The following is a 72,089-nucleotide window of genomic DNA, read 5'->3' as shown; positions in this document are numbered from 1 at the left end:
GACAATAATAGTTTCCCCTAGAGACCAAGAAGCGTTGCCTGTGACTGAAATGCCAAGCTGAAGCTGAGCTAGGAGAGGGGTGATTAAATCATCCCCTGCTTATTTTGTACTTGACTTAAGAGTCCAAATTTTTATCCGACACCTATACACACATGCATACACAAAAACGAACCAAGTAAAACCCCAGACAGCAAACAAACAAAAACTCCTGTATAAGAACATTTCAACTTTATCATTTGTAAATCAAAGCAGACAAACTTCTTTTCAAATTTACTGAAATTCTTGAGAATTAAGAATAAGGGAAAAAGTTTAGCACATTACAAAAGTACATGATGAATTTAAAATGCAATTTACACAAATGTCCTTAATGGAGAGAATGAATGATCTCTGAATGTGTGGGTGAGTTTCAAACGTTCTACAGAGCTAAAGATGCTTGAGACCAGAGCATACAGTGTTTACTTGGGTAAAATCCCAAAGCAGGAAAACTTATTCTATGATATTTAAAGTCAGGATACTAGTTACCCTTTGAAGAGAGGTTGGAAGGGGGCCTGAAGTGGGTTTTTTCAGATCCTGGATGATCCTATTCTGTCCCTTGATTTAGGAGCATGGATACATTCAGTTTAAGAAAACTCAACGAACTGTACGTGCATTATATGAACATGTTCCGGTACATATGTTGTTCTTCAATAAAAAGTTAAAATATATAATTATGTAGTTGTGTAAACAAGCCCTGAATCTGAAAGAAAGTAACTATTAATGGGATCCTAGTGCCTAAAAAGAGGTCCAATTCCCTAATTTACCAGGGGGGGGATGGGAAATAGTACCCAGGATGTCCAATAAATCAGCCATGTCATATCTCAATGAATCAGTGGCCACGCCAGGTCTGGCATCTCTTGAGCACATGATGCTTGTTATAGTCTCCAGGGGAGAAATACCAGTACATGGAGGTTGCTAACCCACTCCATACTTATAGGTGTTGGAGTGGCCATGAATGATCCAACTCGTGTACAGGCTTTGGATGGATCATTGCTGTGCTCATAGAGAAGAGACAGAGCAATAGAAGAGACAGATAGTGGGCATCTGTTTCCCATGATGAGCAGGGTTTACTCCACAGCCAAAGCGGAGGGGTGGTGTGCACACACCTTCTCTGCGCTGCCGGGAGAGGGACCCAATCTGTCTACTGGAAACTTAGTTCAACGGCTCCTGGGAGTGTTGACAAGTGCTCAAGACAAGAGGGAAGGGACGTGCTGACCGGCCACTATCAACTTGGGATATCTTTAAGGTCAAGGCATCTCAAAAAACAGAAGAGGGAGTCAGCCCACATTTTCATCTCATCTGTCTTAGGCTGGATTCTCTAGAGGAACAAAATCCATACAGAATATAAATATAAATAAATAAAGATAAAATATATGAATATAAAGATAGGATTAAAATAAATCATGGGAAAATTCCTTTATCTTTTCATTCTACTTTACCACAAACATCTGCAGTCCTCTTACATGGAGAGATGTGTTTTAAGGAAGTGCTCATGTAGCTGCAGAAGGTGGCAAGTCCCAAATGGATGGGTCAAGCTTCAAGTTTGACCGCGGTATCGCCTGACTCCTGTAGTTGCAGCAGCTCTGACCCCCAAGTTGACAAGTCAAACGACAGTCTGCTGGCTGGCATCTCAAGAACTTAAAGACAGAGGATGCTGAATTAAATGTCGGAGAGAGAAGGGAGGAGTGGGGGAAAGGGGTTGTGAAGGATGGAGAAAGAGAGAGCATGCTTGGCCAGAACATCTAAATATATTATGACCTTCCTTAAGGAAACCCCGTCATAGTGAGTATTATCTATGAGTTCTGGGTAGTCCTTGCAACAGCTTAATGAACCCAGCAGAGGAGTAGCATGCTGTGGGAGGAACATTAAAGCAGGTAAAAGTCACATGGAGGGTGGGGCATGCCTGGCCTCTACCTGTGGCAGTTGGCCTGGGGCTGGTGCAGGGTTGGATTCTCCTTTTCCCTGTTGAAAGCAGAAGATGTCAGATGTGGCCCCCTGCCATTTCTTCAACCTCTTATTTATTTTTGTGGTCATTTCTGTTATCACCACTTGACTTAAGAGATCATATGAAAAGGAAATAAGAAATAAGCATTCAGAGATTGTTGAAAGAAATTTTAGAGATCATGTAAGCCACCCCTCTTCTTTTTAAAGATGGAGAAAAGGAAATCTAAGCAGGAGGTGATTTCAAGGAAATTGAGCCAACCATGTAGGTGGAAGCCAATGACTATTGGTCGCTGCAGTACAGTTGAAGTGAGGTGAGAGGAATTGGTTGGGTTCTTTCAACCATAGTCTTTGTACTCCCACCAAAGGTCTGGAAGGGACCGTGGCACTCAGGTGTGTGAAACTCTAAAAGAGGGTACCTGTCAGTTTTGCCATCCCACTCGGTATAAGGTCAGTGATTTTAGAAGCAGGAACAGAGAATTCCCTCACCAGCAAGAAAGAAGAACCAGGAGTGAAGCATCCCAACGCACCTGTGTGTGGAAGTAGCACAGAAGCAGCACCGAGACCAGGAGATAGAGCAGCTAGCTTCCGGGATCAAAGGTAAAGCCACATATCTTTGTGCAGATGTTGGCACTTCTCAGCCTCAAGGAGCTTTGTAACACTTGCCAAACGCATGCAGAAGACAAAGGACCTGTGGCTGAGAGGGGGAGAACCAGAGGGAGCCATGCCTTGCCAGCAGAGCCGAGAAAGATGCTGCAGACAAAAAGAACTGTACGCTTAACATTCTGTAACCTGTTAAGTCCCCTAATAGACTCCATAACTGTACCTATGGTCAGAGGGTCCTTTGTGGGCCATTTGAAGAGATTATGAACCTCAGCAGAGAAGTAACATGCTGTGGGAAATGGGGGTGAGGACAGTGTAAGAGTAAGTTAAAGAAGGTTGGGAGGTAGAGGCATGTCTGATTATTGCCTCATCTGACTGATTCTTGGGCAGATATGAAATTGGATTCTCCTTTTTTCCTGTACAGCGAGAGAAGGTCAGACGGGGCTTACACACAATTTCTTCAACAATATTTGAAGACTCAGTGAGATTTCAAAAATTCTGGCAAGGTTTCTGGAGCACTTCTTTTTGCCACGCCAGAAGAAAACCTCTTAGCCAGGCCAAAACGTCAGATGTTACTTTGTGCAGAATCATTTGCTGGAAAGTAAAGTACAGGGAAATTGATTATATTTTATACAAAATAATTACCTTAATGTAGCATCTGCTGCTTGACCGCTCCTCTGGAAATAGAAATGGGCATCAGGACAGCTCTGTCGCACACAGAACTTTCAGCATCCACTTCACCCAGCTCTGTGCCTGCCACACGCAGATCCCAGCATCAGACAAAGACCCTGGCATCTGCCTGGCATCGGGCTTGCATCTCAGCCTTCCTCTGTTTAGCTTCATTGAGTAGATTCAGTGACTGGTCACGGCTGTGTTCTGCTTCACGACAATGGCATATCTAAGCTCCCTCCCACCCTCACCCCCAAACTTAATGCATAAATTAACATTGTCAAGCAACTAGAAGGGCCCAGGAATACTGCCTGGCGATGGAAATGCAATGAAATGTCTCTGTCCTCAGGGAGCACACAGCCTGGTGGAGGAGACAGATTGAGGTAGTTAGTTTATGGTGCCAACCTGGCCAATACACATGTGTGGGGTTAATTGAAGGGCGGAGACATAAATGGCCCAGTGAGCATCACTGAGCCTTTCTAGTTCTTGGGTTTCTTGCTTTCTGATGGTCAGATCAGGATACAGCTGCCTTAGCCAGTTCCCTGCTTCAGCTGACAAGGCTCACTTCCTGCAAGCCATCCCTTAGGAGAAGCCACATGGACCTACCCCAATGCAGTCCTGGTGCTGGAGCACCTATGTGGAGACCCCTGCCAGTGCTAAGATGTTTACACATTCACTGACTCAGCTTTCCTCCTGTAGTCAGCATCATTGTGTGTGCTTTGTGAGGTGGAGGAGGACTTTGTGGATTGATGTCGGACATATGGGTTAATGTTGGACTTGTGGGTTTGGGCATCACTGGGTTGAAATGTTTTCTTGCTGTGCACTTAACCTTTATACAAAACTCTCTCTTGAGGTAGTACCGATGAAGAACACAGCTTTCCCCCAGATCTTGGATGCTTCCTCCCCCCAACTACCATGATCCGAATTCTACCTTGCAGGGCTGGATAGGGCAGAGGTTGTACACTGGTACATATGAGGGCTGGAGGCACAGGGAATCCAGGGTGGATGATACCTTCAGGACCAAGGGTGTGAGGGGCGATGCTGGGAGAGTGGAGGGTGAGTGGGTTGGAAAGGGGGAACTGATTACAAGGATCCACATGTGACCTCCTCCCTGGGAGAGGGACGGCAGAGAAGGGGGGGGGGAAGGGAGACTCCGGATAGAGCAAGATAGGACAAAATAATGATGTATAAATTACCAAGGGCACATGAGGGAGCAGGGAGGGAGGGGGAAAAAAAGAGGACCTGATGCAAAGGGCTTAAGTGGAGAGCAAATGCTTTGAGAATGATTGGGGCAGGGAATGTATGGATGTGCTTTATACAATTGATGTATGTATATGTATGGATTGTGGTAAGAGTTGTATGAGTCCCTAATAAAATGTAAAAAAATAAAAGAAAAAAAAAGAAAATGATTAGGGCAAAGAATGTACAGATGTGCTTTATACAATTGATGTATGTATATGTATGGATTGTGATAAGAGTTGTATGAGTCCCTAATAAAATGTAAAAAAATAAAAGAATAAAAAAGAAAATGATTAGGGCAAAGAATGTACAGATGTGCTTTATACAATTGATGTATGTATATGTATGGATTGTGATAAGAGTTGTATGAGCCCCTAATAAAACGTTTTAAAAAAAAAAGGAAAAAAACCTCTCTCTTATACATGAGTTTCCAGGCATTTGTTTCTCTAAAGTACCCAGACTAACACACAGATACAGTTGTAGTTCAAAGCAGTTAATGCTACAGAACAGACATGCAGTTGGTAGGTCAATGGGACTATCTTAAAAGATGAATAGAAGTAGGCCAATGAAAGGTCCAGGTGTGGGGTTGGTGGCAGGTGGGGCAAAGAGCACCAAAGAGTGTATCACAAAAGTAAATGAGTAGCTTTTGTGTTGGGATTTGATTAGTGCTTTAAAAAGATTAAACTAGCAACAGTGTAGACAATGGATAAGGACTGGGTGAAGGCAAGATAGTTAGCAGAGTTCCATTTAAGCAAAGATGACAATATGAGCTATGAGTGTCTCTCACCAACTCTCAGAGCGGGAGGCTGGAGAAAGCAGGGAGGTGGAGTCATAAGGACCTGATCACTTGTATAGGCATTAAGGATCAGCAACGTGACAAGGAACTGTGTTTTCTGGCCCAGGTGATGCGGACACAGCAGTGTAACCAGCTGTCACAGGCATTGCAAGAGCAGATATGGATTGAAAGGGAAGAATGAAGAATTCTTGGAGATGTAGAGTTTAAGGTGTTTATGGAACATCTAAGGAGCCTTGGCGAGGCAGTGATTAAAACACTTGGCTGCTAACCTAAAGGTCAATGTTTCAAACTCACCAGATGCTCCACAGGGGAAAGATGTCAGAGTCTGCTTCCATAAACTCTGAAGCCTCGAAAGCCCTATGGGGCCTTTTTAATCTGTCCTGTGTGCTACCTGTAAGGTAGCTGTGAGTCAGAATCGACTTGCTAGCAGTGGGTTTGGTTTGGGTGTAGCACAAAGCTTCTGGGCAGATAACTTTTCCCATTTCAAGAAGAAACATGTGAGCCTTTTCTTAAAGTAGCTTTAGCATACTATAAATAGAGTTACCACATGCGTTTGTGATGGTTCCATCAATGGGTTTAAGGGTCATGTGTGCATATAATGTACAATACTACATTTCAGCTGAATGTACATATATCATTAGGGGAGAGTAAGAATAGAAAAGAGTAAAACTTTATTATTTGAAGGTACAACACAATCATATTTCACCTGAATCAATGTAAGCTCAGTGAGACTAAGTGATTTTTTTCAAAGTCATGTTGATATTACATGGCAGAGCTGGGCCCCCAGCCCAGTGTATTCTATCTCCCACCATAGGCTGCTTCATCAAACTAGCCGAGAAGAAAGCAATTCACTGAGATAACTACCTCAGACTATTGGTGCTGATAGTGAGATGTTGCTCTAACAGATATCTAAACTTTACATGTGGTTTGGGAATTGGGTAATGGGTGGATGCTGGATGAGTTTTAAGGTGCTTAATAGCAAAAGTCTGCTTTGCCTTGAAGAGACAATTGGTGAAATTATGAACATCAAAGGCAATTTTGGTGAGGACTCAGAAGTAAGTGGGAAGAACTGTAACATTAGAGGCAATACTGGTGGTGAGAAGCAGCAGCGGAGAGCAGAAGCAGCAGAATCAGGAGACTGGCATAAGATAACACTGGAGTCACCCCATGGAGCAAAAGAGCCGAGTGCCTTTGAGCAGAAGGCTTCCTGGAAGAATGTGTTACCTCTGGGTATTTATCATTTGTGAGATCCACAAATGAGTCCTAAGGGATGATTGTGTAATTGAAGGGAAGAAATTGAGAGGTAGACAAAAGTTTTGGGGTCTAACCTCTGTCATGGCTTCAGGAACTAGGTCTAAGCAGAGAGAGAGAGATAATGTATCCCCAACATCATCTTGTGCAGGCAAGCCCCCCTAATTACAGGTAACCACATATGTAACAAAGTGGTCTGTACCCTAACCCTAAAGGCCTCAGAGTTCATTGGAGGAGTAACCTAATGCCAGTACTGGGGGCAGGTAAGGGGGAGTGACTGTCTCCTGAGCAGTGAGACCAATAGCAACAAGTCTGCTCCTATTGATATAGCTGCCATCTTTATAGCAATCAGCCATGTGCTTGTAAGAGGTCACTTTAAGGGAGCACTATTATGGGAAGATATGGTGGGGATCAATATTAATTATGAGAATGTGATTGGGACTCATCTCTAACACACAAGGGTGGAAGGCCTTCCTCCAACCAGAATCCTAGCCTGCCAGGCTTCTTAAAATGTGAGAATAAATAATTTGTCCGCATACATTCTCTTTCCAGTCCTCTGTTTCCCACAATCAGTTTAGCTAAAGAGGTTTGTAACATTTGCCTAATCAGAGCACAGGCCAGACTAGCCCAAGAGGGAAGATGAGGTCAAAGGCCAAGGAAATAGGAAGTAGAAGCTGAAGAGACCAGGAGCATGGGAAATAGTCTCAGTAGGGAGGGGGATGAATCTTAAAAGATGAGAACAGTGTGAAAGGCGAGCATAAAGTCCCCTAGGTTTCAAAAAGCCAGCTCTTGCCAACTCCACTCTATAATATGGTGCTGTTGTGTATGAGGGCCAAGGGTGTAGGGTTGGATCTGCTGCCCAAGGCTGAGGGGAGGGGCTTCCATGACCCAGGGGCAAAAGAACAGGACCTGCTGGTGTGAATAGAGGAGAGGCAACACTCGGGTGCATTAGGAGAATAGGGACATTCACCCAAATCTGAGGGAGCAGAATTGACATCTCAGTGGGCCTGGAAGGTGGAACTGGAGCCCAGAGCTGAAGGTCTTTATCCCAGAATCTAGGGAACATGGCCAATTTCCAGAGTTAGGCAGGAAGCATCATTGTCGAGCAGCTGATCTCAGCAGAGAATAACATTCAGACCTTGACATCTAATGTCAATTGTTCTATAGGGGTTGAGTCTAGCTGCCTGCCATTTCTCCCATTTATAATGCAGATATCCACCCGATGCTGGTTCCAGCATTCAAAACCAGATAACTCCTCTAGATTTCACAGGTTCACAGATAAAGAGCTATTTTGACACAGGAGATTTTACACTGTTGGGATGATATGATGAAGTAGCTGCCCCCCACCCCCCAACACCACATGCCTACATGTGGCAAGGACATGAATTTGGGGGCAAAGGAGTAGAATAATATTCTATTATTCTCACCATTAATTATCCTCCTTTGTGTTATATGATGTGATTATTCTATAAGTTTCAAATACTAACCTTTATGATGATAATGAAGTTGAACGTTGTGAGATACTGAAAGTCTCATGAACAGCAGGAGAACAAGGTCAGAGAGAGTGGCAGAAGATGAGACCCTCTGGTCTGAGGGCATAGGACTGAGGAAGTGTTGCTTTTTCAAAGTAGAGTCCATCGCAATTATATGGATGGGCTGATGGGGCACAGCTCAAAATGAGAAGAAACAGCTGTAAACATCAATTGATAATTTGAGCTTCGAATGTATGAAGTATGAATCTATAAAAATTAGAATTTGTCAAAAATACAATGAAACACATAAAGATCAGTATTCTAGGTGTTAGTGAGCAGAAATGTTACTGGTATTGGCCATTTGAAATCAGACAACCATACGCTTTACTGTGCTGAAAATGACAGACTTAAGAGGAATGGTGTCAATTTGTCATCAAAAAGGACATTTCACAATCTGTCTGTGATAGTATTGTATCTACCGGCATACAAGGATATCTAAGCAGTACAACTATTACTCAAGTTCATGTATCAACCACTAAAGCTTGTGATACAGAAATCGAAGAATTCTACCAATGTCTTCAGCACAAGATTGGTCAAACACGCAGTCCAGATGCATTGATAATTATTTGTGATTGGAATAAAAAAGATGAAAACAAAAAAGAAGGAACAGTAGGTGGAAAATATGGACCAGGTGATAGAAACAAAGCTGGAGATCTCACGATAGAATTTTGCAAGACCCAAAACTTCTTAACCACAAATACCTTTTTGAAACAATACATAAAGTGAGACTTTACACATGAACTTCTCCAGATGGAATATGTAAAAATCAAATGGATCACATCTTTTAGAAGATATGATAAAGAAACTCAATAAAAGCAGCTCAATATAAACAAGGCCAGAAACTGATGGTGGGACATACCATCTATTGCTCAAATTAATTTCAGGTTGAAGCTGAAGAAAATTAATACAGGTCCACTCAAGTCAAAATATGACCTCGATTCTATCCCACCTGAATTTAGAGGACATCTCAAGAACAAATTTGATTAATTGAACACTAATGACAGAAAAACTGGTGAGCTGGGAGATGACATTCAGGACATCATACATCAAGAAAGCAAAATGTTCTTAAAAAGGCAGGGAAGAAAGAAAAGATCAAAGTGGATGTCAGAAGAGGCTCTGAAACTTGCTTTCAACAGTGGCATAGCTAAGGTAAATGGAAGAAATGATGAAGTCAGATTGTTGAATAGAACATTTCAAAGGCTAACTGGACAAGACAAAATAAAATATTGTAAGAAAATATGTAAAGATCTGAAGTGAGAAAACTAAAAAGTATACACCCAGCATATCTCAAAGGGAAAGAACTAAAGTAAATATTCAAGCCTCAAATTGCAGTATTGAAAAATTCTAAGGGCAAAATATTGAATGATGAAGGAAGTATCCTAAGAAGATGGAAAGAATTCACAATGTACAAAACGAACTAGTCAGCACTCATCCATTTCAAAGGCAGCCTGCGATGAAGCACTGGAAGCACTTCCTCATTTATGAAAAGAAATTTAGAAAACAGCTATCAGTTCAACTGACTGGAGAGATTAATATTTGTACCCATTCCAAAGAAAGATGACCCACCAGAACCCACAGTTTTTTTAAAAGTCATTAGTATTACATGCAAATCAAGCTGTATTGACAATCATCCAACAACAGTTGCAGCGGTATATTAACAGGGGGCTGCCAGTCATTGACTTCCGATTCAGAAGATGTGGAATAAGAGATATCATTGCGGAGATAAGATAGATCTTGACCGAAAGTAAAGAATGCAGGACAGATGTTTACTTATGGTTTGTTAACTATGCGGTGGCATTCGACTGTGTGGATCATTCTTGAGAAGAATGAGAATTCCAGAGCACTTCATTGTGCTCGTGAAGAACGTATGCATGGGCCAGGGGGCAGTCCGTGTGAACGAACAAGGGCATGCTACTTAGTTAAAGCAAGAGAGTTGTCCATCAGGATTGCACTCTCTCACCATTCTTATGTCATCTATATGCTGAGCAAATAATCCGAGAAGCTGGAGTATACGAAGAAGAATGTGGTACCAGGATCGAAGGAAAGATTATTAACAACTTGTGATGTGCAGAGGACACACCTGGCTTGTTGAAAGTGAGGAGGACTTAAAGTACTTGCTGATGAAGATCAAGGATCGCAGCCTTCAGTCTGGAGTATATGCCTCACTACAAAGAAGGCCAAAATCCTCACAACTGGACCAATTAGTAACATCATGACAAATGGGGAAAAGATGGAAGTTGTCAAGGATTTTGTCTTGCTTGGATCCACAGCCAGTGCTCATGGAAGCAGCAGTAAGAGCCCAAAAGACACATTGCATTGAATAAGCCTGCCACACAAAACCTCTTTCAAGGATTGAAAGGCAAGGCTGTTACTTTGAGGACTAAGGTGCCCCTGAGCGAAACCATGGTATTTCCAGTTACTTCGTTTGCACGTGAAAGTTGGACACTGAATGAAGAAGAATCAATGCATTTGAATTAAAAGTACCAAGGACTATCAAGAGCTCAAAAAATCTGTCATGAAAGATGTGCAGACAGAGTGATCCTTAGAAGTAAAACGATATGATTTCATCTCATGTAGTTTGGACCTATTGTCAGGAGAAACCAGTCCTTGGTAAATGACTTTATATTTTGTAAAGTAGAAGGACAGTGAAATCGAGGAAGGTCCTTGATAGATGTCTGGAACAATGGGCTCCGTCCAGCACAAGAATAATTGTGAGGAGGGTGCCGGACTGGATGGTGTTTTATTATGTTGTCGCTTTGAGTCAGAACCAACTTGCTGGCATGTAACAACAACAGCATGCAGCTAATGGGGTTGGATTAGAGGCATTGAAATTAATGAGAGAGGATGTAATCTACAGGATTAGGCTGCATATTGAGACAATTTTTTTCTTAGATATGAAAGAGATTAAATAAGGAAGTAAAGATGAAGGGAACTACTACAAACATGAAGAAGAGTGGGGAGTGGAACATAAACTTTGGACTAGGGGTTCCTATGCTGAGAACCTCTTAGACCCAAGGAAAGCTCGATGCCTATACCCATGGATATCTCCAAAGAATATTGGACCCACAGATGTTGAAACTTGATGAATATAAGGACCCCCTCCAGGTTTGATAGAGAGAGGTAACTTTCCCTAGAGTCAGTACTCTGAAATGAAACTTCTAGTCTTCTAACCTGTGAGAAAATAAGTGTGTTTATCAAAGCCACCCACTTATGATCTCTGGTACAATAGTACTAGATAACTAAGACGCTGCCCAGCACAAATCTATGTTTAATTTTCTCTGTGTATAAAGCAATGTGAGGGTTACATGATTTAATGTGAAAAAAAGATTTGGACAAAACTTGACAGATAGACGTGGCATGAAATGAGTTATTATTATAAGGAGCTCGGGGAGTTGAAGATCAAGTAAGAAAAGGTAGTGGTTAAAATGTCAGGCTGGTGATTGGATCCCACCAGCTACTCTGCTTCTGTAAAGATGTATCGCCTTGTGTACAGAAACTCTACTAGGCACTTCTACTCTGTTCTGTCGTGCTGCTATGAGTCACAATGAACTCAACAAGAGTGGGGTTGATTCTTGTGATATATTTAATGTATACATTTATGTATATGTGTACATATATGTGTTAATGTGTACATAAAGCATATCATTGTACATATGCATATATCTTTAAATCTAGTGTCACATGCCTGTCTAACTTGAAGCATAATGTTGGGATGGGTTAGGATTGGCTCTCCCATTTTCTATGTCTGCCATCTTGTCTATAAGCCCGGGAAACTTCTCTCGAATCTGCAATACTGGCATAGCAGTACAAAACCCCTCAAGGTTACAGGAATTTGGACAAAGGAGAAAGTGCCAAAAATGTCTTTCTGTAGAGAGGCCTCCAGGGGCCCAGGCCAAGGGCACGGCTTTGTTCTTTCACACACAGTTTCAGAGGCAGAAAGGCTACTTTCTGTGGAGTCAGGAGTCTGTTTTCACCAGCAGCAGCCATATGGATTTGGGAACATTCATCAGCTCGAGAACTCGCTGATCTGGAAAAAGTGACTTTTCACAGGACATCCCAAAATATTTTTCAAACTTATGGAAAACTGGTGGTGACTCTCTCCATGTGCCAACTGCTGACAAGCATTTTTTGTTTAAAGATATAATAGGCAGAAAAATATTGCAATGTTTCAAGAAACACATCAGTGGATCACACTTGGCTAATCTAGAGGTCACTTGAAAGGAAAGTAACTCGCAGTGGGATCCTGGTAGCAACCCTGGAGTCAAGGGACTCAAGTTGAATTCTGAATGCATACCCATGTCTTGGGGTTCAACTGCCCGCTCTCTAATCATGAGTTGAATAGTCACTCTTTTAATCTTGATCCCTTCCGCCTCAGTTTCCTCTCTGTAAAATGAGGATTAAAATAATGTAATGACCTATACAGGATGTGAGGACTAAGTGACAGTACAGAGCAGAGCTGTGGAACAGAACCTGATCTATAGGAGGCATGATATGAATTTAGCTGAAGCATAACATGTAACAGGATGTTAGAATCTCAGATTTTTGTTTGGCTGAGGTTTCTGAGCTGAAAACAGTTGAGGCCAACTACTCCCTTATTCCAAAGTGAGTCTCTAAGTGAGCTAGACAATCTGTGTAGGATTTGCAAAGGGTGAGTCCAAGAAGGGTGCCAGGTTCCAAGAAGGGTGAAAATAGAGCATGGGCATTTCTTTAAAGAGAGACTGGTGGTTGAAGAACTGATGATTTTCCACTTGTCAAAAGATAGGAGAATTGAGTGGAATATGTCGTATAAGAAAACCACTGTAGGCCGAGAGCGTGGAGTATCTGGAATAAGCAAACCCTCAGAGACTTTGTCCTGCATCTCCTGGAATTTAGGAGATGTGAAAGGAAACACCTCTCATACATCTGGAAAAAACTCAAGGAGAGGCTGTAGCTAAAGAGGCCAGTGTCCCCAGAAAGCCAGGGTGGCAGAGGGTGTGAGGTCACCAATGGTAGGGCAATGGGACCGCCGGAAGGGATCCTGCTGGGAGTGGTCTAAGACACTTTGAAATAAAGTGATCTGGACAGAAATGGCTGGAGGACTACCACTTCATGCAGATGAGGGTGGTGGACCCAAGGAATCACAGTTGAAGTGGTGTGTGTGTGTGTGTGTGTAAGGATTTCACAGAATGAGCTGTCCCAGGGGATGAAAATAGCACGTGGACATCCACTCACCAGGGGACATCAGTGCCAGACTCCAGCAGTCCCAATCAAGAACTGTCTTTTCTGCCCCCTTCATTTTCCACCTCCATCTCACTTTGTAAAGAAGTCTGGGATCAAATTGTGGGTTAGGGAGGAAGAAGAGCTCAACATGGCTGACCCTAAACCTCTTTCTTCTCCACCCAAGCCTGCATCAGACCTAATTGGGGGGAGGTTTTAAATCAGATGACTTTGAAATCAACAAAATGAATTTGCAGGGACATTTGCCTACTAAATTCAACTGTCCTACCTCAGATTTCCTACAGGCAGAGCCTGAGACAGTAATTTAGGCACACAGGATTTAGGCGCATGCTCTCAGAGGAAACCTGTAGACCAGCGAATGCCTCTAGATTAGACTGGGGAAGAAGCTAATACAGATGTAGTCACTGGTCCAGTCTAGCTTTGGACTCCTTCCCAAAGACCTCTAAAGCATCAATGAAACTACAAAGTGGTCCCTGCTTGAGGCTAAGGGTCTTTATACTTTAACCAGTTATTGGGGACCCATAGCATCCTGAGTGAATTGGCTTCTAGCAGCTGAGAGCCATTCTGGGGAGTAGAGAGGGAGATTTGAACTATTAGTAGGCAAAACTCTAGGAGATGAGTACAGGTCATCCAAATGGACAGCAGCGGTGTCCACTTAATGCCTCAGTCCCGAGATAATAGGTTCCCTTCTCAGTATATATATATATACACACACACCCACACATACATATATTATATGTACTTGATGCCTACTTCAGATTCTTAGTCTTGGAAAAATATCTATGAAATAAGAGGGAACTTAAAAAATTTGTCGAACTATGGAACTAAATGCTAATGGAATTTTTCCAGGAACTTTTTGAGGTCCCTCATACATATTGAGGCAAAACAAATTCTCCTGCTACCACATGGGTCTGACATCAAAAAGCCCTTTTTTTCAATTCAGTATTTTCATTGCAATTGTAATAATGCAGCCGCGTGTGTACATTTCTCTTCTCTTCCTCACTGCAAGAAGCCGAGTGAAATAACATCTGTGAACTCCTAACATTTCTAGGGTCCAATGCAGGGGCATAGCTGGCAGCCTGCATACCAAACAGTTATACTTAGAAGGTACAAATTAAGGTACCACATTGTTGAATAAAATCAGTGTTTTATCCTTTTATAATGCTATATACCTTTAAAAACAACCTCAAAGGGCATATTTGAGCTTGGAGTTTGTTTTGTTTTGTTTTTATTTATTTTAACAATTTATTGGGGCTCATACAATTCTTTTCACAGTTCATACATATACATACATCAAATGTATAAAGCACATCTGTACAGTCTTTGCCCTAATCATTTTTTTCTCTTTTCTTCTTTTACATTTTATTAGGGACTCATACAACTCTCACCACAATCCATACATATACATACATCAATTGTATAAAGCACATCCATACATTCCCTGCCCCAATCATTCTCAAGGCATTTGCTCTCCACTTAAGCCCCTTGCATCAGGTCCTTTTTTTTTCCCCCCTCCCTCCCCATTCCCCCCTCCCTCATATGCCCTTGGTAATTTATACATCGTTATTTTGTCATATCTTGCCCTATCCTTCCCCCCTTCTCTGCCGTCCATCTCCCAGGGAGGAGGTCACATGTGGATCCTTGTAATCAGTTCCCCCTTTCCAACCCACTCACCCTCCACTCTCCCAGCATCGTCCCTCACACCCTTGGTCCTGAAGGTATCATCCACCCTGGATTCCCTGTGCCTCCAGCCCCCATATGTACCAGTGTACAGCCTCTGTCCTATCCAGGCCTGCAAGGTAGAATTCGGATCATGGTAGTTGGGGGGAGGAAGCATCCAGGATCTGGGGGAAAGCTGTGTTCTTCATCGATACTACCTCACACCCTAATTAACCCATCTCCTCTCCTAAACCCCTCTATGAGGGGATCTCCATTGGTCGACACTTGGGCCTTGGGTCTCCACTCTGCACTTCCCCCTTCATTTAATATGATATATATATACATATATACACATACATATATACATATACACATATATACACATACATACATACACTTATATCTTTTTTTTTTTTTGCATGATGCCTTATACCTGGTCCCTTGGGCACCTCGTGATCGCACTGGCCGGTGTGCTTCTTCCATGTGGGCTTATTTGCTTCTGAGCTAGATGGCCGCTTGTTCACCTTCAAGCCTTTAAGACCCCAGACACTATCTCTTTTGATAGCCAGGCACCATCAGCTTTCTTCACCACATTTGCTTATGCACCCATTTGTCTTCAGCGATCCTATCATGGAGGTGTGCAGTCAATGATATGATTTTTTGTTCTTTGATGCCTGGTAACTGATCCCTTTGGGACCACTCGATCACACAGGCTGGTGTGTTCTTCCATGTGGACTTTGTTGCTTCTGAGCTAGATGGCCGCTTGTTTATCTTCAAGCCTTTAAGACCCCAGTCACTATCTCTTTTGATAGCCGGGCACCATCAGCTTTCTTCACCACATTTACTTGTTCACCCACTTTGGCTCCAGCCATTGTGTCGGGAGAGTGAGCATCATAGAGTTCCAATTTAATAAAAGAAGGTATTCATGCATTGAGGGAGTGTTTGAGTAGAGGCCCAAGGTCCTTCCGCCACCTTAATACTTGACCTATAAATATAGACACATAGATCTATTTTCCCATCCTCCTATATATAGTTGCATGTACATGTCTTTGTCTAGACCTGAGCTTGGAGTTTTAAAATTCCCTAAAGTTTGACTCTGTAGTGAAGTGGCAGTGAGATGCCAGCCTCCATACTGTGACTCAATCACCCTACTCTTTCTGTCATTGGATGTAGTCTGTCTGTGCCTGGCCTGGGCACAAGCATCCGGACACCCCAATCTGACACCCATACTCTTCCTACATGCCTTCACAAGCCACTCAGCAGGCCTGGAGGTTCTCGTACATACTCTCCCCTTGGAAATATGAACCCAGGGAAGAGAATCGTAGGCTGGGAAATGAGCATGGGGCCATTTAGACAGTAATATCTGAATCCTGGCATGTAACTAAACCATTGCTATCCAGTAGAACTTGCTGCTGTTGAGGAAATGTAGTATATCTGGGCTTTGTTGGTGTTTTGGATGTGGTTACTGTGAGTGAGGAACTTCATTTGAAATTTCAATTCGTTTAACTTAGATTTAAATAGCCACATGTGACTTCCAGGAACCGTGCAAATCTGCTAGCTCTTTGTGAGTATCTGCCTGTGGTTCAGTGAACGCAGTATGCAGCACATAGCAGGTTGTATTTTTAAAATAAAGCCACCCTATCAGGTTATCCCACTCCACACTCCCCCTCGTTCACAAGGTTATGATTTTTTTTTTGTCTTTGATGCCTGATACCTGATCCCTTCGACACCTTGTGATATCACAGGCTGATGTGCTGCTTCCATGTGGGTTTTGTTGTTTCTCAGTTAGATGGCTCATTGTTTATCTTCCAGCCTATAGGACCCCAGTTTCTATATCTTAGATGGCTCATTGTTTATCTTCCAGCCTATAGGATCCCAGTTTCTATATCTTTGACAGCTGGGCACCATTAGCGTTCTTCACCACATTTGCTTATGCAACTGCTTTGTCTTCAGTGATCATGTCGGGGTAGGCTCAGCTGCTGCTTTCTACACAGTATCTGCTCTCTACACTGTGTGACTGGTCCACATAACTACATTATGGCAGTAACCATGTCACATACACCTGTATTTGTACGGGGTGTATGTGATGGAGTTGGCGTGTTGATGTCATCGCGCTGGGTAGTTATATGTGGGCGTATCTGCATGTGGGTGGACCTTCCTGGAGATGGATAGAGGAGGGGTGTCTCAGTTACTAAGACCATTGGAAATAAGTGTTTAGCAATGGTCTTAGACCACCCCTGTGAAAGGGTCGTTCGACCCCCCAAAATGGTCACAACCCACAGGTTGAGAACCACTGCTTTAGATAGAGCTTGTTGGGAAGCCTCAGCTACATGAGAAGGTCCATACTGAGAGTAACTGAGGTCTTCTACCCACAGCCAGAACTAATGAACCACCTTGGTAGGTTTAACTCCAGGTATGCCTCCAAATGGCTACAATTCCAACTGACACCTGACTGAAACCCCATGACCAACTCTCCACCAAAATCATCCAGACAAGCTATACAAATTTATGAGCCACAGAAACTGTGAGAGATGTGAATGGTTGTTATTGTGATAAGCCACAATGTATTACAGTGATTGTTTGAAACAGTATTGCTACTTTTGGTGTTAGGTACTGTGGATTGATTTTTTTACTTAGAGGACCACATGTGTGAGAGTAGAGCTGCCCCCATGGGATATTCTGGACCATGATTTTTCAGGTACAGACTGCAGATTTTCCTCCTATAGATTAGCTGGGTAGGTTTCCACCAATAACCATTTTTTTCCAAAGCCAAATGGTAACGTTGAACGACCAGAGCTCCCTTATGCAGCACTAGATAGCTAATATAGGAGATGGATTTAACAAAAGAAGGGTCATCCCTGGGTCCCTTAAGGTCTGGAGTCTAAAACAAGGCCCTCTTTTTCTGGATCTAAAGTCAGTACTGATTAAAAGACTAGTAAAGGCTACTGATTGTATTTGTTTTAGTGCCTAGATATGTCCTAGGGATGGGTGAGCTTATTTATGCAAAAGAGGAAGTTGGAGAACTGATGGGTGTGTTTGCGATTAGAAGTTATCCTATGAAAGTTGTAAGAGAAGACCCCTTCTTCTGGAGTGCACACATAAAAAATGCAATGTGATGATTTATTTCCTTGATTGAATCAACATATCACCATGTACACACACAATTTGGAAGAGTCCCAGAAGTAGGTGAACTCCTTAGGCCAATGATGCAGTGATGCTGTCTGTCATTTTTGAAAACTGCCTGGGAAACCATTTCAGAATTTCCTGAAAAGCTGGATTACAAGCTTCCAGTGAACCCAGATTCATCACTCAAACGAAGACCCGGTTTGTGACCTCAGACAGCATTTTCCAGCTTGATCATACAACTTACTCAGCAGACTTTGCTGTGGCTGGCTGAGAACTGTTTCAATAACTCATATCCTCCCTTTGAGGATACATGCTGTCAAAGTTCTCTTTCAAAAACACATCCCAGATCAGGTGCTTCAGTGACTCTCAGTTGCATAGAAAAGCATGCTTCAACATTTCAACCTGGTTTTTTAAAAATCTCTACATTATGCACCTCCCATCTAAATTTCCTGTTCTATTGTCCATTAACGCCTTCCATGAAAACTCAATGCCCTATTTTCTTAATAATGTCAGGCACCATCTAGTGAGCCCTTATTGTGTGTCCCTCACTGAGCTGAGAGGTTTATATCAATCTCATTTCATATGACTCTGGTTCCATAGACAAATATTATTAGCTTCAGAGTACAAATAATAAAACAATGATAGATGATACTTTATAGAGAGTTTACAATTTGCTAAACCACTGTCCCATAGAAATATCACTCAAGTCACATATATAATTTAACATTTTCTATTAGTCATGTTAAAAAGGTCAAAAGAAACTGGTGAAATTAATTTCAATAACAAAGAGATTCTAATCCACATATTGTACGGTCAATATAAAAATGATTAATGATGATTCTATTGGAGGATCTTCAAAATGGCACCCATGTAAGCAACCCATACGGGGAGCTCACATGAGTCTGGTATCCAAAAGGTCAAGTGAGAGTGTTCTGGTGAGTGAGAAAATTCCCAAAGAGCCGAGGGGCCCCGCCTGTCTGGGAGGTGGCCACATCTGCTTTGTTCCAAAGTCCAGAGATCTGGGTCCATATATTAGGGATTTCCTGCTAGCTGTGCAACCTTTGTGTGCCTTGATCACCACCTAACATTATCTCCCCCCCTTTGGCCTGGTCCCCACCCAGGGAACTGGACAACTATTAGTTGAGCTCCCCCAAACCAGGCCTGACAACTGCATAGCAACAGTCCACTCATGGCTCCCACCTGGGGGAGCTTTATTCTACTCCCATGGTTCCTTTCCCTCCACATATCTAGGCAGGAAATCTGCCTATAAGCTTTGGTCCCTCCCAATAGCCACCCAGGGCCACAGGGCCTAACCAGCAGCAAGTGTGATCACCTGCAGCTGGGGGCACCGAGCATCACTACCTGGGTCACCTCCACACCTGTGCAGTTGTGTCTGCCGTGTCAACGGAGCACAGCCCTGGCCACTTCTGGGGTGCCTCAAGTCATCACAGACCCAGCCTCTCACTGTCTGCATGGAGTGGCATCCACACTTCCCGCCCACCATTTCCCTGGCACTGCGGCTACTAGCAGCCTCTGCCCTTACCTGGCCGGAGTTGTGGGGAGCTGAGGACCAAGCTGAGGACTGGGTCCTTGCAGGACTTCCATGTGCCACCTTGGCCAGAGTCATGAGGAGCCACAAACTGGGTCTGCTCAGGCCCATCCTGAGAGTGCCCAGTCCCCAGGGCCACAGATAGGCACTGCCCAGTTCTATCCCAGCTTAGGGATCATTTTTCTCTGGTCCCTCCCAGCCTACGCAGTGAGTGGAATAGTGGAGTACATCGCTGGTTCAGAGGGCATCCCTCCTCAAAATCTAGCCTACCTCCATAACCCAGGGGACCAGTGACCCAGTTCTGGGAACTCCCCAGCTCATGCCAGTCATACCACCTTAGAGCCCAAGAGGGCTATTAACCACCCATTGGCCTCCTACAGCCCTGTCATTGTACCGGGAGCTATCCACCAGTCAAACTGAGTTCCCCAAAGCTGTCCGCACCTGTGCTCACAACCTCTGATTGCTGTTGACCACTGAGTTGCTGCGGCACCTGCCTACATAGCAGCCTGACCCACCTCCATAATAGGCCACAGGAGCCCTTGAAAACACCATTTACAGGCAACAGAGAAAGAGCACGGGGCTTCTTGGTCTCCCAGAAATATGGCACCAAGTTCTTCAAAATAATCATGTGAACAGTAGCATGCCACATCACTCCCAAAAAGAAAACAAGATAGACAAACCAAAGCGGCAGACCTAACAATGCTCATAGAAGAATCTGACATGGATCTGCCATACAAAGAAATTTTCAGAAGGTTGCTTGGAGAGAAATACCCAAGAATCCTCTACCCTGGCAGACTCTCTATTAAGATAGGAAAGATAAGGGTCTTCCAGGACCAGGAAAAACTTAATGAATGCATTGCAAGACACCCAACCCTGAAGAAGATCCTTGCCAACTAACTATGCCCAGAAGACCAACATCCACCAAGCACAAACAGGAGAATACCATATAGCCCAACTCTAACCAGAAGCCAATGAGCTAGTAACAATCACCGAGATAACATGGCCTCAGAGGGAAAAGAAGGCAATAAAGAAGGCCCCCACAAAGACACAGCACAGTGATAAGAAGGGTGATAGGAAAACACCCAAATCAAAAGATACAAGATGTTACCAATGAAGTCATAGATCATGATAATAACACTAAGTGCCAATGACCTTAATGCCTACACTAAATTAAAAAGGCTTTCAGACTGGCTTGGAAAACATAACCCATTGATCTGTTGCTTGCAGGAAACACACTTTAAGCTCACAGACAAGAATAAACTAAAAATAAAAGGCTGTAGGAAGATAAACCTGGCAAATGACAACTCAAAAAAAAGCAGGGGTCACAAGTCTAATCTCAGATAAAATTGATCTCAAGGTTCAAACCATAAAAAGAGATAAGGAGAGGCACTATATAATGCTTAAAGGATCACTTTACTAGGAACCAGTGAGCTTAATAAATATATATGTGCCAAATTAGAGGCCCACAAAATTTGTCATACAAACTATTCAAAACATGAGAAAAGATATCACAGATTCAACAATCATAGTAGGTGACTGTAATACACCACTTTCAGAGAAAGATAGATCATTGGGAAGGAAGCTCAGCAAGGAGACTATAGAGGTAAACACTACAATTAGGCAACTAGATCTGATACACTTATTTAGAGCTTTCCATCCAAATGCATAAAAATTCATGTTCTTCTCAAGCATGCATGGCTCATTTTCCAAAGGAGACCACATGCTGGGACACAAGTCAGGCCTGAGTAAATTCAAACTCATAGGGATTACGCACACGTCCTTCTTGGATCACCATGCCATAAAGCTGGAGATCAATCAAAGGAGGACCAGAAACACAAGGGGAAACAGTTGGGGGATGAATAATGATCTGTAACCTGAGTGGGTACTGACCCAGATTCAAGAGCTCAGAAAGTTTCTTGAAGCTAATGAGAATGAGAATATAACATATCAAAACCTATGGGATATGGCGAAAGCAATCATCAGCGGTATCTTGATAGCAATAAGGTCATATATGAAAAAGGAAGAGAGACTTATGACAGATACACTCTCACAAAACCTCCAGCAACTAGAACAATCCCTTCAATAGCAAAAGAAAAGAAATAATAAAAAGTCAGGGCAGAGGTGAACCACTGAGAAGACAAAAGAACAATATAGAAGATTAATGCAGCCCAAACTGGTTCTTTGAAAGGATCAACAGAATCGACAGACCATTGGCAAACCTAACCAATGAAGGAAAGAGCAAACAACAATAGCCAGGATGAGGAATGAAGCCGGGGTTATCACAAGAGAACCTAATAAGATTAAAAGGATAAACACAAAGTACTGTGAAAGTCTGTACTCTAATGAATTCAACAATGTGGAAGACATGGACAAATACTTGGAAAAACAATCCCTCCCTAGACTATCCCAGATAAAGGTCAAGAACCTAAAGAAACCCATAGCAAAAGGAAAAATAGATATGGTTATCAAGAAGCTACCAACAAAAAAGCTACTGGAAAAGACAGCTTCACAGGAGAATTCTACAAAGCACTCAGGGAAGAGCTGACACTGATCCTCCACGAAGTAACTTCATAGTAGAAAAGGATGGCAAACTCCCAAACTCATTTTATGAAGCTGGTATAACGTTGATACCAAAGCAGGGAAAGGATCCTACAAAAATAGAAAATTATAGACAGATATCTGTAATGAACATAGGTGCAAAAATATTTAACAAGATATTGACCAATAGAATACAAAAGTATATACAACGTATCATCCACCAGGATCAGATAGGATTCATCTCAGGGATGCAGGGATGGTTTAACATCCCCAAATCCATCAATATTATACAGAACATTGATAAGAAAAAGTATAAGAATCACATGATAATATCAATAGATGTAGAAAAAGTATTTGACAATATCCAACACCTATTCCTAATTAAAAAGCTCAAGAGCAGGGTTGACTCGACAACAGTCAGTTACTGGTTAAGTCTTTGAGGGTTGTTGTGTATTTTACACCCACGGCACATCACAATTTGGGGACTGAATTTCACTAGATACATGATCTGCATTCAGACTTAATAAAATGCTCAGTTTAAAAAAATAGATTTGTGGATACTCAAGTTGTTTTAATGTGCTCATAAGATTTCCCATTCTGGAATTAAGTGCACTTCCTTCCCCCACAAACAAACAAACATTCCCTTTATTAATTTTTATCTACAAGGGCAAAATTCTTGCAACGTAAACATTTTGAATCACCTAAAATTAAGCAAAACTTCAAATTTGGGTTTTCAGTTGCACAGTTGCACTTGCTCATAGTCACTGTGGCCAACTGTGTAGCTCTGAGCCCACCAGCCGCCAGCACAAGCGTGTCAGGTAGACCATGCCCTCGTCTCCATCACCGAATAAAGGATGAGTCACAGAGAGGGGGGACGGTGCACTAGCATGCAGACTCGTGCACAAGACTGAGCGGGTGATTTCCTAAGTGACCTCAGTACAAAGTTGGACCCAGGATTTGAAGTCCAGTTTGTGTTCAAAGCCCATCTTTTCACTCATGGTGTCAATCTAATCTATGCACTTGATGTGGCGGCTAGCTGCCATTGAGTCGACTCTGACACATTTCATGATGGTGTATCTGAGCACACCATCACGGCAGCCATTGTGTTCTCCTACTTTACTGAGAGATTGCCCTGCCTTTTCAAACATGACGTCCTTTTCTAGTGCTCTTTGCTAATCAGGTGCTCCAAGTCTCCTCCATCCTTGATTCTAAGGAAAATTCTGACTGTATTTCTCATAAATCTGATTTGTTTGATATTTCAATATTGTATTCAACAACAGTGTATTCAATATTTTTCATCAACACCACTGTTTGAGCATATAGATTGTACTTATGCTTTTTTTTTTTCATTATCCAACTTGCCCATGTATATGAGGTATGGCTGGTCTACTATTCTCTTAAAATCTTTGCTTTCTTGTTTTTGAACTTAAAACAAAAACCAGACTGGACCTTTTGGAATACCTTATATGGTCTTATTCAAGTGTAGTTCACCCTTCCAATAACTCAGTTAATCATTTAGACACTTTTCCAATAAACACTTCCAGTGATTTAAAAGGTAGCTTCATGTGGGATGTAACAATGAACCAGGCATACATAGACGTTGTGCATATGGCGCTTACAGTCTACAAGAGTGCTTAGTAAATCTTTTGGTCTCAGGTTCCTATAAAGCTCTTAATTACTAGGAACCCTAAGTAGCTTTTGAGAATACCAGCCAGGCCAAATTGACACAAAAGTTAACTATCGCAAAGTATAAAGTAAAAACCTGGCCTCGCACTAACTTGTAGTTGGGCAACAGAGGTATATGTTAAGACACTTTTCCGCTAATTGTGGAAATGCCTTAATACTACATCCAAACTCTTCAAGTGTCAGTTGAATTATGCAGGAAGCGTCTAAAGAAGACGGAAGAAACAGAGTCACTTTGCTACGAAGAATTGATCACCACTTGACCAGGTAAAGAGGCAGCATAGGATCCAGAACCACGGAGGAAGGAGGCCAGGCTGCACTGAAGCCATTAGTGTATAGGAAGACTTGACAGAACACCAACTGAAATGCTTCCTCAAGCTGATACAATGGTGGAAGCACTTGCTAGTCGGCTACGAAATTTGGAAGACAATCACCTGGCCAAGTAATTAGAAGAGATCCATTTGTACCCATTTCAAAGAAAAGTGGCCTGGCAGAATGCAAATATTAGCAAACAATCTCACTAATATATGAAAGTAATATTATATCAAAGGCAATTCAAAAATAGCTGCAGCTGTACTTTGGCAGGGAGTTCCCAGAAATTCAAGCTGGACATAACCTGAGTGATATCATTACTGATGTCAGTAGGATCTTAGTGGGATGCAGAGAATACCATTGAGATGTTTACTTGTGTTTTATTGACTATGCAAATGCATTCAGCTGTGTGGGACATAACAAACTATAGATAACATTCAGAAAAATGAGAATTACAGAAAAAATAATTGTGTGCTGGTAGGACCTGTAGATAGGCAAGAGGCATTAGTGTGAACAGAACAAGGGAGTAGGACATGGTTTAAAATCATAAAAGATGCGCATTATGGTTCTGTACTTTCACAATCGTTTTTCAATTGTATGCTGAGCAAATAATCCAAGAGGCTAGACTGAATGAAGAAGAATGCAGCATCCGCATGGGAGGAAAACATATTACAACTTGCAATATTCAGATTATACAACCTTCAGTAGGGATTGAAACTCAAAGCAAAGTAAAAACTCCTCACAAATAAACATTATGACACATGGAGAAAAGATTGAAATTGACTGGGATTTCATTTGACTTAGATCCTCAATCAACACTCAGATAAGACATATGGCCTTGGGCAAACCTGCAGCACACAACCTCTTTAGAGTGTTAAAGAGCAAAGATATCAGCCTACGGACAAGGTGGTCCTGACCCAAGCCATAATATTTTAAATAATCTCATGTGTATATGAAAATTGGATATTGAATAAGACACACCACAGAAGAATTGATGTCCTCAGTACTTTCAATATTTTTATATGAAGAATATTGCCAGAATTCTTCTTAGAAGCAAGGATGGTGATACTTCAGCTCATGTATTTTCTGCGTGTTTTTAGGAGAGACTGGTTCCTGGGAACACTATGGAAAGGCATTCAACTGTGTGGATCATAACAAACCATGGATAACTTTGAGAAAAATGGGAAATCCAGAAAGCTTCGTTGTGGTTATGCTGAATGTGTACACGGATCAAGAAGCAGTTGGGAAAGCAGAACAAGGGAACACTGCATCATTGAAAATCAGGAGTATATGAGGGGGTATCTCCCCCCACCGAAAAAACTGAACTTTCCCCGCAAAGACGTTTATTTAATTTTTTCCCCCAAACAACCTTTTCACCTTCAAAGGACTCTCCATTACACTGTCAAACTCCATTACATTTGTCAAATCTGTGATTCCATTATTGGAAACATTTTTTCAGACTCATCTGTTTGATGGCTGATATCACCTCCCTGGGTTTTTCTTCACCTCTTTTATGTCATCAAATCACTGTCCTTTCTTGTCCCTTATCATTTGTGAAAACAAAAAGAATTCACATAGAGTGAGGTGCATGGGGCAAGAGAGGCACGCTGTTTTGGGCAAGAAACTGGCCCACTGAGATAGCTGTATGAGCAGGTGCATTCTTGTGGTGGCGAAGCCAGTCCCCTGTCTGCCACAAATCAGGCCTTTGTTGTTGTTGAACACTGTTATGTAATTTCAGAACCTCTAAATAGAAAGCTTGATTAACATTCGTACCTGTTGGAACAAACTCCAATTGTACTATGAGTTGACATTTTTGTCCGTTTGGGAAGTTGATGGACATCCATAATGAGGTTTGTCATCAATTGATATTTCACCTTGTTTGAAATGAGAAAAGCACTTGTACACTTGAGTTTTTCCATAGTGCTGTCCTTGTAAGCTGTGTTCAACATCACAACAGTATCTGCGGTATTTTTCTTGAGCAGGAAACAAAATTCCACAGCTGCACGTTGTTCTCTTAAATTGACCATCACAAAAAAACAAGGTTTGAGTGTAACTGCTTTTATGAAAAAATTCACTGTGACCAGAGAGAATCTTCCCAGGCGACACCACTGAGTACTCTAACTCAGAGCAAGTTGCTTGATGCTCGCCTAGTGGGACATGTGTGTGCCACAAAAGCTCCACCCAGTGGAGCTTCATTCCATTTTGGGGGGCTGGGTGTACCCCATCAATTCTTCTCACCATACTTAATCTCTATGCTTGGCAAATCATCAATTAAACTGGGTTATATGAAGAAGAATTCATTTGGGATCACACTTGGAGAAAGGCTTATTAACTGTCTGCTATATGTAGATGACACAACCTTGCTTGCTGAAAATGAGGAGAACTTGAAGCACTTGCTGAAGATCAGGGATTACAGCCTTCAGTATAGACCAGAACTCAATGTAAAGGAAATGAAAATCTTCACAACTGGACCAATAGCTTGGATCCACCATCAATCCTCATCGAAGCCGCAGTCAAGAGGCCAAACAGTGCCTTGCATTGAGTAAAACGGCTGCTCAAGATCTCTTTCAATTACTGCAAAGCAAAGATATCACTTTGAGAATGAAGGTGCACCTGAGCACGTCATGGTACTTTCAGTGGTTTCATCTGCATATGGAAGCTGGGCATTGAATAAGGAAGACTGAGAAGAATCAATTATTTTGAACTATGGTGCTGATGAAGGATGTTGCCAAGAGAACAAACAAATCTGTCTTGGAAAAGTACAGCTAGAATGCTCCTCGGAAACCAGCGTGACAAGACTTTGTCTCACATACTTTGAACATCCTATCAGGAGAGACTAGTCTCTAAAGAAGGACCTCGTGCTTGGCAAAGCAGAGAGGCAGTGAAAAAGAGGAAGGCCCTCAACAAGAAGGATTGGCACAGTAGAAGCAACACTGGTTCAAACATCAGGACAATGGGAAGGATGGCTCCGGACCACACGGTGCTTGGTTCTGTTGTACAAAGAGTCACTGAGCAGAACTGATCCTATGACACCTAACAACACCCACATCCAAAGTCATCAAGTGGTCACATCTTAAAGACTAGCTGCAACGTGGAAGCTAAAAACAGATGGGATCAAATAATTTAAGAATCAGTTTGCTGTCCTAATGGCTGTTTTAATTATTTTGAAAAGGATATATTAATAAACAGATAGTGTATTATTTCATACAGTTAACACATAATAAGAACAATAAAAGAGGTACAGGAAGCTAGTTTATAAGAAAGAGTTTTAAAATATTAAATAATACCTCTAAAGCCAATAAAATTGTTATTTAAGACATGTCCATATTTCTTCTTGTTTTGCATCCTCACTTATAATATTCTTCATTTTTATTTGAGCATCATTGGCTGAGTGATTTATCCTTAACTATCATTTCAATGTACGCATAGGACCTCGTTCCTTTAGAGGTAAGCAATTAGGCACTCATCATTTTGTTTTATACATTAGAAACAGTGATGAACATATTATGTTCATCTTTGAAAAAAATCTTTCTGTTTCTGCTGAACTTGCAGAAATTTTTTCTGATAGTGTTTTTTAGCTCTTTGAACATTTTCAAGAATTGCACCATTCACTCATACTATCTTGTGGAAGTTTGGGGCATAGCACAAGCTGAGATGAATGACAGTGTGCCCCTCTGGTATCTGGTTGTCTTCTCTTTACACGATATGTTTGTTGAGTGAAGTAACCAGTGCAAAGTAGTAATTCATCAAAAGGAGAGCAAGTTTTATGACAGGAATAAATAAATATTACAAGCAGAGTTACATCTAATTTTTATACCTGGGAATGGAATGACTATCACTAGAAGTGCTTAGAATATGGGGTTGTACAGATGAACAACCTTGCTTACGCTTAAAAAAGATTAAGGAATGTAAATTTGTAGTTTCCACAGTGGGTGGCTGCCCAGCCAGCGATCGACGAGAGCATCCTGATTACACGTGCCGTTTTAACAAGCAGTTCTCTGAAGTCAGCCAGAAATCAGGTATCGGTTCTGTCGAACCTGTGAGAAGTGGCTGAATCCCACTACTCGTTGAAACCATAATAACAAACTTTTGTATAGACTCTCTACACTTCTCTAGTTCATTTTATATTTTCAAGGGATTTTATGTATAATTTTACAACAATATGCTAGGTCAGTTGAAAAACACTGATTCACCGAATTATTCAGTTCTTTCAAATGCTGACACATTTTATTCTATGAGACAAAAAAAACCCTAAAACCCACCTTTGTTCAAATCAGCACTGATCACAGCAGAAAATCAAGTATAGGGCAATTGTCAAACTCATGTCGACAGATACGAATTTTCCAAAATTCTGATTTTCATTTGAATGCTCGAATTGTATCCTTGTTTGCATGTCAATCTTACTGTTGACAACACACAATGTGAGTTGCTTTCTCGACATGACAGGCTTATTGTGTTCATTTTTAAGGACATGTATGCCAAATAACTGTTGTTCTTTCGAGAAAACTCTCTGCTCCATCAAAAAATTTCACAATCCAATCACACAAACACTTTTGTTGAAGGTGACTAGTATACTCAGTGTGCCCCAGAAGTAATTTACCCAAAGTTTTCATTGCCACACGGATGATGAAACAAATATCAACGTATGGATCATGATAGAAGAAAATGAATCATGGCTTCATCAAAAACATTCTTAAGTGAGCTAGCTTTTTTTCCCCAACCCATCAAATACCCAATTGGTAAGGAATACAGCAACTGCTGGCATTATTTGGGAACTCTGCCTTGATTCATGCTAAGATACCAGCAGTTTACCCACCAATGGTTTTGTGCAGAGTGCAAATGAGAGCACACTAGGAAATGCATGTGATATCATAGTATTATTATGAAAACAGGTTTGCCCTGGTGAACTCCTGGAATGACCTTCACATTCCAAAGGCTTGCGGACTACACTTTGAAGACGACTGGTCTGGTGGAATGATAAATAGACGAGCACCTGGGCATGCTAACCCATTCACAGTGTTCCAGGAAGCCCCATGGACAGCGTGCAATTTAAGATGAATCCAGAAATGTATGAACAGTGACCCCGATGTGTCACAGGGAGAGAAGAGAGGCAGGCTGGAGGAATTAAAAGAAGTTCATGTGGTAGGTGGCCCTGTGGCTCTCCTGAGCATGACAGTCACACTTGGAACACCAACGAAACCGAGCCTGTAGTCGTCTAGTAAACAAAGACAAAAAGAGAACTTCATGCTGCTGGGACTTGAAAGGTCAGAGAGCGGGAGCAGTAAGTCATGAGCAGAGCCAGCCTGCAAACAAACAGCCTTGGAAATGTACTGCGGGAATTGCATAACTTCTGCTTACCCCTGAAAGTGTTTAACCTGAAGCGAATTATAAGGAAACAAGACCTCAAGTGCAATTTGAGATACTCCACCTAAAACCTGCCAATGTACTGAAAGAAGCAGGTTAGAGAACATGTGAAAACTACATGATATGAAGTCTTCTCATCTTGCTTCTAAGGATCATTCTGGTTGCAAGGCTTCCAACACAGATTTGTTTGTGCTTTTGACAGTGCGTGTTACTTTCGATATTCTTCACCAACATCACATCATAATTCAAATGTACCGATTCTTCTTCAGTCTTACTTATTCAACGTCCAATGTTCCAATGCATATGAGGTGACTGAAAACACCACAGCTTGGTTCAGGTGCATCGTGGTCATCAGAGTGACAGCCTTCCTTTCTTACCCATTATAGAGTTCTGGGGCAGCTGATTTGCCCTACGTGATGTGCTGTTTGATCTCTTGCCTGCTGCTTCCATAAGCACTGTTTGTGGATCCAAGAAAGATTAAATCCTTGGCAACTTGAACGTTCTATTTGCCATGATGTGGCCAATATTGGTCTAGTTGTGGGGATTTGGGTCTTCTTTACTTTGAGTTGTAATTCATACTGAAAGCTGTGATCCTAGATCTTCATCAGAAAGTGCTTCAAGTCGTCCTCACTGTCAGCAAGAAGTGTGTCCTCTGCATATCGTATGTTATTAATAAGCTTTCCTCCAAACCTGCTGCCACATTTTTCTTTATATGATCCAGCTTCTGTTATTATTTGCTCTGCATACAGATCAAATAAGTATGATGAGAGGATACAACCCTGGCACATTCCTTTTGTGATTTGAAATCATGCAGTATTCAATTGTTCTGCTTGCTTTTTGATTTCTGTACAGGTTCAGCATGAGCACAATTAACTGTCTGTAATTCTCATTCTTCTCAAGGATACCCCTAGTTTGCTATGATCCACACAGTTGAATGACTTTGCATAGTTAGTAAATCACATATAAGCATCTTTCTTTTTTAAAATGACCTTTTGCTTTCTTCGTGAATTACGTTCTTGATGTTCTCCCACAGCTCAGCAAGTCTTTTATCATTAGTGTTCAATACATCAATGTTATTGAGATGTTCTCAAAATTCAGGCATGAAAGACTCAGAGTCATATTTTGGCTCATTTTAATTTTCTTCAGTTTAATCATAAACTGACAGATGAACAATTGAGGGTTGGTTCCACGGTCAGCCCCTGCCCTGGTTATAGCTGTTGACATTGAGCTTCTCCATCATGTCTTCCCACAGATTTAGTTAATTTTATTCCTGTGTATTGGAAAAAGGGTATTTACTATGAACAAGTTGTCGGTCTTGCAAAAATCTATCATGGGATCTCCAGCTTTGTTTCTATTCCCAAATCCATATTTCCTTCCTATTTGTTTTCAACTTTTGCACTGCAATCACTAATGATTATCAGTGCATCTTGATTGCATGTTGGATCAATTTGAGACTGAAGTGGTTGGTAGAATTCTCCAAGGTCTTCATCACGAGCTTTTGTGATTGGGGCATACATTTGAAGGATAGTTGTCTTGATTGGATTTTCTTGAAGGTTGATAGATCATCAAGAACCATTTTACTGCATGTGATATTTGTGACATTGTTCTATAATCATTTGAGACTTCTGTTGGGTCACCATTCTTTGGAATGGGTCCAAATACGGATTCGTCCAGTCATTTGGCCAAGTAACTTTCATCTTCCCAATTTCTTGGCATGGATGAGTAAATGCTTCCAGAGCTTCACTAGCTTGTTGAAACATTTCACTTGGTGGTTCATCATTTCTTTTAGCCTTTTTCTAATTAATGCTTCCAGTGCACCGGGAACTACTTGAAAATGTTGAATGTTAACTAATTCTTTTGGGTACAGAGACTCTGTGTATTCTTTATATCTTCTTTGGAGGATTCCTGAAGCATTTCGTGATAAAGTATTTTGTCTGCAATTAATTTTAAATAACTCAACAAAAGGCATATAAAGGTAGATATGGAGAGAGAGCAAGATGGCAAATGTTGCGGAACATTAACAGTGGATGTGTGCAGTTAAAGGACATCTGAGAGTTCACTGTACTATTCTTGCCAATCTCACTGGTTTACATTTTTTCAAAATAACATGTTGACAGATAAGTTAAGGTGGCGTTTTCATAGAACCAGTGAAAGCCATGAAAAGATGTTAATCAAGAGGTAAACATTATCTGGACTCCTCAGCTGCAAACGGGAGCTCTGGTGGCATCGTGAGTTACACATTGAGCTTCTGCCTCGAAGGTCAGTGGTTTGACTGCACCAGCTGCTCCCCAGGAGAAAGATGAGTCTATCTACCCCTGTAAATAGCTAAAGTCTCAGAGTCCTATGAGGTCCTATGAGGTCACTATGAGTCAGGATCGACTTCATGGCAGAGTTTGGCGGGCTTTCATTGTTTCAGTTACAAGTGATTAAATATCAATTCAAACAAAGAGCTTACTTATTTTCATGATTAAACATAATTGGGCAACACTGGATTTTAGATCAGAATCTAGAAACTACCACTCCATTCAATCTTTCTCTCGTTTCTACTTGGTTTCAATCTTTTCCACTCCAGAAGAATTCTCTACCAGGAAATATGGTCCCGGGAAAGTCAGAGTTTATTTTCTTACTTTCCCAGAATGAGACCTCCTTATCGCCATACTTTTCAAGAAATTGTGTTTGATATTTTAAAAATTATCAGTAAAGAATGCTGATTGGTCTTCTGAGGGCCAAAAGTTTGTCTCTTTGACTAATCATAGTGTCTACCAACACCAATATAGGGGGAGATGATTGATTCCAACTGGTTTGATGTTTACTTGGAGCTATGATCAATCCATCCTGGAGAAGCAGAGAGCAGGATTAAATTTCCAATAGATTTATTGGGCAAAAACAAGTGACAGATAAACTGAAAGGGAGCAAGAGTAAACAGGTAGAGCCTTTAGACTGCAATGCAAATCTGACATTTGTGAGAAAAGGAAAGAATTAATAGAAAAATTCTGAAGTCACAGCCCATGTGTTACTCTGGGTAGACTAGAGAAACAAATTCATAGACACTCATAAGAGAGAGTTTTATATAAAGGATAATTCCTCAGCCCAGTCCAGTCCAGGCCCATAAGTCCAATATTAGCCCATATGACCCATACTGATCTGTAATGACCTCTTCAGACTCATGAAACACACACAATAACACCAAATGCAGGACAATCACAGGCCAGTAGGTAGAAAGTCTTTGGATCCAGTGACAGTGTAAGCATCTCAGCACTGGCAGGGGTCTCCATGTGGTTTCTTTAGCACCCAGGGCTGAATCAGGGTAGGTCCATGTGGCTTCTCCTCAGGGATGTCTCTCAGGGAGCCAGCCTTGACAGTAGAGAGTCTCCAAGGGAGTTGGTAGAGAGAGAGTGTGTGTGTCTTCCACCTCCAAGGAGGAAATACAGTAGTTCCCAAAATTTGCAGGGAAGGCCATGCCCACACAGGGGTCTCATTGCTTATACCTTGATTGGCAGACCAGACTCCAACCCTTCATTCATAATCCTCTCAAATTGACACCAGATTATGTAACTACCACAGCCCAGTTCTGAGACGGTCTGAGCCAGGATGGTGAAGAGTTCTGAGCAAAAGATTTTAATTGGAGAAGTGCTGCTTCAAGTCCTACCACCGCCACCATGTTAGGCTAGTGACTGGATCCACTGTGGGTTGGGACGGGAGGTGGGGGTGGGGGGAGAAGCTTAGTCTTGGCATAATTATTGCAGTAAAACCCAAACATGCAGCAGCTGGAACCTGTCAGTCAACTCTGCCCCACCTCTCCTGCAGTGGATTCTTTTGAAAGAGATGGGAACTGTTCACCTAATGTTAGTCAGAAAGGAGACTGGGAATAAAGGAGAAGGGGTGCTGGGCCGAGAATACATGTGAATAGTAGTTACACATGGTATGTTCCCTGTGGGAAAGAACCTCGTCCTCCTTTACTTCCAGTTTTCAGTTCCTTTCATTTCTGTGTCCCTATCTGGTCACGGGTATGTAATAATTAAATTTAGATTCTGGAGATGATTAGAAAAAATTCAAGACAACTTTAAGTAATAAGAATGCTATCTGACTCAGTCAAGATGAAATGATTGCTCTAAAGGCAAAAATATACGTTTGATGTATAACATCTAAAATGTTCTTTTTAATTGCTTCTCTAAAATCAGCCTCACTCTCTGTGTTTTTAAATTGAACTTTAGGGTGTCTGTGGGGACTATGGAATCTCATTGAATAGTTGTGTGAGGACTGGCACAAGCAGAAATCAACGTGTTTTCCTCAGATTCAACTTTTATGCCAGATGACCAAGGCGAGAACACAGCCTGGAATTTCACAGAAAGTAGATGTGTGTTATGTTTGTTTTGGAAAAGAAGAATAGTTCAAAAGAGGGTAGATGATACCTTCAGGACCAGGGGTGTGAGGGACGATGCTGGGAGAGTGGAGGGTGAGTGGGTTGGAAAGGGGGAACTGATTAAAAGGATCCACATGTGACCTCCTCCCTGGGAGATGAACGGCAGAGAAGCGGGGGAAGGGAGACTCCGGATAGGCAAGGTATGACAAAATAACAATCTGTGGATTATCAAGGGCTCATGAGGGAGGGGGGAGGAGGGAGGGAGGGGGAAAAAAGAGGACCTGATGCAAAGGGCTTAAGTGGAGAGCTAATGCTTTGAGAGTGATTAGGGCAAAGAATGTACGGATGTGCTTTATACAATTGATGTATGTATATGTGTGGATTGTGATAAGAGTTATATGAGCTCCTAATAAAATGTAAAAAAAAGAAATGTGAATGACTTTGAAAGCTAAAGATGATCTGAATATATCAGAGAGATATTCTAGAATATAGGTCCATCTTAGACCCTAGCAATCCTATCTCTTGGTAAATTCCCAAGATAATTGAGTGCACTTTTACATCAAATGACAGTACAAGTATGTTTATAACACTAAGCATGTGGCCAGAAAGAATTTAAATGTCCAAACATAGTAGGATATGATGGAGTGTCCATATGAGGGAATACTCCTACAGCAGTGCCAGCACTTGTCTGTCAGTTTGTCCTGCTGTGGTGGCTTTCGTGTTGCTATGATAGTGGAATCTATGTAACTACTACTTCATACTGTGGCAGGGTTTCCCACAGTCAGCAGCTTTCAGTGGAACTTCCAAATAACAGACTACAAAGAGGGAATAGGTTGTCCACTTCTGAGGAATTAGCCATCGGAAGCCTTATGAATAGCTGCCGAGCATTGTCAGGTACTATGGAAAATCTTATGAATAACACCAGAATATTGTCAGGTGTGGTGCCAGAAGAGGAGCCTCTTAGGACAGGAGGCAATAAACATAACACTGAGCAAGAGTTGCCCTCTCAGCGTAGTCGACCACAATGACGTGGATGAAGTAAACCTTCTTGGACCTTCATTTTCTGATGAGATGCAATTCAAGAAGGGAGGAAGCAGCTGCAAACATCAATTCACAATGTTAAAATGAACTGTACAAAATATGAATTCAGGAACATTGGAGGTCATCAATAATGAAATGGAATGCAAAAGGATTATTACCCGAGGTATTAGTGAGCTGAAACGGCTGGTATTGCTATTTTGCATCAGAGAATTGTATGATGTGCTGCACCACAAAAGAGGAACAGTGTTTCAGTCACTGTCTAAAAGAATATTTCAAGATCTACAGTGCTGTCTGCGATTGGTTAATATCTGTATGCAGACAAGGAAATTCAATTAACACAACTATATTTAAATTTAAATATTGGTAACTAACGCTGATGATGAAGAAATTGAAGATTCTACACACTTCTTCAGTCTACAATTGATCAAACATGAAATCAAGATCGATTAAATAACACTAACCAACACACATTTTGGTACCTCAAATGTTAGATGTGTTTCTTGGTATATACTGTAATTTACTTCAATTACAAAACTGATATCAGTTTTCCCCTATCAGATCTAGTTTATGAGCTACAGAAACTATGCCAGATTTCATTCTGCCCTCCTATACAAAACCAAAGAGGTTATTTTATAGTAGTTTATGTTGTACTAAATATTCAGGTCAAATTATATTTCACAAGGTGTCCTTTGATCCAAAAATATATTGGAGCAGTGCAAATTCCATGAACTTGGAGGTTTCCACAGTATCACTTTATCTTCCTCTGGAATGGAATAACAGGCAGTTCCAATCTATTATCTTAAAAAGGGCCCAGAAATAAGAATGCTGTACGGTAAATAAGGAGGTCTGGTGACACAGTGGTTTATGTGTTTGCTAACCAGAGTTAACTTTGAGCCCACCAGTTTCTCTGGAAGGAAAGAGGAGACTCTCTGCTCCCATAAAGATTTACAGCCTCTGAAAACCACAGGGGAAGTTCCCCTCTGTTTATAGGGTCACTATGATTCCTCATTAACCAACTGGTAGCGAGTTTGGTACAACAAACAGAAATTCAAATATTCTGAAACAATAAATGGGTCTGTCAGAGTTCAAGCTCCTTTATTAAAATTAAAATGTTCCAGTCTTGTTATAAGATGGCCCAAATTTCTACCTGTGCACAGAAACTCTTAAGAGAAAAGCGATACTTTATTCTTATAAAGAAACTTTGAGTCAACCTCACCTCTGAAACAGTCAGCACAAATGATCCATGGACTTCTATGTATTGAAATGTGTTCTTCAAGGCTTCCTGCATAATTTGGAGAAGGAAAATGTAACTCTTCAGTGTATTTATGAAAATTGCTCTGAAGTCTTACATTTTGATCTTCTAAATTGCCCTCATGCTGCACATATATATATATGTATATATACCTATTCAATTTTCTTTTTAGCTATCCACTCCTCTCAAGCTGCGTCCTGGCTCTGCGGTAGCAACTTGTAGTCTCTGCATAGACGGCACACACTCCCGCACCAAAAAGAAAACCTGCTGCCGCCTAATGGATTCCAACCCATACTGACCCTGAAAAAACAGAATAACTGTCTTTTGGTCTCTAAACCTTTAAACCTTTGAAAGGCTGCAGAGTGACTGATGAGTTTGAACCACTGACCCTATGACTGGCAGCTCAGTGCGCAACCAATGAGCCCCCACGGATCCATATACCGCTCCCCTTGGAAGTCCCTTAATACTCTTTCAAATTATTCAAAAGATGAAGTCCCTTAATCTCTGCAAATATTTCTTACCTTTTTTGTCTTATCCTGTAATTTGTTGGCCTGAATTCCTCTCATATTTAAAAATAGGGGATACATTAATAAATCATAGCTGAAAATATACTGGAACACCATATCTAAGAAAGTAAAACTGATGTGATCTAACCAATGCAATTTTATGGGTCATTGTGCCAAGTAACTCCAGGACGAGCCTAAAAACCAAAACAACAACTTTTGTTGTTGTTGTTGAACTACCTTGTAGAGAGAGAATTTGATTTCCTTTCATGCTAACTCCTTTTATTGATTATATTTAAATTTTTATGCTTTAATTCAGTGCTTTATTTTAGTTATAATACATTAATGAGTTATTTTCACTTAAGTTTTTACATTATAACACAAGTATAATGGCATTCAAGAAAAGAGAGAGATTAAGAAACCTTCCATAATCCTGTCATCCTAATCCAATTACTATTTACATTGTTGCATTCTTTCCAGATCTTTCCCCTCTAAAAATTCATTCATTTTTCCTACCTATTTTACTTAGCAATATGTATCTTAGAGTTCTAAGATTCTTTAAAACTACATTTTCCCCATATGTTTGAAATGAACTTGTCTGCCACGAAAGACTCCAAGTCTACATCAATTTTAGTTTTTATCTTTTTTTTTTTAAGCAAGTGACTCAGACCATTATTTAGATGCATGGGGTGAGGCATCTGGAGGGTTTAAGATGCATTTTAAGATCACTTTCTTAAATTAAGAAGTAAGTTACTCTTATTATTAAAAATTTGCACAAGAAAAAAATAAAAATTATTTTAATTACTTTCCCAAATAAGAGTCAGTACTAACAATTTCTTGAATTTGATTCCAGGGCTGAAATCACACTATATACAAAATTATACCTTGTTTCCCTGCCTCTCACTAATCAGTGAATACATATTCTTCTAGGATACCAAATACTCTTTGAAAACACAATTTTAATAAGTGTAATAAAATCATCTATCATTAGTATATTGCTATTAGTGTATAATGGCACTAGTAATGATAACAGTATCAAATATTTAAAAGAAAAGATGTTTTACCCACAAAATATTTTCATCCACAATATTCTATGTGCATTAAAAGTACAGTTTTAACATAACTGCAAAAACTTCCACCTGTTTTGTTTTTGTTTTTTTTGTTTTTCCCTCATTTAGTTCCAGACAAAGATGACCTATAAATATATTTAAAAAAAATCTTCCAGTGTCTAAGCAGCAGGAGGCACTTAAAAAACATACAGGATCTAGCCTTGAACTCCATGGAAACTACATGAGAGATATTGTCCATACAGGAGATAGTTCAGTAACAGTTTTGAATTGTAAATATCTATTAATTCAAGATTTTTTACAAAAAGGATAAGATAGAAATTATGGAATCTGATATTTTAATATTTAAATTATAAAGCCGAATCATCAAATATCAGAAAAACAGTCTATGACTAATGATAGACAAGTTTAAGGCTTAGCTACACCCCATACAACCTTAGCCTTATATATGAACTCATTGACCCATTTCTAGAAATTTGCCCATCATCAGATTTCTGTGTAGTGCTTCCTGGGTGGTGGCTTCTCTGTGCTGTGGGTCCTGGTGTTGGCACAATCAGTGGGTGACATGGACAACGGCAGCCACAGGGATTCTGTTTTTTCTGACTTTATTCCCTCTGATATAATGGCTAAGTTTCCCCCAAGGCTTTGGGTCATAGTCAGAGAGGAGGAATTCTGATATTTCCTACTCTAAGAACTGTCAAATTTCCTTCCTTGAGCTTCCCTTTATCCCAGGACTGTTAAATGGGAAAGATAAGGAGGTAGGGAGGGAACAACCATTCTCTTGTGGGAAAATACCTACCCCTCTCACTAGGAGAGAGCTTATTCTCATGATTCCAAGAAGGCAATGACAAATTAATCCATCTTGGCTTTTCGCTCAGATTTTGAGTCACATTCTCTTACCCTGGATTTTCCAAGCACAGCAATAGATGCCCCATAGATAAACAGGTCAGAAGATCTCTGAGAACTAATATAGAATGATGCTACATTTTTTAAACAAAAACGGATAAATACAAATTTAAAATATGTATAATTGGGTTAGCTTAACTTCAACTAAATTTATTTCTAAAGGGGTTTAAACAAAACACAAAACATTTTGTGTTAACACTCAACTTCAGGCTGCTGTTGTGGAGAACTGAGGCCAGAGGAAGACAGGACGTGTACAATCAGGGTGAGGCACACCATCCAAGTTATACCCTCCTTGCCTGTCTTCTGTTCTGTAAATCCATTAGAGTGAAAGTGTCTTCTGACTTGAAAGCAAAGCTTCAATTAAAATGCCAGGATATACTATAATTTCCCAAATCCGTATGTTCACCAAATAATTAAGGGGATTAGTATCCAGCTTCATGGCTATTAACATTTCATCATGACTGATGCAGACAAGTGCTTGTAAGCATGAAGGTCCCTGGGCAGTGTGTTTCAGCTTCATTCTCACATTGAACATATTATGCAAAGTGAAATTCCATGTGTTATGAGTATAATGGTAAATGCAACTATGAGTTAATGATACCAGTGAAAATAAACCAATGCATAGCCACTTTGTTAAATATGCACATTATTTCTGACAATGTAGGCAGAAATAAGGTTATTGTGAGAAATCTGTATCTATGTTGACCTACCTTCATGGTCTAAGATGCAGCCAGCATCTCATACCTTCTAATATAACTTTGCCTTTGCCATCTTTCCCTGAAAAATGAAAGGAAACTGTAATTGTGTGAATTAGCACTACTGGGAATGGAGAGAACTGTATACTTCCCTTCAACTACCCGTGATATTCTTGGGGTTCTTAGAGATTTTATAACAATGCATAACGCAATAGTATTTAGAACACTTGAACATACTGTGTATGCTTGTGTATAAGCAGAGTTTTGTGCTAAAATTAGGTGCCTCGGCTGATATTTGGGTCAGCTTATATTCGAGTATATATGGTATGTTGCCATCATCATTTCCAAAACATTTTCTTTGTACTTGAGCCCTTGGTAGGAGCTCATCTTTTTCCCCCTCCCACCTTCATGAATCCTTGATCAATTATGTTTTATTATTGTTATTTTGTATCTTACACTGTCCATTGTCTCCCTTTGCCCACATTTATATTAATCGTCCCCCTTGGTGGTGGGTGGATGTTATATATCCAACCTTGTAATCATTCCCCCTTTCTCTCCATCCCCCTCTTCCCCTATCACATCACTTGTTTCTGAGGGGGTTATCTGTCCATGTGTGAAACTTCTGTTCAGGTCTTTTGCCCATCTCCTCAATGAGTTATTTGTTTTTTTCTTGGTGTTGGCTAGCAGAATGTTGTAGTTTTTATAAGGCCCTTGTCTAATGTATCATTGCGAGGAAATGTTTTCCCAGATTCTGGGCTCTTTTGTTACTCTCTTGGCAGTCTTTCGATGTACACAGGTGTTTTACCTTCAATATATTCCACTTGTCCATTTGTGCCTCTTCTCTTTTTTTTAATCTGTCCCTATTTCCAATAGTCTATGTATGCCCTGTGCCAAAGTTCTTAGGTTTGTCCCAATTCCCTCATTGATACCCCTAATAATTTGGGGTTTTACCTCAAGGTCTCTGATCCACCTCGACTTTATTCTTGTAAATGGAGTGAGGTAAGAGTCTTACTCAATTTTTCTGCAGGTAGATATCCATTTTTCCCCCAGCCACACTTGTTTAAGAGGGTATCTGCTTCCCATTTGATATTTTTTGACCTTTATCAAAGATCAGTTTTCTGTATGCCGATGATTTTGTTTCTGGGTTTTCAGTTCTTTTTCATTGGTCTGAATATCTGTCACTATACCAGTACCAGGATGTTTTGACCACTGTGACTATATAGCAGGTGCTAAATTGAGGTAAAGGAACCCCTCTGACTTTGTCCATCTTCTTGAGGAGTTCTCTAATTCTGGGCTTCTTCCTCCTCCATATGAAATTGACAGTCAGTTTTTCCAATTCTTTGAAGAAGGACCTTGGTATTTGTATCAGGATAGAATTAAGCTTGGGCAGGATTTATATCTTTACTATATTAAGTCCTTCAATCCACGAGCATGGAATATCCTTCTATTTGTGGAGGTCACTTGGTTTCTTATAACTCTTGGGTTCTGTAGTTCTCATACAAGTCTTTTTTTTCTTTGGTAGATATATCCCTACATATTTCAATATGTGCATGGCTATTGTGAAGGGTATTACCTTTCTGATCTCTTCTGTGGACTTTCTCTCTCTCTCTCTCTCTCTCTCTCTCTCTCTCTATATATATATATATATATATATATATATATATATATTCAGTCTGATAAACTTCTGTTTGTTGATCTTGTATCCTGCCACTCTGCCATATTCTTCTATCTTCTCCAACGCTCCTCTTATGGAGTTTTTGGGGTTTTCCATATATAAAATCATATCATCTGTGAATAACAATAATTTCACCTCTTCTTCCCCCAGACAAATAACTTAATGTATTTACTTTGCCTTATGTTGCTACCTAGGACCTACAGTACAATGTTAAATAGAAGTCGTGACAAGGGACATCCTTGTCTGGTTCCCTTTTTCAGTGGGAATGTTTTAGTCTTTTCTCCATTGATTACTATGTTGGCTATTGATTTTTCATTTGTGACTTGTATTATATTGAAGAATTTTCCTTCCATTTCATATCTTCTTGAATGTCTTAAACAGGAATGGGTATTGGATGTTGTCAAATATTTTTCCTGGATCTATTGATATTATCATGTGGTTCTTACCCTTTTTCTTGTCAAAGCAGTGAATAATGTTAATTTACTTTCAGATGTTGAACCATCCCTGCATCCCTGAAATTAATGAATCCCAGTTGGTCATGATGAATTATTCGTCTTATTTGCTGTTGTATTCTATTGGTCAATATTTTGTTAAGGATTTTTTCATTGATATTCATTAATGATATCAGTCTATAGTTCTCAATTCTTGTGGGATTCTTGCCCACTTTAGGTATCAGTGTTATATTAGCTTCATATAAAATGTTTGGGAGTTTGCTGTCTTTCTTATTGCTCTAGAAGAGTTTTGTAGGATTAGTGTCAGTTCTCTCCTGAATGCTTGGTAGAATTATCCTGTGAAGCCATCTAGCCCAGGGTATTTTTTTAGTTGGCAGTCCCTTGAGGGTCTTATCTGTGTCTTCTATTACTATAGGTCTGTTCAGGTTCTTGACATCCATCTGGGATAATCTAGAGAGGCATTGCTTTCTAAATATTTGTCCATGTCTTCAAAGTTGTTGAATTCATTGTAGTACAGGCCTTCGCAGTACTGTGTAATTAACCTCTTAATTTCATTGGAGTCTGTTTTAATGTCCCCTGTTTCATCCCTCATCCTGGATATTGATGTTTGTTCCTTCCTTTCTTTGCTTAGCTTTGTCAAAGGACTACTGATTCTGTCAATCCTGTCAAAGAACCAGCTTTTTGCTGCATTGATATTTTGCAGTTTTCCTGTTGTCCCACTCATTTATCTCTGCCTTGATTTTTAATATTTCTTTTCTTTTCCTATTAGTAGGATTAGTCTGTTAACTCTGCTCTATTTGCTAGAGGTTTTTGACAGTGTTGACAGTCATGAGTCTCTTCCTTTTTCATGTGTGCATTTATCACTATCAAGCTTCCTCTGATAACTGTTTTTGCTCTGTCTTAAAGGTTATAGTATGTTGTATTCTCATTCTCATTGGTTTCTAAAATTTTCCTAATTTCATCTCTGATCTAGGTCAGCACCCACTCGTTTTGCAATAGGGAGTTATTCATCCTCCAATTATTTGACTTGTTTACTTAATGGTCCTCTTGTTGATTTCTAGGCTTATTATGGTCCTAGAGTGAAGTCTGATTTATCTCTAGGTGTGTGCATTTAATCAGGCTCTACTTGTGTCGCAGTATGTGGTTCATCTTTGAGTAGGTGCCATGTGTACCTGAAAAAAATGTGAATTTTTATATTTTGATGAAGAGTTCTAAAAATATCTATTAGGTAAAGTCACCTATTTATACAGTTTAGTTCTCTGGCTTCCTTGTTAAGCTTCTTTCCCTGTGACCCATCTTTATCTCAGAACAATGTATTAAAGTCACCTACTATGATCTGGAACTTCTTTTTTCATCTTTTAGAGGGTTTCATTGACGAATTTACTGATCCCTTGAGCATTATATGATGCCCCTCCTTATCTCTTGTTATACCTTGCACTTTGGGATCAGTTTTGTCAGAGATTAGGATTGCAACCCCAGCTCTTTTGTTAATTGCTGTTTGCTTGGTATATTTTTTGTCAGCTTTAATTCTCAATCTATTTTTGTCTGCGAACTTGAAATGTTTCTCCTGTAGACAACAGATCGCTGAGTCATGTTTTCTAAGTCTGTCTGCTAGAGTTATTTTAGTGGGTGAGTTCAGTCTATTGACAGAGTTATTATATCCATCTGTGGACTCTGTGATGTCCTCTCTTAACTTTGGTGTGGAGTATTTACCTCCCTCCCTTCTTGTCAGTGCATTGTGTGTATGTTTGGGGGTGGGGAAGGGGTTCAATTCTGCCTTCTTTTCATTGTTGAGCTAATGTTATGTTGGGGACTGTTTTTGTTGTGTTGACCTCTGGATGGAGTTACTCTATTTGGTGGTCTCCTATTTGTGCTTGATGAGTGTTGTTCTTCTGACAACAGAAGGTTGGTAAGGATTTTTTTATAGATCTGTTTTTTTATTTTTTATTTTTTTTCTAACAAAATCATAGGAACAGGTTTAATGTAATATGGAATGCAAATTAGACCCAATAATAAAAGTACTTCAACCTAAAGAGGCTTAAATGGGGCAGTAACCAGGATCAGTACCATTTATAATGAGTCACATGAAAAAAAGCTTCCAACTCTTAAAAAATATAACAGATGCTGTTGATACATTTAACTATTCAATTTTGTAATACTCCATATTTTTTTTTCATAAAAAAATGTTATTTCGGGAGGTTTCAAATAACCACGGGAAGAAAACAAGTATACACCAAGATTTGCTAGTTTCCTGTTACATAGTATTCTTAGTTCATTATATTTGCTATTCAGTATGTAAACATGCTTAGCTATACATTCAAATGTTTACTTGAAATTTTATCACATTTTATAAGTTAATTTTCATGTCTACTCCTTTAACCTGACCATATTGTTTGCCGCTATTAAGAAAAAAGCTTGGTAATGTACATTTAGTTATATCTAACTTATCTGATACATGTAATTGGTATTTGGGAAATGATACATACCTAACTCGTATTTGATTACCATATATACTAATGTATAAGCCAAGTTTTTCAGCACATTTTTAGTGTTTTTATGGTAAAATTAGGTGCCTTGGTTGATATTTGGGTTGGCTTATACTTGAGTATATATGATAAATATATACTTTAAAAGTAATTTTCAAATTTGATAAACACTTTTAAACGTACCTTTCAAAAAATCATTTTATTGGGGGCTCGCACAGCTTGTACCAGCGTACCTATTTTTTAATGAACCAGTACAGAGAGCAGACATTTAACGCCTTACCTATGATTACAAAGAAATAAAGCCAAACTTTAGAAAAATACAATGCAAGAAAAAATTCAAGTTAAAAATATATTCCTTTGGTTAAAAACCATACCCTTTATAGTATCCATCTATGATCTAAATTCACAGCATGTCCCACCAACCCCCCCAAATTTTCTGCCATTATATTTGCAATATAATCAATTTTTTTCAGTCCCATATTTTTAGAGGTCACTGAGTTGCAGCAAGAAAATAATTTAATTCTTGGAAGAGTATAGTACATAGCCTTGTTGCATTAGCTCCTTTGGAGATGTCTTCTTAAAATATTTTTATTTTAGAAATCTCCGACACATGTAGTTTTCTTCAGATACTGTATATCCAAACTTTTTATAGAAACCAACGTTTTGTGGTAGGCATTCAAGTGTAATCTTGTAACAGTTCAGGTTCTTGCTTAGCAAAGTAAGGGTTGATAATAACAATTTGCCAAGCTGCTTTCCTCTGCATTCATCACTAATGACCACATCTTCTACTCTTCCTCTCTTAGCACAGGAATGAATAAATTTATGCTCTACTATCAGAGTTGCTGTAGCAACAATCCGTCCAAGAGTCACATCTTCCACAACTGTAACATAATAATCTCCAGATTTCTTCATGTGCTCAAAAGATTTCATAAATTGCTCAGGGTTGACAAATCCAGTCTCTGTCAGCTGACCCAGTAACTTAAGAAAACCTCTATCTAAATCAGCAGTACAAAGAGGCCTTAGAACCAAGCCTTCGCCAGGATGTGCTGGAGAAATGGCTGGAGAAAACATAGCTGTATTCTGGCTCCAGTCCACTTCTTTCAGTAGATTGGGGTCAAACAGAGGAGTTTCATCAGGTTTCATTGCTGCAAGAAGTTCTCCTCGCCCTCACAGGCCACGGACCGGCGATCCTCTCCCGGCCCGCGGGACCCCAACCTGGCGGCGTGCACCGTCAGATCTGTTTTTTTTAAATGTATTCTTTGAGTTTTTCCTTTTCTGGGAAGGTCTTATTTCTCCATGTATCTTGATAGATAGGTTGGTGGGTGTGGTAGTTACATAATCTGGTGTCAATTTAAGACTTTAAATGAAGGGACGGAGTCTAGCCTGTCAATCAGGTTGTATCTTGATTACCTCATTTGGACCCACTAAGGAGATAAATAGCTTGGTGGAGGCAGGACACTCACACTTTCCCTTTGCGACATTCCTGATGACAGACCACTGGCGCTCCGGTGGTGCAGTCAGCACTCTGAAGCTGGAGAAGACATATGGAGACCCACACCAGCGCTGAGAAGCTTCACCACCACTGGATTCACAATACTTGCCACCCACTGGCATGTGATCTTCCTGCATTCGATATTATTGCATGATTGTGTGAGTCTAAAGAGGAATTTATGGACTAGATAAACATGTAGAGTAATATTGGACTTATGGAGTTGATCTGGACTGGGCTGGGATATTTTCTTAAAGTAGAATTGCCCTTTTATATAAAATTCCCTCTTACACACGAGTGTCCATGAATTTGCTTCTCTAGTCTACCCAGACTAACAAAGAGGGGTAGAGGGTTCTTGGGTTGGCATTGTTCTCTTTCAACCTTTTGAAGATGTTATACCACTCTCTCTTCTTCGTTGTGTCTGCTGATTGGCCTGAGCCTACTCTTCTCTGAGTACCTTAATAGGTGACTTCCTCCCCCCCCCCCCAGCTGCTCTTATGATTTTCTTCTTTTCCTCAAAGTTGGATAGTTTACCTATTGTGTACCTTGGTCACTTCTTCCTGGATTTCAGTCTAGGTGGTGTCCTTTCTGCTCCTGAATGGCTTCTGATTCTCATTCATTAAGCTGAAGAAGTTTTCCTCTAGGAATCCCCTCACTATTTTTGCAGTTGAATTCTTGGCTGTGTCTTGTTCAAGTGATGCAATTATTCGAATGTCACTCCTCCTCATAGCACCATACATTGTTCTTAGGTTTTCTTCAGCTTCTTTCATTTACTTGTTTGACTGTCTTTCCCATTTGTTGGTCTGCCTTATTGTTCTTGAGGTCACAGGTATGGTTCTTCACTTCTAGTCTTTTGGAGATATCTGTTAACTTGTTATTTGCTTTTGTTATCTCTTCCCTTAACTTTTGTATTTCCCTTTAATGCTTGTCCCTTAATTCTTATATTTCCTTTTGGTGTCTGGCCTTTACTCCTCTATCATTTTATCTGTTTCCTGTGTTGCTTCCCATATGACTCCAAGCAGAATTCTGAAGATTTTGTTCTGTGGTAGATCAACCTCTGCTTCTTCGAAGCATGCTGTTTGATTCAGGATATCCTCCAACATTGCATTTTATTTTTCCTGTTTGTTTGTTTTATCCATTGGGGTTGTTGGGGCTTGTGGCTGTCTTCATGTCATTTTAGAGAAGCTTGGCGCCATTGTTCAGAGTCAAAGTACACTGGGCCTCTTTGGGAGGCTCAGATGAATGCTTCTGCAGACTGTCTGTCTGTAGCCAACTGTGCTGGGGGGTCGGGCTATTGCTGTTTCCCACTGGTATTTCACTCTCCCTAGCCAAACTGGATTCTGGTTTTTGGAGGGTAAGTTGGATGGCCTTCCCTGGGGAGGCAGGTTGTATAGCTGCAGGTGGCAAGGGTGGTGCTGCACCAGTTGATCACATGGGAAGCTGTGGTGGTGTGGTCCACTGGAAGCATGGGGCACCTTGCAGCATGTGTGGGTATGCCCACTGTGGCATGGGGTGCCCCAGAAGATGAATGGGAGTGCCCGCTGAGGCATGGTGAGGGTGGGGATGGATTATTACATCTAACTCTAAAAATAAAATGTTGGGATTTTTTGCTTTATCTGTCTTCTGTCCATTAAATATTTAATGATACTTTTTTGTTTGTTCATTTATAATTATATCATTTATTATGAAACAAATATCAAAATGGAAGCATGAGCCCTGTAAAACAAAATTGGTAAAGTCAAGTTTTCATTATAAGAGATCAGCAGGATATATATTGATTGTTGAAACAGCTTATTTCATGGCTTCACTTTCTTTTCTGCAGAATATATGAAATATTACTTTTCTGAAACATGTGATACATAGTAAAAATCTTAGTACCCTGCATCCAATAAATATTTTATAATCCAGTTCATCCCATTTCATTAAAGTGGCATACTTAATTTTTGCATTTAATTTCTAATATGTATTATACTAAAAACCTACTGCCATTGATTTGATTGCAGATGCAGCCTGCAGTGTGGATTACAACTCATAATGACCCTATAAAAGTTTCCAAAGTTGTGAATCTTTATAGAAACAGGTGGCTTTATCTTTCTTCCCAGAGTGGATGGTGGATTTGAACCACTGCCCATGTGGTTAGCAGTTCAGCACTTACCTGACAGCATCGCCAGGGATAATAGGTACACGTTTAAAACAGTCACATTTAAGTACAAGTTGCAGCATGGATAGCTAAAACACATACAAACACATTACATATCCCATTCAAGTGGCTAAGTAAGCAGAGGATCGGGCATCACAGATTATCACGGTTTGGGGTCTCTGAATGTTTTAATCTGGCTCTGTTCACTGGAAGTCATTATTTTCTGGGTAGATTAGAGTTTTTTCATCTGTGGATATTTGCATAGCAGAGGTGCTACAAGAACTGTGGGAAAATAAGGAATGTTAATAAATAGACTGATGAAGGGGAATACTATTTTTTCACAGACATTGACATGTCAATACAATAGAACAGTGTGTTCAATGGTGCTTAGAAGTCATAGCACTCAGTTTCATTTAAGAGAGTTTAGGATGATTCCTAAAATGATCACATATTTACATTACATATATCCTCAAATGAAGAAAGAATAAACGAGTTAGCTTTTTCTAGGTCAAATATAACTTCTGATTCAACTCCTTGTGAGCTATTCAATAAGTTAGCCTCAGGAGGCAAGCAGAGTAAATTGTTTTGTTGATCTTAACATTTTATTTCAAGATTCATTTATATTTGGAGATTCTGTATGATTATTTCCATTCTCTGATTTCAAAAAGAATAGCAACTATGGGTAAAAACTAGCAGTGTAAGTAGCAAGAAGCTACAATAATAAAATATCCCTGTTGAGGATTAAGATCCTAAAATCATTTAATAGATTACAAATCATTCCACAGTGATACAGCGAGTAATATCTATTCTCAATACTCAAATCAATAGCTAAACTCCTAAGATAAAAGTTTTCTTGGGGAAAAAAGAATTTGGTTTTTGAAATATTGGTCTGAGCTGTATATTATATTAGACTTGCCTCTGGGAACAGTTTTCCATTGTAATTCACATTATGAAACAACTGCAGTTGATTAGAAGGGCCCCCCTGATCCAAATAGTAATTTGTAATTGAGACTGAAAGCTAGATTTGTTATTACCTTTGGCTCACGAAGATGGCTTCCTGGTCCTATACTATTTTTATGATCATTGGTTGTAGTGCCTTTAAACCTAGGGGTGTTAATCTTCTAGCACTATATCAAACAATATTCTGTTGTGATCTACAGGGTTTCCCTTGGTTGAGTCTTGGAAGTAGGTTGCTAGACCTTTTTGTCTAAACTAACGTAATCTAAATCCCTCTGAAACATGTCCACAATGATTAGTCCAAAACCATTTCAAGAGATAGCATATGATCAAGAACCAATGGCATATGAGGAAGAAGTCCATGATGCACTGAAGGCATTAGCCCCAAACAAGGCAACATAAATTGACAGAACACCAAGAGAAATGTTCCAACAAGCTAACAAAGCACTGGGAACACTCACTTGTCTATGTCAAGAAGTTTGGAAGACAGCTACTTGGTCAATTGACTGGAAGAAATCCACATTTGTATCCATCCCAAAGAAAGGTAACCCAATACAAAGCTCAAATTAGAGAGCATTATCACTGATATCACAAGCAAGTAAAAGTTTGCTGAATTTCATTCAACAACAGTTACAGTAATACATCGACAGGGAGTGACCAGAGTTTCAGGACAATGTAGACCAAATTGTAAAGAATATTCAACGAATATCATTTGTGATATCAGATGGATCTTGGCTCAAAGTAGAGTGCCAGAAGGATGCTTAGTCGTGTATCATTGATGCTTAGTCGTGTATCACCACGTCCAGTCTTGGCATAGACAATGGTACACTATGCCAAGCTGTGTGGGCCATAATAAACTAGATAACCATGAAAAGAATGGGAATTCCAGAATGCGTCATTGTGCTCATGTGTCTCCTGGACTTGAATCAAAAGGCAGTTATATAAACAGAAAAAAGGCATACTGCATGGCCTATGCAAGAGATTTGGTAGAGAGTTATCTAGCCAACTGATTTGAAGAGATCTATATTTGTGTCCATTCCAAAGAAAGGTGACCCAACAAAATTAAAATGTCAAGCAATATTATTAATATTACATGCAAGTAAAATTTGTCAAGGACATAGGTTTTAATGGGTGCAGCAGTATGTTGACAGGAGTTGCCAGAAATTAAAGCTGGATTCAGAAAATGAGATGGAAAAGGGGATATTATAGCTGATGTCATATGTTGTCCGAAAGTAGTACCAGAAAGATGTTTGCTTGTGTTCTATGGACTATGCAGAGACAGTTGACTGTGTAGATCATAAAAAATATGGGTAACATTGAAAAGAATTCTAATTCCAGAACTCATGTTTGTGCTCCTGTGGAAACTTCCCATAGACCAAGAGGCCATTGTTTCAACAGAAAAAGGAGAAACTGTATGGTTAAAAATCAGTAGAGCTTAAAAATCAGGGTTTTACTTTTCAAGACACTTATTCAATCTGTATGCTGAGAAAATAATCCATAGGTTGAATTATATGAAGAAGGATACAGTATAAGGATTAGAGGAATACTTTTTAAGAACCTGGCTTGCTGAAAGTGAAGAGGGTCTGTAGCACTTACTGATGAGGATCAAAGATGCAGCCTGCAGTGTGGATTACAACTCACTGGAAAGGAAACCAGCATCCTCACAACTAGACAAACATATAAAATCAGTCTAAACAGAGACAAGATAGAAGTTGTCATGATTTCATTTTACATGGATCTACAAACAACATTCATGGAAGTAGCAATAAAAAAATCAAAGGGCATATTGCATTGGGAAAATCTACTGCAAAATATCGCTTCAAAGTGTTAAAGAAAAAAGATGTCGAAGGCTGAGCATGATAGTGGGACAAGGGGAAATAAAAGGAAATAGAAGAAAGAGCTAGGAGGCAAAGGACATTGATAGAGGTCTAAATATAGGCATGTACACATGTAAATATATTTATAAATGATGATGGGGAAATAGATCTCTGTGCATGTATTTATAGGTTTAGTATTAAGGTAGCAGATGGACATTGGACCTCCACTCAAGTATCCCCTCAATGCAAGAACATTTTTTTCTATTAAATTGGCATTCCATGACGTTCATCTTCCCAACACAATCGCTGAAGACAAAGTGGGTGAATAAGCAAATGTGGTGAATAAAGCTGATGGTGCATCTAGAGTCTTAAGGACTTGAAGGGAAACAAGCGGCCATCTAGCTGAGAAGCAACAAAGCCTACATGGAAGAAGCACACCAGCCTGTGTGATCACAAGGTGCCGAATGGATTAGTTATCAGGCATCAAAGAACAACAAATCATATCACTGTGTTCTCACTTCCCCAATATGATTGCTGAAGACAAACGGGTGCATAAGCAAATGTGGTGAAGAACGCTGATGGTGCTTGGCTATCAAAAGATATAGTGTCTAAGGTCTTAAAGGCTTGAAGGTAAAAAGCAGCCATCTAGCTCAGAAGCAACAAAGCCCACACGGAAGAAGCACACCAGCCTGTGTGATCACGAGGTGTCAAAGGGATCAGGTATCAGGCATCAAAGAACAAAAAATCATATCATCGTGAATGAGGGGGAGTGTGGAGTGGGGTCCCAAAGTCCATCTGTAGGCAACTGGACATACCCTTCCAGAAGGGTTGCACTGAGGAGATGAGCCAGTCAGGGTACAGTGTAGCTACAATGAAACATACAACTTTTCTCTCGTTCCTAAATGCTTCCTCCCATCCCCCCACCCCCACTATCATGATCCCAATTCTGCCTTACAAATCTGGCTAGATCAGAGGATGTACATTGGTACAGATAGGAACTGGAAACACAGGGAATTCAGGACGGATGATCCCTTCAGAAGAAGTGGTGAGAGTGGCGATACCAGGAGGTTAGAGGGAGGGTGGGGTGGAAAGGGGGAACTGATTACAGGGATCTACCTATAACCTTCTCTGCGGGGGATGGACAACAGAAAAGCAGGTGAAGGGAGACATTGGACAGTGTAAGATATGACAAAATAATAATTTATACATTATCAAGGGTTCATGAGGGAGGGGGGAATAGGGAGGGAGGAGGGGAAATGATGAGCTGATGCCAATGGCTTAAATGGAGAGCAAATGTTTTGAGAATGATGATGGCAATGAATGTACAAATGTGCTTTACACAATTGATGTATGTATGCATTGTGATACGAGTTGTATGAGCCCCCAATAAAATTATTTAAAAATAAATAAATGAGAACAAAAATAGATTTTTGCTGATCTTCAAAAGAAAAAAAGGATAAAGATGTCACTTTGAGGACTGTGTCAGACCCAAACCATGCTATTTTCGATCACTTCATAACCATGTGAAAGTTCGACAATGAATAAAGAAAACTGAAGAACATTTGATATATTTGAGCTATGAGGTGGGAGAAGGATATTCAAAGTACTGTGGATTGTTAGAAGAACAAACAAATCCATCATGACAGAAGTACAGCCAGAATGTTCCTTAAAAGCAAATAGGGCAAGACTTCACCTCACGTACTTTGGACAAATTATCAGGAAAGACTAGTTCCTAGAAAAGGATTCATGCTTGGTAAAGTAGAGGGTGTGTTAGACAGGATTCTCTAGAGAAACAAAACCAGAACGCTAATAATTTTATATATATAGATATAGACATATAGATATAGATAGATAACATAAGAAATAAACAGTTAATTAAATTATAAAGCAGTACAAATGGCTCAGTGCAACTCACTCCTGTGAGACACTGGAAATCCTTCAAGTCTTGAGGGCCACAGGTATTCCTCCATAGAGTGATTCAGGCTATCTGGGCACAGGCAGCAAACAGCAAGGCAGGTCACCAACAGTCAGCCAGATGACAGGATCTGACAGTCCCCAGCTCAGGAGATGTAAATTCCAATGGTGTGGGGAAACAGTTTGACGAAACCTCAAATTACAGTGACACAGTCCACGAGTTAGGTGTCCCACAGGTAGGGTAGCTTGCAAATTGAGGCAAAGAACAAGCAAAGCAGCCACACACTGCTCTGATGATAAAAGAGAAAAAGCCAAGAGAGGTGATGCTTGCCAAGCCATTTATCTCTCCGCTCTTCAATTATCCCCACATGTGTTTATCGGCCAGGTCAGCACAATAAACTAACTACCTCAGAGTGTCAGCACAAAAGAGGAAGAAAATGAGATGGACTACCCCACTGATTGCAACAATATGCTACAACATTACAATTTTGAGGATGGCACAGGTACTGTTTCCATATTTGGTATATGGGTTCAATTTGAGTCAAAACCAACTCAAGGGCACTTAACAAGAGTAATAACAACGACTGGCCCTGCTGATGAAATATTTTATTCTCTCACCAAGGGACGATTCACAAACCGTTGTTATTATTAAGCTGAAAATGTCCTGGCATCCTAGTGGCTTCATTTGGTGCCAAGAATGCACCACTGGCTATCACATGGATTGTGGCCTTTTGTTCCTCATCTCACAGATCCAAACTGCTGCTCAGGGTCTGCACCAATAGGCTGGAGTTTCCACTCAGAGACATTTCCCTTCCCATCCATGTCCCATCCGTAGACACCACCATCATCTCTGCATACTTGAGATGGCACGTTCTTCTCATGAGTCTGTCTCCAGAGAGGGAATTACAGTCAAATCATCTATGGTCCACTTGCCAAAATAAACCAGCTGGATCATTAGTTATAATCTGCCTGAGCATATTATTGACAAGTTTGGGTTTTTAACATCATTTTATTGGGGGTCCTTACACCTCTTATCACAATCCATTGTGCCAAGCATATTTGTACATATGTTACCAACATCATTCTCAAAATATTTTCTTTCTACTTGAGCCCTTGGTATCAGCTTTTCATTTTTTTGCCTCCCTCCTCTCCCCTTCCTCCCTCCTGAACCCTTGAAAATTTATAAATTATTTTTTCATTTCTTATACTGACTGCTGTCTCCCTTCACCCACTTTTATGTTGTTCATCCCCTTGGGGGGTTATATGTTGATCATGGTGATCAGTATCCCTCCCCCCCCCATTTTCTCCCACCCTTATGGTATCACTACTCATTATTGGTCCTGAGATGCTTATCTGTGCTGGATTCCCTGTGTTGTGAGCTCTTATCTGTACCAGTGTACATGCTCTGGTCAAGCCGGATTTGTAAGGTAGAATCGGGGTCATGATGGTGGTGGGGAGGAGACATTAAAGAGTTAGAGGAAAGTTGTAGATTTTGTTGGTGCTATACTAAACCCTGACTGGCTCATCTCTTCCTGTGACCCTTCTGTGAGGGGATGTCCAATTGTCTACAGATGGGTTTTAGGTCTCCACTCTGTACTCTCCCTCATTCACACTGATTCAATATTTTGTTCTGGGTCTTTGATGCCTGATACCTGATCCCATTGACACCTCCTGATCACACAGGCTGGTGTGCTTCTTCCACATGGGGTCTGTTGCTTCTTAGCTAGATGGACACTTGTTTATCTTCAGACCTTCAAGACCCAAGAAGAAATATCTTTTGATAGCCGGGCACCATCAGCTTTCTTTACCATAATTGCTTTTGCACCCATTTAAGTTTTTAATGTGTTCAAGACAAAAGTTCATGATTTTGGCCTATAAAGATGTCCTATACAGGTATATTTTCCTTTTCTCAATAGTTTTAAAGATTCTATACCAGTGGCTAAATTAATGATACTATCAATAGAATTACCAGAAGCCCCATGGGGATGACTTATAGGAGTCCTCAATAAAATAACAAAGATGTCATTGAAGTGAACCAGGGACATATATAAGCCACAGATATATACCTGAATTTTGATCTTACTTAATTGCAGCTCCAATCTATGAACGATTATTTCTTCTGCTATAACCCTACTTGATATTTGCCATCATTAAGAAATCACTAAAGATATGGGTGCTATAGCAAAGTGTGGTGAAGAAAACAGATGGTGCCTTGCTATAATAAAGAACAACACTGACAGTCTTAAAGGCTTGTCTTAAAACAAGCAGTCATATAAGTGAAGTGACAGGTGGGTTCATATGGAAGAAGCACACAAATCTGTATTAAAAGGATTATAAATAATAAAACCCAATTCCAAAAGAGAAAATGGTACTATAGCTTAAATTCTGATCACTTAATGTATAGAAAGTTATAGATGCCATAACTTGATTACCCATTGGGTTTCTAACTGAAAGGTCAGCTTTTCAAAACCACCAACTGCTTTATGGGAGAAAGATGAGGATTTCTACTCCCATAAAGAGTTACGATCTCAGAAAACCACAGGGACAATTCTACCCTGTTCTTATAGGGTTACTATGAGTCAGAATCTACCCAATGGCAGTGAGTGACATGTGGACTAAGCTTCTGGTAAATCTCCTCTGACTATCAATCAGGGATATGAACAATCTTGCTATAAGACAGAGTGCACTGTAAAGTGGATTATTGCTGATGTTTTTAGGTTAAAATATAACACCTTCTTTGTTCTCTTTTTTGACCCATTTTAAATTTGTTCTAGTTTTGATTATTTTTGGGTGACTTTTTGATCAAAGCTTTCATCTGTTTTATTTTGCCATTGTTATTGGGTTTTCAAGGCTGTAATCTGAAACAGACCACCACATCTTTCTCATGGAAAGTGGCTGATGGGTTCAAATACTTAAGCTTTTGGTTAGCAGTCAAGGAATTAACCACTACACCACCAGGAATCCTTAATTTGTGTCTTCAGGAAAGTTAAATTATTAAGTCTATTTTCCACTTTTGTATAATGACTATTTCCCAAAGCTGTTGAAATAACACACATAAAATGGTAGGCATGGTAGGTTTTATGTAATTGTTTTTGTTAGGTGCTATAGAATTGCCAGGTCTGCCTTAGCCTGGAAGCTCTGCTTTACATAATTAATGAGAAGTAGTGTTGTTTTTTTCTTATAATATTTCAAAATTAAAAAAATATTTCAAAATTCCTTAATGACTAATTTAGACTTCTTTGTAGTAGGAACTTGTCTAATGTATAGGATATGACATGTGGAAAGATATCAATGTACAAGGTACATGAAGACCGGCAAAAAGGCTGGTTTCCCTGCATACGATAATTGGTAAAAAGGGATTCATTAGAAGTGAAACTGATGGACACTTTCCAAAGAAGGCTTGAATACTATGCCAATACCTGACTTATTTGCTTTGTTATTTATTTCCCTAAATAATCTTTTTTTTTTTTTTTGAGATAAGTAACAGGATTTGAGCTTAATTTTGAGCTGAGTTTAAGACAACGTTACTTAGGAGCCTGGAGGTTGGTTACATGTTGGGCTGCTAATGGTCAGGTTAGCAGTTCAAATTCACCAGCTGCTCCACAGAGAAAGATGAGGTTATCTATTCCCACAAACGATTATAGTCTCAGAAACGCATAGGGGCAGTTCTACTAAAACCCCATAGGATTTCTATAAGTTGGAATCAACTCAGTGGCATTGAGTTGGAAGTTGAATTATTGTTATTCACCATTGAGTTGCTGTAGCAATCAGCTCAACATAAGAACAATGTGAGGATGGCGCAGGACCAGGCAGTGTTTGGTTCTGGTGTACAGAGGGACACTGTGTGTTGGAACTGACTCGATGACACCTAACAACAACAACAATGCACTGCATCAAGCTGAGTGCACGGTGCCACCAAGTAGGCCACATTGAGACTATTTCTTGAGGTATAAAAGCAAACTCATTGACATCACGTCAGTTCTGACTCGTTTTCCCCTCCAGGAGTAGAAAGCCCCATCTTTCTTTTGCAGTCCCTGGTGGTTTCAAACTGTGGTCCCTGTGGATTGCAGCCCAACTTGTAACCTCTGTACACCAAGGTTATATTAACACCAGCCAACTAACCAACCCACTGCTATTGAGTGAATTCCAACTCACAGAGACCCTGTATAGGCTTTCCGGGCTTTCTACGTAAGCCTGCTCCAGAGCAGACAGCCTCTTCATTCTGTCATGGAGTGGCTGGTGGGTTTGAAACTCTGACCCCATTCTTGGTAGTCTAATGCTTATCCAACAGCTCCATTTCAAGTGAACAATTTGACGAGTTATGACAAATATCTGCATACACCACAGTCAAGTTCTTCACTTGAAGAAGCTACTCTGTGTGTTTCGCAGTGTATCCTCCCTGCCTCTATCCTACCCCAGACCCTAGCAACTGCGAATGTGCTTTCTGTCACTGTAGAGCAATGATTTTTCAGCCAGCAACTCAGGGGACATTGACCATATTTGGGGGCTTTTTCTGATCATTATAACTTGAGGGTGCTACTGGCATCCTATGGCTGGAAACCATGGATGCTCCCAAATATTCTGACAGGATATCCTCCCACAACCAGAACCAGGTACATCATTTATGGGTCCTTTGAAAATGCAGAGCCCCTTGTTTAAAAATCAGGAAAATTTACATATAAACTTTTTGCTTTAAAAATATGCAGTTGTTGTTGTTAGGAACTGGTAAGTCAGTTGCAGCTCATAGCAACCCCGTGTACACTAGAACAAAACACTGGTGGGTCCTGGGCCATGCTCGCAGTTGTTCTTATGTTTGAGTCCATTGTTGCAGCCACCATGTCAACTCATCTTGCCAAGAGCTTTTTGGCTCTCCCTGTACTTTAGCAAGCATGAAGTTCTTTAGCAGGGACTGGTCACTCCTGGTAACATGACCAAAGCACATGAGATGAAGTCTTGCCATCATTGCCTCTAAGGAGGATTTTGGCTATATGTCTTCTAAGACAGATTTGTTTGCTCTTTTGTCAGTCATTTGAATTTTCAACATTCTTCACCAGCACCACACTCAAACGCATTGAAATGCACATGCAGTGAAATGCGAAAAACATACCAAAACTTGTAAAATGTGTTCAGAGTAATTGTGGTCCTTGAATAAAAATGCAGACTAACACATTGCAGAATTGTTTTTGGTGTCATCGTCTTTACATGATGTGATAAATAATGTCACTTAATTGACACAATATCTTAATTTATTTTTAAATTTTATCACATTTTTGTTTATTTTCTATGGCTATATTTGAAAGTGACATACGTTGCTCCAAACAAATCCAGAATCATAAGCCAGTTATGCCAATTTTTAATTTTGAGAAGTCCTTTTGCAACTGCTCCTGGAGCTGCGAAGGCTATGGCATCATTGGGATACGCTTCTGGTGCATACTTTCAAAACAGAAAATTTTACTTCTAGAATTGATAATTCTTCATACAAATTAATTTCATGAAAGTCTGAAATTAATTCTGTAAATTGTAGTTTAACATGCCCAACCCCAAATTTGCCAGGACAACAACGTGGACATGCATAATTCAGTGGTGTGGATTACGTCCTTCTTGTTGTGCATCCATTACTACTACCTCTCTCCAAATGATGCCCAGACTCTCATCTCTAAGCAATGACACCTTCTCCTCTTCTATGCTTAGTAGCTGCTAATAAGCGTTGGTTCCTATATACTTGCCTGTTTTCTATAAGTGAGACAGTACAGTATGTTTCCTTTCGTGACTGGCTCTTTTCAATTAGCATACTGTTTTCCACCTCTGCTTAGGTTGTGGCCGGTATCTCATAGGCTTCAGTTCTCTTTATGGCTGAGTCATAGTCAACTGCATGTATGTCCCACAAAGGGGTACTGGGTTAAGCATTAGACTGCTGACCCAAAGGTTCCAGAAGGAACCCACTCCCCAGGAGAAAGATGGGCCCGTCTGCTCCTATAAAGAAAGACGACAGCTTGCAAACCCTTGGGAGCAGCTCTACTGCTGTCCTGGAGGGTCACTAGGAGAGTATCCTCAGTGGCCATTGTTTCTTCCTCTTGGCTAGTCTGAACAGAGCATCACCATGGGCATTTCTGGACAAGTATCTATCTGCATGCCTGTGTTTAATTATTTTGGGTCCAAGGACCAAAATAATAAAATCACTTCTATTGAGTCCATTTGGATTCATAGTGACTTTATATAGGGTTTCCTTTTTTTATGGAGCAGACAACCTCACCTCCTTTCTCTTTAAGAGCCACTGGTGAGTTTGATACAAAGATTCTGTGGTTACAAATGGCTCATCCATAGCAACCCTAGCATATATGAAGGACTTTTAAAGAGTTTGAGGGAACATTCCATTGTGCTTTAATTTCATTTTGGAAGTCCTTTTCTGTGCCTGGGAGGGAACGTCCTGGGTCCTAGGGTAGTGCTATGATTAACTTTGATGACCTGTCTTCCCCAGTGGTTGTACCATTCGCACCAGTAATTAACGAGGGTTGTAATTTCTGCACATCCTTGCCAACACCTGTTGCTTTCCATTTGTTTGTTTTTAATGGAGTCATACGAGTGGGGCTGATGTGGCAGCTCGTGGTGTGGGGTTTCAGTTCCCTAATGACTTCCAGGGGAAAAGTGAGGCTGTCTGCTATCATACAAAACTCTATAGTCTCAGCACCCCAGGGGGCAGTTCTGCTTTGTCCTGTCCAATCTCTAAGAGTTGGAATAGACTTGATGGCAATGGCGAATGAGGTTGGGCATCTTTTTGTGTGCCCACGGTCTAGACTGTCATTTTAGTGTCGGCAATATCACTGTAATGTTTCTCTGATCCTCTGCCACTACAGAAGTTACACAAGAATCCGAGGATGGCTGTGTGATTTGGATTCCATTCAAAATACTGGTTTATATGTTCTATGATGGCATATTAATTACAAGAGAAGTTCATTCGAAAGTGTGGTCCCTGTTAATTGACTCTTCCAAATGCTTCCTATAAAGCGATTCTTTTTCATGATCTGTAATACTGTTTAAACCAATTTCCTAATGCCAGGCCCATTTTTTTTTGCAATGTCGTAGCAGTTTTCAAAGTCAGAAATTCTAACCTCTTTGAAGATTTAATTGCGCTGATGTGCTTCCTTGCACTACCCCCATGTCCACTTTATTTGACAATAAAATAAAGTTTATAGCCTGGGTGCTGGCACTTTCTGTCCGATTGCTCAGGGAAGAGGGGACATTTGTGCTCATGATGCAAAGACGGGCTTTTAGTGGAAGCAGGCAGCCTGGCCTCTCGATGCAGGGCCCGTACGTCCCCAATGTGAAGCCCCTCTTCTCCCCTGCAATGCACTGGTGGCCACTACTGGCAGCCCAGCCGCTGCTGCCGCCACACTGCTGCATTGCCACCAAAAATCTGGGCTGCGATTTTAACTCTGGCCTCTCCTTTCAAATTTCCCTGCACTACAAACTGCTGCACCAGGCAGCAGGCAGCTTTTCAGTGCTCGTGCTGCTTGCTACCTGCCACCCCATGGGCCGGAGTTAGCGTGTACACATCGACATGAGTGTATCTCCTCTGTTCACATGCATGCTCCATTTTCCATCAGACTTTACTTGCAAATACAAGTTTGAGATTAAATCATTAAGATAGCAAGATGCCAACTCAGTATGCTGCTCCAGCCGATCCCCAAGGCTGAAATGTTCGTAGAAGTCGCCTCTCACATCTTTCTCTGGGGTGGGTCTAGTCAGTGTGAATCACGAACTCTTTGGTTAACCACTGCACTGCATGCGCTTCTAAGAGGGGTTCAGCAGAGAAGTAAACCCAGAGCCGAGGCCCTGCCAAGACTGGAGCCCTCTGCGCAGATAGCATGCCCTTGAAGCATGTCCATGTACTGCCCACAACACAGAACAATCCACAACAAAGAGCAATAGTGCCAAGGACAAGAACCTTAAGATAGATTCGTTTCTTCCTGATTTATAATTTCATGAAAATGAAATAACCTGTACTGTCAGGCCATTCTTTTTATTATTTATTTTTACCATTAGATCTACTGGGATATCATTTATACACCATCAGAGCCATCCTTTTTAGTACACAGTTCTATGAGTGTTAGCAAATGCATAGCACTGAGTAGCCACCACCAATGTCAAGATGCATCATCAAGATACACAACAACAAGATACACAACAACAAGATGCACAACATCAAGATGCACAACGTCAAGATACACAATGTCAAGATGCACAACGTCAAGATGCACAACGTCAAGATATACAAGATGCACGACGTCAAGATGCACGACATCAAGATGCGCAACATCAAGATACATCACCTCCCTTCCAAACTCTCTTAGGTGAAATGTGAGTTGATACAACAGAAATCTGCTGTTGGAGAAAGATGGCTTCAGATTAATATAAAAAATCCTTAGTAGAATATGGAAAGAACTCAATCTGGGAATTCAAGAAGAAAGGAGGTGACCCAACTGGTAAGATCTACTGTTGATGTTAAAAGCAAATGTATACAAAGTTAAACAATTGTTCTTTAAATGTAGGATCACTGCATAGTTTAAATATTCTACTCAAGGCTCTAGAGTTTTCTAAAGTAGAAGAATTTTCATTTGCTTAAAATTAAACTGAAAACATTAAATTTACTTTTGATAGTTACCTCTGAAACTACTTCCTTCTGTGTAGCTAGAAAAATATCATAAAGGAGAATCATATGGACAGAACATGCACACACGTGCACACACACACACACACACACATACACCTTCTGTGTCACAGCCTGAAGTGGTGGGGGGGATACCTATGATTATATCCTTTATAATTATAAAAGAAGTTTGTCATGGATGCCACATTTATTTCAACCTGGGGACATTACTCAATGTATTGCATATTGATTAGTCATTTCAATTTTGTGGAATGTCAAAAGTACACAGATTGAGTATTTTGAAAAGAAGACATGACATTATCTAGCTCAAATAGAAGAAAGGAAAGGAACCTTACAATACAAGAACAATAAATCAATGTATTGGGGGCAGTCACCTTGACACTTGACTGCACAAAATGTCAGGTGGCCAATGTGAGGCATAAATACCTAGACCAGTTTCCCCCCTGAGTATCCTACTGGGTAGGCCAACTGAATGGCATCCAAATTTCAACCAGCTGAATTTGTGGACACTAGCTACCCAGGCAACATCATTGCAGTATGTAAAAATATTTTACATCAATTCTCTGAAAGTCTCTGTGAAAATACAAGTTTTTCATCTGAATATACACAAAACCTCATACTCTCTATTGCTTCAGTAGGTATGCCATAGGCTTTTATGGTATGTTTATGAGGTGTGTGAATAAATATTAAATATGCATGTGTTTTTATTTGTTCTAACATAGGATCCAATCTTGATTAAATAATTAAACATTTGTTTATTGAGCTGTGATGCCGTCCTTCTGTTTTTCTATGTTGTGATGCTTAGGTTTTGGATTCTCAGTCTGTGGAAGGCAATTTTCCATGGAGAGAATGTTTGCATCATGGGAGAGAGAATTGCAGAATGCAAAGAGGACAACAGGGACAAGAAAGGCCGAAAAAGAAGGCGTAAAGAGGCAGGGTGAATGGAGATGGGTGCTTCCAAACGATGGCGAGACCAGACAAATTATAATAATAAAATTTGGAATAATTCTTGGACATTAACTAGTGAAAGACTGAATTGAGATAGAATATAAGTTAATTTGATATTCAACTTTAAGTGGTCTATATTTTTCTTCGAGAGCATATATATGTGCATTGCACAATAGCTTATAATTTGATTTCCTAAAATAACTGAGATAAAACCTCCCAATAACCTCTTTCCCTTTGTACACAAGGATAATATGAACTATGAATCATGTCTGCGGGGCTTCCCAGAATGACCTCATCAAATAATGATGTGTCAACTTTAACTTGGGTCTTTATGGCAGATTTTATGAAGAAGAGAAAGATAACTACATTTTTTCAACTGACAGTGACCAATATTATCATTGTCCCATCTCTTGATATGCAAACACTGCCACGGCTTTTGTTCGAATGTGTTTTGTCTGTGGCGTTTATGTCTTCATATAGTAAGGATGATTCATCTGTATCATTTGTTCTGTCTCAGGTGGACCCAGGGAGTATGAGACAGCTTCCAGGAGGAGTGACTTCAGTCTGCAAACCAGAGGCAAAAGGCCAGACTAGGATTTATTACAGAGTCGAGTTCATTCCTGAATGTGACACGATGCGCACACACATGATATCAAGTTAAAAAGCCTTACTACAAAAGCACAGAAACCTTTATCGAGCACTGCTCGCACTTTAGGCACAGTAGCAGTCGGAGAATCCACTGGAGGCAGATGCTGCGGGGCAGTTCCAAAGCACAGGGATGCTGTAAGACAGGTAGAACTGCCTCTGTGCGTTTCCGAGGCTGTAAATCCTTATGGGAGCAGAAAGCCTCGTCTCTCTCCTATGAAGCAGCTGGAGGCTCCAATCTGCAGAGCTTGTGGTTAGCAGCCCTTGACATAACCCAGGGCACCACCAGGGTTCTGGGGGCGGAGAAGGGAGAGAGAGGGAAATACACTGGTTTCTCTCTTAGTCCTTCCCTCAAATTTCCAATTGGGCTTCTCTTCAGCCAAGCCAGAGGGACCCGAAGCTGGGGCAACATGGCTGCCAGCTCAGCCTGCCCGTGAGACAGGTCAGCACTGTTGTACCATCCGGTGCTTTCATCTAGGGAGCTTTCAGAAGCAGCCACTGGCTGAAGATGATAATTTGTGCTGTCCTCGATTTCTTACATGATACTTTTCACTATAAATTGTGTCCCTAATCAGAATACAAATTACATATTAATGGCATATGTAATACTGATTACATACTAAGCACTCTGCCAGGCACAGTTTCCTTTCTTTCTTGTGGAGTGGCTTGAGCTATCCAATGGCAGCTACTGAGCTTGATGGGAAAATTGTTATCTTGAAAGACTTATTTGAAATCATATCAATTAAACACTTTAAGTGGCACCAAATAAAAGTTGAATGTAATCCCGTTCTCTTAATAATTCCAAGGGGAACATGCATGTGCCATGTTAATAAGCACAAAAACTATTGATGTTGAATTTTAGGGACTAACGAATGACATTCTAACTGCCAAAACCTCAAGGAGCACCATTGTTTACTGTGTTTTCAGGGGCCCATCAACTTCAAGCTGTAAAGTTACTGAACACACATGCAATTTGCTAATCGTATGTTTTAAAGTGTCAATTACTTTGCACAAATCCCTCCAGAAAGTGAAATGAATTTTCTTATGTTTGTTGTTGTTATTGTTGTTGTTTTAACTCTAATACATGCTTTCTATGTGTTTTTATGACATCCAGCTGTTTCACCAGAGGATATGCATGTACTTATTTTTATAAATATCCCAAAGCAAACAAATCATAACGTTTACAGAAAAAAAATGTTTTTAGCAGGTGTTCCAAAGCAAGTTGCAAATCCCGGCATCTTGGTATAATAACTATATAATTTTTGAATTGGTAAAACTATGGATTTTGTATTTCATTCTTCCTCATGGAAAAGTAGAAAGGAAAAGCTACTTCTACAAGAAAAACAAATGTAGTCAAAACTTTTGATTTGTGGAGAAAACACTTAGAATAAGTTATTTAACTGAAATATGGATTTAAAATGTGCTTTAAAGGAAGTTGAGTTCAAATGTCAACTTTATTCAATTCAAAACTATCTCTGAAAGAGTAAATAATTTATGGTTGACATGGCAAGAACATCCACCTGCTGCTGAAAGCAACATAACTAGGATTTGTTGCTAATTTATGTGATAGATTTAGCTTAGACCCACTGTTAAAAAGTGCCTAGTTACCAAACCAACCACAAGGGTGTAAGCTTAGTTTTTTTTTGGTGTTGGGTGCCATCAAGTTGATTCCAACTAATAGTTACCCCGTCTCTGTTGACAGAGTAGAACTGCCCACAGAGTTCTCTTAGCTCTAAGATTTATGGGAGCATCTTGTGAGAGCTTTCTATCAGAATCCTTGAGTGGGTTTACCTAATGAACCTTTAGGTTAATAGTTGGACGCTTAGTCATTGGACCACCATGGGTTCTTTATGTACCAAAAATATTCTAACAGTGACCTCCACACATGCCTGGTTTCTAGATAAGATCTAGGAAAAACAAAAGCAACGAAAGGAACTCAACAGGACACAGGAGTAGGACATTGCATGAAGCTTTAAAAGTTTTTTGTACTACAAAAAAGGGGGGTAGAAAAATCTGCATGTCTGTACAATATTTTAAGACTAAATTCCATCCCTGATGTAAAACTATACTAGTAATGGACAAAGAGAGCAGGTTTTCACGAAGGTTGATCAGAGTTGGTTGCTGCTTTGGTCTTAGCCTAACCACAAACCTTTATAATAGTGTTGACTTCTAAGCATCAGGCTTGAATCTGTGTGAAAGATTTACTCTAAGCTTTTAGAATTTGGGTACCTATTTTAATTTTAGATGAGATGCCTTTTTTCTTATTTTATACTCCATATCATTCATTTCTCCGATCAGGGATTTTGAAGAACATTCTTTGATCACACTTTTGGACATACCCTTTTCCGCATGAGTTTGTCATTGAGCTCCTCTCAGGCAATGGAAAAGGAAGCTTAAGCTCCCTTTTCTCCAGTGATCCGGGAGGATCAGTACCTTGGATGCTGAGTAGTTCTGGTAAACCCACTGTGCGATCGCTGAGTGTGGAGCATGGATATGCTATGACCACATCACAGGAACAACCTGACCTTCTTTCAAATGGCTAACGTAAGTCATAAGGCCTCTCAATTTTGCAGTTCCTGAATGCAGTTATTCTCGAGTATTTAGAGTAGGAACAGCACGGTTAATGAGATCATCCAAATTACTCACTGTCCACCGCACCACCAGGACCCCTAGAAGTAATATACTTAAGTTTACTTATTATTTTCACATTTCTGGAGGCAAACATTATTCCACCAATTGACAGATCCATTTGATGTTTTCTTATAGTCACCTAACCAGAAATTGTAAACTCTAGTGTGTTCTATTAAAGAATGCACTTTACAAGGTAGCCACGGGATACATATGTTTAGCAAAGGGGTGATTTCAGTCAAAATCACAGATTATTTAAAAATATGGATTCAATAAACTGCAATGGAGGAGGATCTACCCAGCTGCCCCTGGCTCCCCTAGTCACACATGCCGTCACAGTCCATCCATTTTTTCCCATTCTGACACCAACCATTCCTCCCACGCCACTCTGCATTTATGCTGGGTTCAATAAACGGTTTTAGTGGCCACACAAATCTCACATACAATATCCATGGCTAATTAGAGAAAGTTAATAGGCTGCCACAAGTCACGATCCTTAAACAATAAAGATATAGCCCTTGGTTTCCTCAGCTAGCAGCCAAGTCTCTCTCCTGCTTTCAGCCTCTCAGACACATAGTAGACAAGTTCTCTCCAGTCCTCAGTCTCTCAGTCATGTGGCCCCTTGACCTTTGTCTTCACGGGCCAGCAAACCAGCCCATGTGTCACTATGTTCCACAAGTCCATAGTGGAGGGACAGATGAGCAGATACCCCATCGTCTTGTGGCTGCTCCTCTGAGCATCTGTGCCGCGGTCTCTGATGCACCTGATCTAGGTGGCCTCTGCCCCTTCAGATAGACATCTTGAATGTGCTCTTCTCTTTTTTTTAATGTGCATATACTTATTTATTTATTTTTAAAATCCTTTTAGTGGGGGCTCGTCCAACTCTTATCACAATCCGTACATACATCCATTGTGTCAAACACATTTGTACATCTGTTGCCATCATCATTCTTAAAACATTTGCTTTCTACTTGAGCCCTTGGTATCAGCTCCTCATTTTTTTCCCTCCCTCCTTTCTCCACCCTCTTTCTCTCATGACCCCTTGGTAATTTATAATTTATTATTATTTTTTCTTTAAATCATTATATTGGCGGCCCACACAGCTCTTATCACAGTCCATCCATCGGTCCATTGTGTCAAGCACATTTGTACATTTGTTGCCCTCATGAATGTGCTTGTCTAAGGTGCTCATGGTGTCTCTCCCTGGGACTGCTTCAAAGATGGGTCATCCTTATAGCCCAAGGGATGGGAGTGAAAACTGACCTCTATTAGAGTTGTACATGCATAGTCCCACCCAACCGTTTGGTGGGAGTTAACAGAAACTTGGGTAGAAGAGGCATATTAAGAAATTTCACTCTGCCACAATGGAACCAGAAAAATTGGCTATAAAAGTAATCTGGAAGAGAAAATGAGCAAGAAGAGTAAACAAACAAAACCAGCACAAAAACAGAAGGAAAACTTCTCTATTGGATTTCAAAGTATACCATAAAACCTAGATTTTAGAACAAATTAGTGGAAAAGTATACAATCCATGATAAACATTGGGTTTCAAAATAATAGCACTTTATTTTAACTTTATTATGACTAAGATATTTTAAAATCTTTAAAACTTTTAGTTCCTATAATTATTATTTAGTTAATTTTCTCTATTGTATGTCTATTGAAGATTTTCTTGATTTCTGCTCTTTTATTATTTCTTTTCTTCTGTTACTTTGGGCTTCAATAGTCTTTTTTCTAGTTTCATTAGGTAAAAGCACCACCCCTTTCTGTCAGTGTGTCGTGCTGTGGAGGCTTGCATGTTGCTGTGATGCTGGAAGCTAGGCCACCAGCATTTCAAATACCAGCAGGGTCATCAAGGAGAATAGGTTTCCATGGAGTGTCCAGATAAGAATAGACGACAAAGAAGGACTAGTCTGTCCACTTCTGAGCAGTCAACCACTGAGCCCGTATGAATAGCCGGGAACATTGTCAGATATACTGAACATTTATGAATAAAAGCAGAACATTGTGAAGCATAATGATTGTCAGGTTGGCACTGGAAAGGGGAGTGTTTCGTTCTGTTGTCCAGGGGTCTCAGTGCTGAAACTGACTTGCTGGCACCTAACAACAACAAGGTGACACCTTAGACTACTGACTTTATATCCCCTTCCTTTCTAATATAGTCATCTAATACTATAAGATTTCCTCTCAGCAGGGTTTTCACTGAATTCTACAAATTTTGATAAATTGCATTTCCATTTTCATTAGTTGAAAATATTTTTCTAAAAATTTGTGATGTCTTCTTTTAACTCATGTTATTTAGAAGTATGCACAGTAATCTTAAAATACTTTGGGATTTTCCAGCTCTCTTTCTGTTATTAATTTCTTGCTTAATTCATTATGATATAAGAATATATTTTTGGAACTCATTTTTAATTTTCATCAAGTAATATTTCATTATATAGATGTGCCACACTCCCCGCATTATTTCATCTACTGATAGTCATATAGGTTGTTTGTTTCAATTTTTTGGCTGTTGTGAATTGTGCCACAGGGATGAACTGATCTGCCACCAAGCACGATTGCATGACGATTCCCTGTGTTTCCCAAAGTCTTTAATTAGCCCCATGGCTGTGACTTCATTTGGTTTGTGTCTTGGCTGCACTCTGAATGATCTCCCTCCACCAGCTAATCATCTTCTTGTTTTTCTGCTTAAAGCTTAATAGGGAGGTCGCTATACAGTGTTTGAATTTGTATTATTTTCTACCTAGAAAAATACTTACTGATTATATCTATCAATTACTGAAAGAGAAATGCTGAAGTCTCTAATTAAAATAGTGATTTGTCTATTTCTCCTTGTAGTTCTATCAGTTTTGCATTGCATATTTTGCTAGTCTGTTAAGCGATCATTTAACGATTGCTATTTTTTCTTGAGGAATTATGCACTCTATGGCCATATAATGTTTCTTTTTATCCCTAATGGTTTTCAGGGATATTGTTCTCTAGTCTCTCAATGTAAAATTAATAGAGCTGCAACAGTTTTCTTTGGATTCGTGTTATCATAGTATATTTTACACCCTCACTTAACCATTTAGCCTATCTGTACATTTCTATTTCATGTGGTTTCTTGTAGGCTGCAGTTGCTTTTGTTGTTGTTAGCTGCTTTGAAGAGAATCCCTGACTCACGGTGACCCTGTGCTCAGCAGAATGAAACACTGTCCAGTCCTACACAATTCCCCTGCCTAACTGTGTATCAGTCTGCTATGGATTGGATTGTGTCCCTCCAAAATTTGGCTTCAGTTAAAATTCTATTAGGTAATAGATCATCTTTGTTATGTTAGTGAGATTGGATTAATGTAGACTGTACTAGGGTAAATAAAATGATCAATTCAAAACAAAAATATTAAAATATGAAGCTAATTTAGTATGATCTATTCACTACTTAAGGCATTATTTCTATCTATCTATCTATCTATCTATCTATCTATCTATCTATCTATCTATCTATCTATCTATCTATCTGAATCTTGCACTCCTCAATTTACACCACACCCAAACAGTGGTATTGTCACTCTCAAAGGATTTGAATTGTGGTTCTTTTTCAATAATCTTTGAGTTTGGGGTATAAAAAAGAAGTCTAGTGGTCAGATCAGAGTGTAGGGTGGATAGGGTCAGATTTCCCAGTGAAATTCTCATACCACAGATCTTGCTACCTTCAAATAATGAGCAGGTATATTGTCCTGGTGGGAACAAAATTCCTTGGTATCATTTTCCTATCCTTTTTAACTCGCCAATTAACTGTCAGATTTTCTAAAAGCTTCTCCCTAATAAGCCCCCATGATCATCCTATGTCCTTAAGGATTACCCTTTCTGAATTTATCTATCTTAAATTTAACTGGTCAAGCAAATCCCCTGAGATGTCACTATTTTGATTGGACTTCACTCTCTGGATTGTCTTGGTAAATCTAAGACATTCTCATTTACACTTGTTTCATAAAATTATCTTTAAAAAATTTATCTTCATTAGCCTCAGACTCTTTGAGCTAGCTGATCTTAATACAAAACTTTTGTATTAAGCCCAAAGACCACAATGCTTGATTATAATTGAAAATTCCAAACCTTATGAGTTCCGACTTCAGTATGATTGCATCAGGGACAATTCTAAGGCATTCTTCCACCACTCTCTGGACTTCATCCAGTTTCTTCCTTTGTCAGGGTTCTCTGGGCTCTTCTCTTAGGTCTTTCCAGCCTTCCTTGAAACATTTAATCTATCTAAAAATGTTTTATTTGGGACAGCATTCCTGTAAACCTGTTGCAAATCTTTGATGATTTGAGATGTCCCAAAGATTTGAGTTTTGTTTAAAATGCTTATGTAATCCTTGATCTCACAATCCCTGCCCCTGCTCCGCCCCCCCCCTCCCCGACACAAAATTATTCAGAAGCCCTGGTGACATTCTGGGAATCTAATAGTTCTATCCTGTGCTGAGTTAGAATTGCCTTGATGGCAGTGAGAATGAGCCTAACATGAGTATATCACTGAGAGAACTTGTCCGCAATCATCCGTTGATTTCAATGGCATGTTTAAACGTGTTTTATTTGCAATAAAGTCATATGCCAACAAACTGGAGCCCTAGTAGCAAGAACATTTATAACTTTTCTGTGTCTGTTTTTGTGTGAGATTTTATGTTATTCTGGCTAGGAATGGGGCTGTGTTTAACAATTCCTCTCACTGTAGTTTCCAGAATCCTTGACTGTTTCCAGTATCCTTGTTTTTGTCTCTGTTTTCTCTGGGTTTGCCTAAGAACTGCTTAGGTAGATGCTGCCTTGAAAATCTTTCATCTGTAACTTACTATTATTTTGTAAAATCCCTATTGATTTGATGGCAAAGTATAAAATATAAAGTGTTTTATAATCTTATGATGAGCTCTCAGTCTTTTTTTGGGGGGGGAGGGGGGGCAGGCTCTGGAAAGATGAGGCTTCCTACTCCTATAAAATGTTACAGTCCCAGAAACCCACAGGGCAGTGCTACCCTGTCCTGGAGGGTCGTTACGAGTCTGAATCAACTCCACAGCAGTGAGTGTGGCTTTGGTCTCACCCTTGATTTGTGAAGCTGTGATCTTTACACGGGTTTCTTAGCCTCTTCCTCCCCTTAGGTAAGATAGGAGAGCTCCTACCCTCTGATGCTAACTGACAGTGACCCTATAGAATGCGGTAAGACACAATAGAATTGCTCCATAGGGTTTCTGAAACTATAAATATTTCCCCCAATATTTAGCAAAGATTTTTCCAGTTCTATTGACATATTTTCCTATAGCCTACAGTTCAATGGTCTGAATGTATCTTAAAGCACTACGTCATCATCACCACAATACTTTTAGGGCATCTTCTTCATTCTTGTGCTCGTTATCATTAGCTTCCTACCGCCTCACAATCTCCCCACTGTGATCCCAAGACACTATCAATCCAGTTACCATCTCTATAGACTTGCCTACCTTTCTTGGATTTCATATATATTTTTAAAAAGCATACAAATCCTCCTCTCCAACAATTACAAAATAAATCAAAGAGAGACTTCAGTCCAAAAGAAAATACAAAATAATAAAAGGTAGACATATTTAAAAAGGGTTAAAAGGGAGAATAAATAGGCAGGTGTTAAATATTAATTTACTTACCTAAGCCTTACTCCACTTTCCAATGTACTCTATTTGATAGTAAGTTATTCATATCCTTGGCCAATGGTTAGATGGGAGACTCCCTGAGGTTTGATTTACATGGGGTTGTTGCTGATAGATTTGGGACTTTCATTGTCATTTATAGGCTTCTGCAATTCATGTACTCAGAATTTGAGTTCTAATGCTGTTCCCTCCTCTGGTCTTAGATTGTACTATTTTCAATCCTTGAACCATATAGGCTGGTGTGCTTTCTCCATGTGAATTTAGTTGACACTTCACTTAGATGGCTGCTTGTTATAAGACAAGCCTGGATTGAATACCTCAGATATGATTCTTTGTCATAGTCCACAAAAGCCAAACTATGGTCATGAATCTATCCCACCTGAATTCTGAGAACATCTCAAGAGCAGATTTACTGCATTGAGCACTCATAACAGAAGACCCGAAGAGCTGCAGGAGGACATGAAGAACATCACTCATGAAGAAAGAAAAGGGTAACTTAAAAGACCGGGAACAAAGAAAGGATCAAACAGGATGTCAGAATAGACCCTGAAGCTGGCTCTTAATCACAGAGTAGCTAAGGCGAATAGAAGAAATGAAAAAAAAAAAACTAAATGGCTGAACAGAATTCCTGAAGGGCAGCTTGATGAGACAAGGTAAAATGTGATAAAGAAGTATGCAAAGAGCTAGCGTTAGATAACTAAAAGAGAACACCTGCTGAGCGTACCATAGATGAAAGGAATGAAAGAATACACTCAACGCTTTTATGGCAACATTGACATATTCTACGGGAAAACACGGCATGATACCAGAAGCATCAAAGGAAGATGGAAAAATCAACAGAATCCCTGTACCAAAAATAACTACTTGATATTCAACCATTCAAGAGGTAGCATATGATCCATAACAAGAGGTACAGAAGGCATTGGCCAAAAACAAGGTAGCAGAAAATGATGGGATATCAATGGAAATATTTCAACAAGTAGATGAAGCACTGGAAACACTCACTTGTTTATGCCAAGAACTTTGAAAGACAGTTACCTGGCCAACTAACTGGAAGAGAGCTGTATTTGTACACATTCCAAAGAAAGATAACCCAATGAAATTACCGAACAATATCATTAATACCACAGGCAACTCAAATTTTGCTGAGGATCATCCAGCAACAGTTGCAACAGTACATTGACTGAAAGCTGCCAGACATTCAGACCGTCTTCATTGCTGAAGTCAGATAGATCTTGGCTGAAAGTAGAAAAGATGTGTAATTGTGGTTTATA

At 40.0% G+C, this 72,089-nt stretch overlaps 1 pseudogene; it reads right to left on the bottom strand.

The window, feature by feature from the left end:
- Positions 1-44,135: 44,135 nt before the first annotated feature.
- On the bottom strand, positions 44,136-45,181 carry LOC142447158 (glucosamine 6-phosphate N-acetyltransferase pseudogene; annotated as a pseudogene).
- Between the last annotated feature and the right edge of the window lie 26,908 nt (positions 45,182-72,089).

This window comes from Tenrec ecaudatus, chromosome 4, assembly GCF_050624435.1.
Source record: "Tenrec ecaudatus isolate mTenEca1 chromosome 4, mTenEca1.hap1, whole genome shotgun sequence".
NCBI classification, from domain to species: Eukaryota; Metazoa; Chordata; class Mammalia; order Afrosoricida; family Tenrecidae; genus Tenrec; species Tenrec ecaudatus.
Note: the sequence above shows the minus strand (reverse complement) of the source record. Positions and strands in the feature narration are given on the sequence as shown.